At 42.1% G+C, this 72,089-nt stretch overlaps 1 long non-coding RNA gene across 1 annotated transcript; it reads right to left on the bottom strand.

Annotated features, from left to right (window-relative positions):
* Positions 1-30,754: 30,754 nt before the first annotated feature.
* On the bottom strand, positions 30,755-51,290 carry LOC117511621. Its single transcript, XR_004561002.1, has 3 exons — positions 51,213-51,290; positions 48,414-48,419; positions 30,755-30,767 (listed from the first exon to the last, which is right to left on the bottom strand). It is a non-coding gene; the product is annotated as an uncharacterized LOC117511621 (long non-coding RNA).
* Positions 51,291-72,089: the final 20,799 nt, after the last annotated feature.

Raw genomic sequence — 72,089 nt, 5'->3', positions numbered from 1 at the left:
AAAAACATACAAAAAACAAAACAGGGACAGGAGCCCCGCAATCCGATCCTGGATAAGCGAGTAAGTGTGGCACATGAGTGCTATAGTTGTTTGAAGAGTAGCCATTTAGTGTGATATAGTAACAACAATCTACCCTGCTGAAGAAAAATGGCACAGCATGACTCAGTTTCAATTCAATTTCAATTTATTTTCATTTATATAGCACCAAATCACAACAAAGTTGCCTCAAGGAGCTTCATTCACACAAGTAAGGTCTAACCTTAACAACCCCCAGAGCAAGCACACAGGCAACAGTGGAAAGGAAAAAACACCCTCTGATGATTTGAGGAAGAAACCTCAAGTAGACCAGACTTAAAGGGGTGACCCTCTGCTTGGGCCATGCTACTGACACAATTTACAAAACAATTCACAAAATGAAGATACAGCAAATGTTCCCAGTGCACAGGACAGGAGGGTTACAGAAACAGAGACCACACCCATCTCTGAATGGAACTGCACCTCAGACAGAGAGACAACACAATCAGGCATCAGAAACACAAGAAATACAGTATACGAGGTCTATTAGACAATAAACCGACCCTTTTATTTTTTTTTTAACTATATGGATTTGAATGACGTGAGATTCCACCAATCATGCTTGAACCCTCGTGCGCATGCGTGAGTTTTTTCACGCGTGTCGGTGACGTCATTTCCCTGTAGGCAGGCCTTGGTGAGATGTGGTCCCGCCCTCTCGGCTGAATTCCTTTGTTTCACACGCTGCTCCAGACGGCGCGCGTTGCTTTATCAAAATTTTTTCTGGATCTGTGAGGAATATCCGAGTGGATACTATTCGAGAAATTAAGCTGGTTTTCAGTGAAAAGTTTAACGGCTGATGAGAGATTATGGGGTGTTTCTGTTGGTGTAAGGACTTCCCACAGAGCGGGACATCCTGCAGCGCTTCCAGGCGCCGTCTTCGGCCTGTTTCAACCTGAAAACATCCTAATTTAAGGCTTAATTCACCCAGGACGTCGTGAGAGAACAGAGAAGATTCAGAAGAGGCCGGCATGAGGACTGTATGCGGACATTCCACTGTTTAAGGACATTTTTTAATGAAAGACGTGCGCGCAAATTCGCAGAGTCGTTTCTGTGACGACTCGGCGAATCTGTGTGCGCCGCGACAGGAAAAACACCTCCATGTTGAAAACCATTTGTAAAATTCAGGCAGCTTTTGATGGCTTTCAACAAGTGAGTAACTGAGAAATTGTTTAACAGCTTGGGCATGTTCCAACTTGCCCGTTAAGGTTTCCAACATGGAGGTGTTTTTCCTGTCGCGGTCCGGCCCGACATGCGACTCTGCCCGCACGTTCTTTCATTAAAAAATGTCCATTAACAATGGAATGTCCGAATAAACTCCTCATGCCGACTTCTTCTGAAAGTTCTCTGTTCTCTGACGACTTCCTGAAATGTGGAAGTTTTCAACTTGAAACGGCGAGACGTTGCCGCCTCGAAGCGCAGATCGCCGTCAGGCGCCGTGGGCCGTCCTTACGGCGACACTACCAGACCAACATCTCTCATCAGCCGTTAAAATTTTTACCGAAAACCAGCTGAATTTATCGAATGGTGTCCACTCAGTTGTGCCTTACAGTTTTGAAAAAATTTTGATCAAACAAAGCAGCAGTCTCTGAGCCATTCCTAAACAATGAAAAAAACAACGAGAGGGTTGGCGACTCCTCACTCAAAGACTGCCCACAGGCGAATGACGTATCCGACAGGCGTGAAAAAACTCTTGCATGCCCACGAGGGTTCAAGCATGTCTGATGTAATCACACGTGATTCAAATCCATATGATTTTTGAAAAAAATAATAAGGTTGGATACTTTTCCAATAGACCTCGTAATTTGTCAGCATTAAGCAACAAGAAAAACAGAAGAAATACTAAGGTGATCGCTGGCTACTAGCCCTAAACGTCACTAAAAGAACCAGACTTTAGATAAAGTTGAGGCCGCGGCATGCTCCATTTCTTAATAAAATGAATTAAAAGAGTAAAAAGCATAGTAACATACTGTGCCAGTATGCTAGCCATACGAAAGGGAAAATAAAAGTCTTGACTTCAAAGTCTCGACAGAATCTGACAGGTGCATGATAAGAGAAAGCTCTATGATCCACAGACTTCTTATTGACCCTAGGGACACAAAGTAGTCCTGCACCTTGAGAACGCAGAGCCCAGGCCGGTACGTAGGGTTTAATTAAGTCAGCTTAGGTAAGGAGGTGCCAGTCCATGAACAATTTCATAGACGAGTAGCAGAACCTTAAAATCTGATCTCACAGGAACAACTTTCTGCTTTGTGTCAAAAGTCTGGCAGCAGCATTTTGAAGCAGTTGGAGACCATGTATTAGTGTAGTGTGGCTAAAGTGATTAACAGCCAAGGTGTGCATAATTATTATGCAGGTTAGTTACAGAAAATTGAACATTACAGTCATCCAAACGAGAAGAAACAAATGCATCAATCAGGGTCCTGTAACAGTAATAATAACTTTAAAACATATTTGCATGACAACATCAATTCTGCTTTATATTTATACCTGCTTTATACCAAAGCTGATGAGTAGAGTGGCCTTTAGCCCCGTTTACACATAGACGGTTTTGTTGGCGGGTAGTACGTAGACCGAAGTTCGTGGTAGTTCTGGCTGTTTTCGCGGTGGAAAGGGGCGGAGCATTTCGTCGGCGTTTTGACTGCCTTACTATCCGCGAATACGTGGATAAAACGCCGCTAAATCTGCCGAATAAAGCGGCGTTTTGACGCCGTAGCATCCGGCACACGTCAGGCAACGGGGGTTAATACCCAGTTCTATCCTTTACAATCGCAGGTTAAGATGCACGTGAGAATGGCGGTGTTCTGCTGCCGCCGATAATGCCCTGTGTACCGCTGGTTAATACCCAGGTTTTTATCCAGGCAAATCCTGCATTACTCCAGGATCTTTTGCATATAGGCACGGCCCCCAGAGTATATTAGGCTGAAGCAGCAGGAATACATTCCTCTGTCACTGCAGGTGGAGGGAGATCATCCTCAGCCTTTTCTTCTCCTTCCTTTCCCCCTCCTCAACGTGTTGCTCCGTCTCCACCACAGGCCTCCCCTCTGCTTCTGAACCAGACCTCTTGGTATCCTTCTTCTGGCCTAAGTCCTTGCTGCTGCCAAATTTCTTTTAGGAGGCATACTGGAGCTTCTCTGCAAAAATATCTGGAGCTGGCCGCGAGTGAGAGGCCTGCATGCAGCGTGCTAGCGTTTTTATACTGACCGCCGCCTATCGGCCGTTTGGAACGCTGTTTTAACCGGGAGGTGGCGTTTAGAACGGCGTACTGTCCGCTAGCGCCGCCGTTTTGTCTGCCTCTGTCGCCGGTTAAAACGCCGTTGAGTACGTCGATATGGGCTCTATCGTCGTTTTACACGCCGTTGGTTAGGGATACAACGCCGGCCGCCAATTACGGCGGTGTAAACTGCGGCACTACAGGAAGGGGCAGGATGAAACAGTGATTAAAAAGTATCAAACGCCATTGTTCACATTGTCTCCATCGTCACGCGAATTCTCCGGGAGCGCTTCCGGAATTATTCGACATGTTGAATAATTTTTTCGACGATTCCCGGTAAAGCCGGAACTAAGCCACGCCCCCTAGTGCCGGCTTAACAACGGCATTTGATCCTTAAGACGGCCAAAAACTCTTCCGGGACGCTTCCGGGAGCTCTTACCGTCTATGTGTAAACGGGGCTTTTTAATGGCTTTTATACATGCCTGACTATCCGAGTGAAAAAAGGTTAATGAGGTTAATCAGGAGCTCCACACACTGAATGACAGCCAACACCTCAGCCCGAAAGACAGTGGGCCGTCATGTTGTATTAACACTCTATCCTTGGCCTTCCTGCTAATCAGTGATCCATCTGTAAAACAAGTGATTGAAGGTGAGGTTGTGTTCAAACATAACACAGAAAAATGTAAGATCTACTGATATTCTTTCCCTGATGACTGGCGTCTGCTCATCTTCACCACATGCCCAACTGGTACAATCTTTCTGATGTAGAAACTGCCTCTGCAACAATGTAGAGGGCCAGAGGGGTTAAGTTCAGAAGTACTTCTAAAGCTGCTGTCGGTGTTGTCCTGAGGGCACCTGTGATGCAAAGGCGCCTAATTTAGCATGGGTCTTACCACTGAAGTGTAGCTCCATCTCATCACATTCGGACTAACGCCCAATCTTCGTCCGACAATACGACGACACTGTTGTAAACTGGGAATTGCCTTATGACATTTCTCAGTTATATGTTATCTAAATAGACACCAAGGAACTTAATCGACTTACATAGCGAGCTCGATACCACCCAATTTTGGTAAAGCTAGACCGAATTTGGTTCTCATTTGTGAAGCGGAACTTAACTGATTTTTGTGAATTCACAGACAAACTACTGGACACACACCACTTCTCTGTTATCCTGAGAGCATTCTGCATGAGTTCTGAAGCAGTCATCAAACAGAATCCCTCAATAACGATAGCTAAATCATCTGCATACCCTTGGGTATACAGTCTGAGATTATTGTACTCAGTAGGAAGGCTGTCCACAACAAGTAACCAGCAAAGAGGAGAGTTAACCTCTCCTTGAGGACACTTGTGCTTCACTGCCATCATCACTGTACTGTCACCAAGTGAAGTCACTGCCCTTCTACACTGAAGTATGGCAACAATCCATCTGGTGACTGTGCTGTTCACGTGTTTGGACTGCAGAGCTACTTTGATAGAATCAGCCAATACATTATCCATACTGTAGGGTTCTCTCAATTTTCATAATGAGATCAGGCAGGGCAGTCACTCTGGAGAGCCCTGCTTTAAGGGAGGTGATGGTCTTGTGGATAAGTGTTGGGCTTGAGACCAGAGGATCCTTGGTTCAAATCCCAGCCTGACAGGAAAATCACTTGCCCTTGGGAAAGGTCCTTAATCCCCTAGTTGCTCCTGGTGTGTAGTGTGCGCCTTGCATGGCAGCAGCCTGACATCTGGGAGAATGTAAGGCATTGATGTGTAAAGCGCTTTTAGTGTCTGATGCAGATGGAAAAGCATGATATAGTGTAAATGTAGTCTATTTACCATTTGCTTACATAAAGTGTTGGCCTTTTAAGGACATCCAAGCACTTCTGTAAAAGATTGCCCTAATCCAGGAACCCTGGAGTTTTAGTTATTGCATAAGAAGTCTGAGCTATCCAGGAGGTACTCTCCTGTATGATTCATGCAGTGAGAAGCCCAGATCAGCAATAGCACTTACTAAAGGAGTAAGATACACTGCACTGCCAGAACTGACATCTTTAGATGCCGTTGCAATTCAAGTAAATGTTAACTGGACAGCACAGTCTAACGTATTTTTTGTGCTGAAATGAGTCAAATTTTCGTGATGCGGTTTTTTGGAACTCACTATTACTAACCCCACTCTTACCCCCAACCCTAACCTTAACCATAACCTAACCCTGCTTCTTCCCCCAACCCTAACCATAACCATTCCTGAACCCCCTGCTTCACTTTTAATTTCGTGCAGCCATCACAGAATGTATTAGAATGAACTCAAGCTGCCATGACGAAAAGTAGGCGTTTTCGTGACAATATTATGAACCAATAGATTAATTTATATTTCGTGCTGCTGAATCACAACATTTGATCATTTTGAAATGGATGCCTGCAACATGTTTCAAAAAAGCTGGGAGGGTGGCATGTTTACCACTGTGTTACTTCTAACAACACTCAATAAGCATTTGGGAACTGAGGACACTAATTGTTGAAGCTTTGTAGGTGGAATTCTTTTCCATTCTTGCTTGATGTACGACTTCAGTTGTTCAATAGTCCAGGGTCTCCGTTGTCATATTTTGTGCTTCATAATGCGACACACATTTTCAGTGGGCGACAGCTCTGGACTGCAGGCAGGCCAGTCTAGTGCCCGCAGTCTTTTATTACGAAGCCACGCTGTTGTAACACATGCAGAATGTGGTTTGACATTGTCTTGCTGAAATAAGCAGGGACATCCCTGAAAAAGACGTTGCTTGGATGGCAGCATGTGTTGCTCTAAAACCTGGGTGTACCTTTCAGCATTGATGGTGCCATGACAGATGTGTAAGTTGCCCATGTCATGGGCACTAACACACCACCTTACCATCACAGATGCTGGCTTTTGAACTTTGCGCTGGTAACAATCTGCATGGTCTTTTCTTTTGTCCGGAGGACACGACGTCCATGATTTCCAAAAACAATTTGAAATGTGGACTCATCAGACCACAGTACACTCTACCACTTTGCGTCTGTCCATTTCAAATGAGCTTGGGCTCAGAGAAGGCGGCAGCGTTTCTGGATGTTGTTGATGTATGTCTTTCGCTTTGCATGATGGAGTTTTAATTTGTACTTGTAGATGTAGTGACAAACTGTGTTAACTGATAATGGTTTTCTGAAGCGTTCCTGAGCCCATGCAGTAAGGTCCTTTACACAATGATGTCGGTTTTTAATGCAGTGTCACCTGATTGATTGAAGGTCATGGGCATTCAATGTTGGTTTTCGGCCTTGCCACTTACGTGTAGAAAGTTTTCCACATTCTCTGAATTTTCTGATTATATTATGGACTGTAGATGATAGAATCCCTAAATTCCTTGCAATTGAACGTTGAGAAACATTGTTCTTAAAGTGTTGGAATATTTTTTCATGCAGTTGTTCATAAAGTGGTGATCCTCACCCATCTTTGCTTATGAACGGCTGAGATGTTTGGGGATGCTCCTTTTATACCCGATCAAGAGTGTCCTCAGTTCCCAAACACTTATTGAGTGTTGTTAGAAGGAAAGGTGATGTAACACAATGGTAAACTGTCCCAGCTTTTTTGAAACGTGTTGCAGGCATCCATTTCAAAATGAGCAAATATTTGCACAAAAACAATAAAGTTTATCAGTTTGAACATTAAATATCTTGTCTTTGTGGTGTATTCAATTGAATATAGGTTGAAGAGGATTTGTAAATCATTGTATTCTGTTTTTATTAACATTTTACACAACGTCCCAACTTCATTAGAATTGGCGTTGTAAAACACAATAGTTTTACATAACATTGACACCTAACATTTAAATTTTGTTTACATACATGCACAGTTTGTGAACCAGAAATGAAAAAAATCACAATACAACAATACAACAAACAAGCAATCGCAATATGAATGTGTGTGTTTGTGTGTTTGTGTACATCTACACAGGACACAAGTGACACGTCATCACACTGTGCTTTGTGCAAATTAATTTTGCACATTTTGCACAGGTCATGGTTGTCTTGACATCGTCAGATGGCCTGCAGACCTGGCACCTCTTCCTCTTCCTTTTTCCCTCAGCAGCAACCTAGAAACAAGTGGATTTTTGCAAATACGTGGTGTGTCCATAAAGTAATGGTCCTTTTTTATTTTTTTTTAAACTATATGGATTTCATTCATATGTTTTTACGTCAGACATGCTTGAACCCTCATGCGCATGAGTTTTTCCACGTCTGTCGGTGACATCATTCTCCTGTGAGCACGCCTTGTGGAAGGAGTGGTCCTGCCCCCTCGTCGGATTTCATTGTCTGGAAATGGCGGAATGAAAAGGACTTTTTTTCCATCAGAATTTTTTCAGAAGCTGTTAGAGACTGGCACCTGGAAACCATTCGAAAAATTTATCTGGCTTTTGGTGAAAATTTTACGGGCTTCACAGAGAATAAGGACTTTAACTACAGCTTTAAGGACCCCTTTAAGGACGGTCGGTGCGCCACGCTCCGAGCTGCGGCGTCGCAACACAAACCACTGGATCATTTCTAAGCTGATGGCTCTGTGGATACGAGACCATCGTGTGCTCTTTCTCTGGTTATCACAAGACCTGGACATCAGTCATTTTCCGGCAGATTTCACTTTTAACAAGAGATTTTGTCATGGAAAGCCGCACGGAGGCTTTGCGCGTCACGACCGATTCGCTGATGAAGCGAGACAAAGGAACACCTCCGTTTCGGAGTGTTAGAGGACAAGTTTGGACATGCCTATCTCGGCTTTCAGTGCTTACCAGTCGAGTGAGTATAAGAGAACTTGTGGAGAGCTGGCTGCATCCTGACGCGCAAATCCGTCCGCACGTCTTTCATTACAAAATCTCCTTTAACAGTGGAATGTGGCGATAAAGTGCTGATCCCGACCTAAACTGAAACTTCTCTGCTAGTCACATGACGTCCTGCATGAACAGAGCATTAAATTTGGAAGTGATCTGCTCGTTCCAGCCTGTCGATGGCCACTCGGGACGCGGTGCGCTCTCCGCCGCTGTGGGCCGTTTTTAATCCAGTTTTAATGGTCCTTAATCCATGTGATACCGATAGAATCTTCACCAAAAGCCATCTGAATCTTCCAATTGGTTTCCATCTGGCTGTCTGGCAGAGTTTCTGAAAAAAATTTCATGGAACAAAGCGGCAGTCGCTCCGCCATTCCTAAACAATAAAAATCCGACGAGGGGGGTGGACCAGTTCTCACTCAAAGCCTGCCCACAGGCGAATGACGCAACCGACAGGCGTGAAAAAACTCACGCATGCGCACGAAGGTTCAAGCTTGTCTGATGCAAGCGCACATGATTCAAATCCATATAGTTTTTGAAAAAAATAAAAAGGTTGGATAGTTTTCTAACAGACCTTGTATACATAAGTGTATTCACAGCCTTTGCCATGAAGCTCAAAATTGAGCTCAGGTGCTTCCTGTTTCCACTGATCATCCTTGAGATGTTTCTTCAGCTTAATTGGAGTCCACCTGGGGTAAATTCAGTTGATTGGACATGATTTTGAAAGGCACACACGTGTCTACATAATATTTATTCTAGTATATGAAACTAACCGTGTGTGTGTGTGCATGTGTGTTCACCATGCACAGCCACAGTAATCAAGCAATCCACACCAAATGTACTATGGTGACTGGGGGCACCAAGGGAGAGGTCACTGGGGCCTTAGGTTGAAAGTATACCTGCTGTGTGTGCCAGAGCATTGCAGTGATATGACATGCTATCAGCTTTTATCATCATTCACTTGAGTGTCATGTCACAAATTGCACTATGAACATTAATGATGACAACATACACACTATGCAATGCAACTTACTACACCTTAACTACAGAGACATGAGATATACACAACCCAGTCTCACATTTTTTCGTGCTCCCGTTACGAAATGATTCAAATTTTTGTGACAGTTTTTTTTAACTCACTATTACTAACCCTACTCCTTCCCCCAACCCTAACTATAACCACCCCGACCCCCCGCTTTACTTTTAATTTCATGCAGCCATCATGGAATGCATTAGAATGAATTTGTATTCCTGTTACAAAAATGTGGCGCTTTTCGTCACAATATCACGAACCAATAGATTAATGTATATTTTATGCTGCTGAATCACGACTTGCCGTGAGATATGGTAGGATATACAATGACACGGCTAAAATTCATCTCTATTACGCATGTGAAGAATGAGTAACTCAGCTAGTGTATAGATAGATAGATAAGTGAAGCTAAGGTAATGACCCTGGGAAAAAACATTGCCCGTTATATTGTATTACTTGTATTGTATTAATTGTCTTACTGCTATTGCAGCAAACAGGATAAAACACTTTGCATGCCAAACAGGTGAAAAAGAACAGAAGCAAATAGTCCTTCAATCTTGAGGTTACAAAATGGACGCTGGAGATTCAAGGCATGAAATGAACTTTTGTGCCCATCACTAAAATGTGGTACCCTCCGTGACAGAATCACAAACTAATAGAATAATTTACTTTTCATGAGGCCATCACGAAATGGTGTGAGATTGGGTTGGAGTACTGTAAGTGTGTTGGCGATGGTAAAATCGAGAGGGGATGGAGCGGGTGCCTGAGTGGGTGTGGATGTGTGTGAGGTTCAGACAGTATTTTTGGTTTTAGCAGTGGTTTATATGCTCCTCTCCAGGAGGTGAGCATGCATGTGTGTGTAACGCTATAATAAAGTTGTTTCTCTTTGTCAGCTCCTCAGAGGAAACACCACACATTAAGTCCACATTGACTGACCCATTCAGTACCAGCCTTTTTATATGTGGGCACACAGTGTGTGGTCAGACATGGGAAACAAGTACGATGAATAGCTGTACTTACAGTAATTGGGATACAAAAAAGTAATCCATTGTAATTGGAGACAAAAAAAGATAGTGTCACGCAATTGTATATATTTTTTTTGGTTTTGGCTGCTCCAGGTTGCTTGGGGTCCAGTCCAGATCAGCATTGGTATAAAGAATAAGTTTAGCTTGTTTTTAAATAAAACATTGGAGGGTTTGAGAGGTTGTGTGGTGAACTGGTATATTCCACCACAGTGTAATTTTGTTTTAACTGTGACCTTTGATGTACTTTAGTATGTCAAAGTACATCTTGGATTTCCATGACATATGTAATGACATTCTCTGACATCAGGTTTTATGGAAGTGCCACATTTGTAGCAAAGTTGTACTAAGAGTGTTGATGTTGTTTTTGTACACATCACATTGCACAAGCCTGGCTTACTACTTCATCACAAAACATGCCAGATGTACATGTTACAAATTGGGCGCTAGATCACACTCATTGGAAACTGTGATCTTTACACTCACAGTTTGTTCCGGGTATATACTGTTAACTTCTGGAAAACATTGTCTATGACAGTGAGAACAGTACATAAGGGTGGACTACCAGTGCTGATTTTTGAAACCTGATTATCTACAGTTTTGCCAAATCAGGACCTGTAGAACACTGTGAGCAATCAGAAATGGTTTAAAAATTTTTGTGACATTGGAATAACTCATGAACAAAAAGTAAATAATCAGATTTAATTTGGCACTGCAGTCTCGTTTGAGGACTGGGTAAAATATGACACAATTTTTCTACATCCAGGGACAGGCCTAGTCTGTCCCCAGCAGAAACATGGCAATTTCTCTGCGTTTTTGGGCAAATTACATACAAACAAAGTAAAAATGCAAAGAAAAAGTGATGATGCAGTGGAAAGTGGACATGTGTTGCAGTTTGTTTATGACCCGGAGCTCAGATATGTTGAGGCGGTTTTGCGTGTGAGAGACTGCTGCTACTCTGGCTACCTGTGCAGCTTAACACTTACTGACACAACCTCTCCCATTTGCTTCATCTGCCCTTCTCCACTGGGAAGATGGTAGAGACTAATCCCCGGATGGAGTGTGGGAGTGTCAGCACTAACCATTCAGAGGATGGGGGTTTCAGCGGAAACCATTTCAAACCGGCATGTCTTAAACCAGCACGTCTGTTAGGTGAAGGCAAGTACGCTTTTAAGTTTGCCAAACTGGGCCAAATGGTTTGTGCTAAAACTCCCACACTCCACCTGGGGATTAGTCTATGCTGTGTTCGTGCCAGCAACAGGTGGCACGAATTGCTCCCGGTGTGTAGTGAGCGACTTGTGTGGCAGCACCCTGACATCGGGGTGAATGTGAGGCATTATTATAAAGGGCTTTGAGCAGCTGTTGCAGATGGAAAAGCGCTATATAAATGTAGTCCATTTTACCATTTAGCTGTTCCCGGATGTTGTCAAATCTCGCAATATCACACAGGGGTGCAAACGAGACAGTGCTGCCATATTGGTGCAGAACTAGGGTAATTTTGAGTAAAAGGAGGTGAATGTGGACAACTGCGTACAACATGCAGTAATCTGGACTTACCATTCTATGAACAAATGCCTGGTTCTGGTCTTCCTTCATGATATCAAACCCATGAAATGCATGTTGTGCTCTCCAACAGAAGACAGTTCTAAAATATTAATAGAAATATTTGATCACATGTCCAAAAGCAATTGTTTTATGGGAATTGGTTGCACTCGTCTCGGACGCTCACTCGGGAGGAGCTCGGAGTCGAGCCGCTGCCCCTCCACACCGAAAGGAGCCAGCTGACGTGGCTTGGGCATCTTTTCCGGATGCCCCCTGGACGCCTTGCTGGAGAGGTGTCCCAGGGAAGACCCAGGACACGCTGGAGGGACTACGTCTCTCGGCTGGCTTGGGAACGGCTCGGGGTTCCCCCGGAGGAGCTGGGGAAGGTATGTGTGGATTGGGAGGTCCCTGTGACCCAACTCTGGATAAAGCGGAAGAAAATGGATGGATGGATGGATGGATGGATGGATGGATGGATGGATGGATGGATGGTTGCACTCAGTATGTAAGCTGATGTACAGTAGCAGGTAAAACATTTTGCCTTCTTTTTTTTTTTAATTAGGCCTGTTTTCCTCAATACTGAAATTTGGTCCAAAATTGGGATCAAAAATTGGCAATAGAAAACTATTCTAAATTGCACAAAATACTATTTTTTTTCTTTAGTCAGTGTAGCTTCTGACAGCCAGACAACAGATGTAGATCTCTTCTTTGTGAGGTGGACAGTGTGTCCATTCACTACAAATATGTTGACGTCACCTTGTTTCAGAAACATGAGCTGCTGTGCCAAAAATAGTCAACCCATGTAAAAGTAGGCAATCATTTATGACAGCTGAGTGAGTGGAAAGTAAGCTGGGGCCCTCTGTGACCTGGTGTACTCTGAAGCAGTGGGTAAAATGGTTGTAAATCAGCTTCACAGCCATCACGGATCTGTTCCTTTTCCCTTTTGCAGCTGGTGTGGATTTGCTTCTGCAAAAGCTTTAGGCCCATTAACTTTATGACACTCACAGTGTCACATCATGACATGAAATACATTTTGAATATGCTTCATGTCATATTTAAAAGCACAATTATTTCTGTTTTGCTAATGAGAACATCACAAAGACTTTTGAGTAGCTTTGAACCCATGACTTTGCTCTTAAGGTCAGTGAGGTGAGGCCATCACCAATGAAAGCTCACAGCATACAGTAGTGTTCAGAATAATATAACCCCTGGCAAAAATTATGGAATCACCGGCCTCAGAGGATGTTCATTCAGTTGTTTAATTTTGTAGAAAAAAAGCAGATCACAGACATGACACAAAACTAAAGTCATTTCAAATGGCAACTTTCTGGCTTTAAGAAACACTATAAGAAATCAGGAAAAAAAATTGTGGCAGTCAGTAACGGTTACTTTTAGACCAAGCAGAGAGAAAAAAATATGGAGTCACTCAATTCTGAGGAAAAAATTATGGAATCACCCTGTAAATTTTCATCCCCCAAATTAACACCTGCATGAAATCAGATCTGCTCATTGACATTGACCCTATGCCATGACATTGACCCTATGTGTCTTTTTGCAAGGAATGTTTTTGCAGTTTTTGCTCTATGGCAAGATGCATTATCATCTTGAAAAATGATTTCATCATCCCCAAACATCCTTTCAATTGTCCAAAATATCAACATAAACTTGTGCATTTATTGATGATGTAATGACAGCCATCTCCCGAGTGCCTTTACCTGACATGCAGCCCCATATCATCAATGACTGTGGAAATTTACAACCCCTGGCAATAATTATGGAATCACCGGCCTCGGAGGATGTTCATTCAGTTGTTTAATTTTGTATAAAAAAAAGCAGATCACAGACATGACACAAAACTAAAGTCATTTCAAATGGCAACTTTCTGGCTTTAGGAAACACTATAAGAAATCAAGAAAAATAATTGTGGCAGTCAGTAACGGTTACTTTTTAGACCAAGCAGAGGGAAAAAAAAATATGGAATCACTCAATTCTGAGGAATAAATTATGGAATCACCCTGTAAATTTTCATCCCCAAAACTAACACCTGCATCAAATCAGATCTGCTCATTAGTCTGCATCTAAAAAGGAGTGATCACACCTTGGAGAGCTGTTGCACCAAGTGGACTGACATGAATCATGGTTCCAACACGAGAGATGTCAATTGAAACAAAGGAGAGGATTATCAAACTCTTAAAAGAGGGTAAATCATCACGCAATGGCAAAAGATGTTGGTTGTTCACAGTCAGCTGTATCTAAACTCTGGACCAAATACAAACAGCATGGGAAGGTTGTTAAAGGCAAACATACTGGTAGACCAAGGAAGACATCAAAGCGTCAAGACAGAAAACTTAAAGCAATATGTCTCAAAAATCAAAAATGCACAACAAAACAAATGAGGAACGAATGGGAGGAAACTGGAGTCAACGTTTGTGACCGAACTGTAAGAAACCGCCTAAAGGAAATGGGATTTACATACAGAAAAGCAAAACGAAAGCCATCATTAACACCTAAACAGAAAAAAAACAAGGTTACAATGGGCTAAGGAAAAGCAATCGTGGACTGTGGATGACTGGATGAAAGTCATATTCAGTGATGAATCTCAAATCTGCATTGGGCAAAGTGATGATGCTGGAACTTTTGTTTGGTGCCATTCCAATGAGATTTATAAAGATGACTGCTTGAAGAGAACATGTAAATTTCCACAGTCATTGATGATATGGGGCTGCATGTCAGGTAAAGGCACTGGGGAGATGGCTGTCATTACATCATCAATGAATGCACAAGTCTACGTTGATATTTTGGACACTTTTCTTATCCCATCAATTGAAAGGATGTTTGGGGATGATGAAATCATTTTTCAAGATGATAATGCATCTTGCTATAGAGCAAAAACTGTGAAAACATTCCTTGCAAAAAGACACATAGGGTCAATGTCATGGCCTGCAAATAGTCCGGATCTTAATCCAATTGAAAATTTTTGGTGGAAGTTGAAGAAAATGGTCCATGACAAGGCTCCAACCTGCAAAGCTGATCTGGCAACAGCAATCAGAGAAAGTTGGAGCCAGATTGATGAAGAGTACTGTTTGTCACTCATTAAGTCCATGCCTCAGAGACTGCAGGCTGTTATAAAGCCAGAGGTGGTGCAACAAAATACTAGTGATGTGTTGGAGCATTCTTTTGTTTTTCATGATTCCATAATTTTTTCCTCAGAATTGAGTGATTCCATATTTTTTTCCCTCTGCTTGGTCTAAAAAAGTAACCGTTACTGACTGCCACAATTTTTTTTCCTGATTTCTTATAGTGTTTCTTAAAGCCAGAAAGTTGCCATTTGAAATAACTTTAGTTTTGTGTCATGTCTGTGATCTGCTTTTTTTCTACAAAATTAAACAACTGAATGAACATCCTCCGAGGCCGGTGATTCCATAATTTTTGCCAGGGGTTGTACATGTTCTCTTCAGGCAGTCATCTTTATAAATCTCATTGGAAAGGCACAAAAGTTCCAGCATCATCACCTTGCCCAATGCAGATTCGAGATTCATCACTGAATATGACTTTCATCCAGTCATCCACAGTCCACAATTGCTTTTCCTTAGCCCATTGTAACCTTGTTTTTTTCTGTTTAGGTGTTAATGATGCCTTTTGTTTAGCTTTTCTGTATGTAAATCCCATTTCCTTTAGGGGGTTTCTTACAGTTCGGTCACAGACGTTGACTCCAGTTTCCTCCCATTCGTTCCTCATTTGTTTTGTTGTACATTTTTTGATTTTTGAGACATATTGCTTTAAGTTTTCTGTCTTGACGCTTTGATGTCTTCCTTGGTCTACCAGTATGTTTGCCTTTAACAACCTTCCCATGTTGTTTGTATTTGGTCCAGAGTTTTAGACACAGCTGACTGTGAACAACCAACATCTTTTGCAACATTGCGTGATGATTTACTCTCTTTTAAGAGTTTGATAATCCTCCCCTTTGTTTCAATTGACATCTCTCGTGTTGGAGCCATGATTCATGTCAGTCCACTTGGTGCAAAAGCTCTCCAAGGTGTGTTCACTCCTTTTAGATGCAGACTAACGAGCAGATCTGATATGATGCAGGTGTTAGTTTTGGGGATGAAAATTTACAGGGTGATTCCATAAGTTTTTCCTCAGAATTGAGTGATTCCATATATTTTTCCTCTGCTTGGTCTAAAAAAGTAACCGTTACTGACTGCCACAATCTTTTTTTCTTGATTTCTTATAGTGTTTCTTAAAGCCAGAAAGTTGCCATTTTTTATACAAAATTAAACAACTGAATGAACATCCTCTGAGGCTGGTGATTCCATAATTTTTGCCAGGGGTTGTAGTAGTGCTATGTGACTAAAAAGATTAATCCAGGTTTTGAGTACATTTCTTACTGTTACATGGGAAACAAGGTACCGGTAGATTCAGTAGATTCTCACAAATCCAACAAGACCAAGCATTCATGATATGCACACTCTTAAGGCTATGAAATTGGGCTATTAGTAAAAAAAAAAAGTAGAAAAGGGGGTGTTCACAATAATAGTAGTGTGGCATTTAGTCAGTGAGTTCGTCAATTTTGTGGAACAAACAGGTGTGAATCAGGTGTCCCCTATTTAAGGATGAAGCCAGCACCTATTGAACATGCTTTTCTCTTTGTAAGCCTGAGGAAAATGGGATGTTCAAGACATTGTTCAGAAGAACAGCGTAGTTTGATTAAAAAGTTGATTGGAGAGGGGAAAACGTATACGCAGGTGCAAAAAATCATCTACAATGATCTCCAATGCTTTAAAAATGAACAAAAAAACGTTTCTCCTACTATGGTGTTGGGCCTATATATCGCATACCAGGTATCATGGATCAGTTTGGATATGTCAGAATACTTGAAGAGGTCATGTTGCCTTATGCTGTGCTGAAGAGGACATGCCCTTGAAATGGGTGTTTCAACAAGACAATGACCCCAAGCACACTAGTAAACCAGCAAAATCTTGGTTCCAAACCAACAAAATTAATGCCTCGCAGATGTGAAGAAATCATGAAAAACTGTGGTTATACAACTAAATACTAGTTTAGTGATTCACAGGATTGCTAAAAAAGCAGTTTGAACTTAATAGTTTTGAGTTTGTAGCGTCAACAGCAGATGCTACTATTATTGTGAACACCCCCTTTTCTACTTTTTTTACTAATAGCCCAATTTCATAGCCTTAAGAGTGTGCATATCATGAATGCTTGGTCTTGTTGGATTTGTGAGAATCTACTGAATCTACTGGTACCTTGTTTCCCATGTAACAATAAGAAATATACTCAAAACCTGGATTAATCTTTTTAGTCACATAGCACTACTATTATTCTGAACACTACTGTATGTCATGAGAAATCCCTTTTCATCCTCACTTCATGCACAGCTTTACAAATACATGTTTGGAGGAGAGTGAAATTGCACATAAACTTCAATTATGGTTGTGCGGTTGAACAAAGAGTGCTAAAATAATATTTTAAGAGGTAATAATTATAAGATTTTAACAAGGTTTTCCAAACATCTGAAAATATAGCTTGTATTTTAATAAAATATTCAGTCATCCATTTATTTTTTTTGTGGTTTATCCGGGTCCTAGCCGCAGTGGTAGCAGACCAAGGTATGGCTCAAAGTTGTTGTCGTGGACAGTCTCCTTCTGATGCAATGAACCATTTTGCACTTCCCTATCCTCAGCCAAGTCCTGTAACTCTTCCCGGGGGATCCTGACACGTTCCCAAGCCAGTTTGTTAACATAATCCCTCCAGCATGTCTTGGGTCTTCCCCAGGGCCTCCTTCCAGTTGAAAATATCTGGCAGACCTCTGTAGGGAGATGACCAAGGGTCATCCTCACCGGATGCCTGAACCACCTCAGCTGGCTCCTTTCAATGCAAAGAAGCAGTGACTCTACTTAGAGTCCTTCCTGGATAGTCGGGCTTCTCATCCTGTCCAGGATTGTAAGCCCAGATACTCAATGGATGAATCTCATTTCTGCATCTTGTATCCTTGATATTATTCTTTCAGTCATTACCCAAAGTTCATGAGGATAGGAGCTTAAATAGACTGGTAAATTAAGAGCCTCCCCTTTCTGTCTCAGCATCCATAAAACATCAAACGCTGCCCCAATCTGTCTATCAATCTCATGCTCCAACTTACCCCCATTTGTGAACAAGACCACAAGATACTTAAATTCCTACACTTTGGGCAATAACTCACCCCTGACCCAGAGGGGAAAATCTATCATTTTCTGACAGAGGACCATGATCTCAGATTTGGAGGTGCTGATTTTCATCCCATTCGCTTCATACTCAGCCTCAAACCTGCTCAATGTGCATCGGAGGTCACTCCCCGATGAACCCAACAGAACCACATCATCCACAAAAAGCAGAGATGCAACTCTAAGGTCACCAAACTGGACATCCTCTGGTCCCTGACTGTGCCTTGAAATCCTATCCATGAACATCAGAAACAGGACTGGTGACAAGGGTTAGCCCTGGCAGAGTCCAACACCCACCAGAAATAGGTCTGATGTAATGCAGAGAATGCGGGCACAGCTTCCACTTTGGTCATATAGAGACCGGATCGCATGTTGCAGCCAATCTGGTACCTCGTACTCCCACTGCACCCCAACAGGATACCTCAAGGGACCCAGTACAATACATTCTTCAAATTCAAATGTTAATTTACCTCTCTCTCTCTCTCTCTCTCTCTTCTCTCTCTCTCTCTCTTTCTCTCTCTCTCTCTCTCTTCGTAGGGTTGGTAAGGTTAGACCTTACCTATGTGAAGTGCCTTGAGGCAACTCTGTTGTGATTTGGTGCTATATAAAGGAAAATAAATTGAAACTGAAAAAATGTTAATGTCTACACACCACAATATAAATATTCAAATAAATATATGTATAGTATGCCCTTAATGGTGTTTTTTTAAATTATGACTTTATCCTATGACTTCTCTGTGATTTCATTATGAAGTCATTCATACCAAACAATTACAAATATTTTGCTGCTCAATATATGGTTTAGAATAGATCATGTACCTAGCCTTCATGGTTGTTGAGATATCTAAAACAAGCTGGGGGTTTTTTGCACCAATTTTTCCTTGACCTTGGCCTTTGGCAAAACTACCCCAAAATGTAGTCAACTTTAGATTGGTGTTCAAGTCATGTTCCCACCAGTTTGGAAGGAAAATCATCCACTGTGAAGAAGGTCATACTTTCAGTCATTAAGCCAGAGATTGAGTTTCATGGGAAATTTACAACACTGTGCTGGTCAACCAAGTGGATGTGAGGCCAGTGTACATGCTATGACTGAAATCTTCAATGAAAAGCCCACCTTTAACAGATAATGCCTTTAATTCGCTCAATTGGAAGGTCCTCTCCACAATATCAGATATGTACACCCACCGAAGGCTGGAACTGGAGAGGACTAAAGGATGAAACATGTAGCCTTTGCAGATGATCTGAGTGGTGCAGGTGAACAACTAGATGTTCAGATCCTGTCTGTGTCTGCACTTATCCTCTGCCACCCCTGGTGTTATTATTTGGTGTTCCCTGTTGGTTGCGATTTCTGTGTCTGTCTTTGTCCTTTGTGTCACTCTAGTGTCCATCCTGGTTTTGGTTTTACTATTTACTGCAGTTTTGTTCCCTCGTGTGTAATTTATAAATGATTTACCTGTGCCCACTCAACTACTTGCTTGCTTTGCCTTTATGTAATTAATTACTCCCAGTGTCTTTGGCCCACTTCCTGTATTACTTTGACACCCTTGTTTCAATTGTATGTTTGTGGATTTCTTCCTGTGGCTCTTCAACCAGCTGCATGTCATTCATCTAACTGCCCTCACCTGCCTCCTGTTTGCAATCTATTCCCAGTGTATTTAAACCCCTGTGTGTCTCTCAGGTGGTTGCTTGAATGTTTGTATTTTGTTTCTTTCTTCTTGCCAATACTTTTATTGTTTCCTAGTGATTGTCTTCTTGTTGCTGACCTTTGTTTGTCTCTTGCCAATCTTTGACCCTGCTTGCTCTTTAGACACTTTGCCTGTTGATTGCTACTCATATTTTTGGATCTTGTCTGCCCTTCTGACAACTCTCTTGCCTAACCCCTCACAGACACTGTCACCAGTTTCGACTGATAGCCCATGTACCGACCTTTGACCTCTGCTCTAGTGAGTCAATAAAGACTTTGTTTTTGCACCTTTCATGTGTGATCTCTGCAGTTTGGTCTGAACCAGTCTTCATTCGTTAAACTAGAGCATCGTGTAGTGTGACACAGGGAGCCATCCAAGCTGTCTACAGTAAGAATGGGTCTCTAACCTCAACTGAGGAGGGTTCCCTCTGTAGTAGAGGCAGAGCTGGAAGCTGATAGGGATCATCAGCAATTTCCCTGGTGGAAGTCACTCAGGTAGCCTATAACTCCACAATGGCAAAGCCCCAGGGGTTGATGAAATCTGTCCAGAAATGCTGAAGAGTCTAGATGTGGAGGAACTGTCATGGATGAGAAGACATTGTGTGGAGGTCTGGGACAGTGCCTAAGGAGTGGCAAACTGGGGTGGTGGTCCCCATATTTTAAAAAAAGAGGACCAGAGAGTGTGTGCCAATTACAGGGGCATCACACTACTCAGCCTCCCTGGTAAAGTCTACTCCAGGGTGCTGGAAAGGAGGGTTTGGCCGATCATCGAACTTCAGATTGAAGTGGAACAATGCGGATTCCATCCTGGCCATGGAACAACTGACTAGCTCTTCACTCTCACAAGTATGCCCATCCAGTCAACATGTGTTTTGTGGACTTGGAGAAGGTGTATGATTGGGTACCTTGGGAGATATTGTAGAAGGTGCTGTGGGAGTATGGAGTGAGGGGGTCCCTCCTCAGGGCTATCGAATTTCTATACTCACAAAGCGAGAGCTGTGTTGGGGTTCTCGGCAGCAAGTTGGATTTGTTTCCAGTGGAGGTTGGCCTCATCCAGGGCTGTGCCTTGTCACCAATCCTGTTTGTGATGTTCATGGACAGGATATTGAGGTGTAATCAGGGGAGGAGGGTTTTCAGTTTGGTGGGCTCAGCGTCTCATCACTGTTTTTTGCAGATGATGTGGTCCTGTTGGCTTCACCAGCCTGTGACCTCCAGCACTCAGTGGGTCAGTTCGCACTTCTAAATCTGAATCAGAATCAGCACCTCTAAGTCTGAGGCCATGGCTCTCAGCAGGAAACTGATGGATTGCCTACTCCGGGTAGTGAATGATGTCTTGCCCCAAGACATGAGTGATTGTACAATACAGCGTGAGATTGGCTGGAGAAATGGCGCAGCAGGATGGTGTTGCATTCGCTGTACCGTACTATTGTGACAAAAAGGGAAATGAGCCAAAAGACAAAGCTCTCTATCTACTGCTCAATCTTCCTTCCTACTCTCACGTATGGTCATGCCCAAAAGAACTAGATACTGGGTACAAGCAGCCAAAATGGGTTTCCACAGGAGAGTGGCTGGTGTTTCCCTTCGAGATAGGGTGAGAAGCTCCGTCATTCAGAAGGACCTCGGAGTACAGCCACTGCTGCTTCGCGTTGAAAGGAGCCAACTGAGGTTATATGGGCATCTGGTAAGGATGCCTATTGGGCGCCTCCCTAGGAGGTGTTACAGGCATGTCCAGCTGGTAGGAGACCCTGGGGAAGACCCAGGACTAGGTGAAGAGATTATGTCTCCACACTGTACTGGGAATGCCTTGGTATCCCCAATCAGAGGTGGTTAATGTGGCCCAGGAAAGGGACATTTGGGGGCTCTGCTGGAGCCATTGCCCCCACGACCCAATCCCGGATAAGCAATTAAAGATGTATGTATTTATGTACAAATTGTACAGATTTTGTCAGTTTAATAAGTTTATTGTGAAGTTCTTGACTGCAATCAAATAAAGTGTCACTTCTCTTAGGAAATCTGTCCAGCTCCAGCCATTTTTTGTTGCCTTGTAAGCACACACACACGCCAGTGAAAAATCTCTGGTTCACCAACATGTAAGGTGACAACCCTCCCAAATGCTTCGGCTGTGGAGTTCAGTGGCTTCAGTGTCTTTTTCAGTGAAGAAAGGTTTACTGAGCTTGTCTTTGTGAACGATGCTGTGATCTTTATAGAATCAGTGGATACACTGGTTACAGTACGCGAGAAGCTGAGTGAGGAATCAGAGTGTCTGCTTTCTGTTTGTGGGTAACTCAGATTCAGGTTTTCAGTCTTTTCCTGGACTCAGCCATAAGAAGTATATCTTTGTGGTGAAAGCGCCAAACTTGTAGAGAGATTCACTTATCTTAGCAGTAACATTTACATGTCTGGGTCCTTGGAAATAGAAAGATACCAGGGAAGAGCTTATGCAGTCAGCTCAGAGGTATTCAGAGACGCCAGTATCTTTACAGGAGAACCAAGGTCCAAGTCTTCAGGGTCAGTCTGCTTGCTTCCAGTCTTACTATATGCTTGTAATACTTGGACACTAACCAGAGATTTAAGGTGACAACTCATGACCACTGTCTTTTTTGGAGTATCCTTGGGTACCTTTGAAATAACTTTACATCAAACAAAGAGTTATGTAGTGAGACTAAGTTGATGTTTACCACATATACTGTGGGGAATTCTCAGTTATGACATTTTGGCTTCTCTGGACATAATCCGGAAGCAGGGTGGCTTATTGGTTAGCGCTGCTGTCTCACAGCAAGAAGGTCGTGGTTCTCAAGACCAGGCACCTAAGTGGCTCTACTCTACCCTTTTCTACTCTCCTATTTTATTCTTCCTTTTTAGATATTTAGATATACCTTTGTATACTGGCATAGTTCCACCTTAGAATTGGAATATAATATATAAGATATACCTTACTGAATTTTCATGGGATCACATCTCACCTGGGGCCTGTCTGTGTGGAGTTTGCATGTTCTCCCCATGTTTGCGTAGGTTCCCTCTGGTTGCACTGGTTTCCTCCCACATCCAAAGACATGCAGGTTAGGTGAATTGGACATGTTAAATTGACCGCAGGAGTGCATGCAGGTGTGAGTGTGTTTGTCTGTTTTATATGTGGCCCCGTGACAGACTGATGTCCTGTCCATGGTGTACCCCGCCTCATGCTCTTTGACTGCTAGAATAGACTCCAGCTCGCCACCTGTAATCCTTAATTTGAGTAAGCTGGTATAGAGGATGGTCAGACATGATCCATCACACAAATGTCTCAGTGTTAAAGTAGACCTGCATTGAATTAAATGCAGTCAGATCTTTGGACCAAAAAATGACTTATATTTACACATAGGATCCTTCTGAATGTAGTAAAGTAAATCTGCAAGCCCAGATCTGTCATTCAACGGAGAAATCTTCATTTAAAAATGAGAAATTTACAGCTAAAATTTAGCCCTCCGCAAAACTGTCATCACATCCGTGACGCTGCCGAGACATCAGGGAGAAGACCCTATCCCAGCATGCATTGCGCGTGCCAACTGGAATTTGTGAATTTACGTCAGTTTGCATCTAAACCTTTTTCTTGTCTTATACGGAAGGATCTACTTTTTTAAAAGTTCATATTGTCTTGCGGTACGCTTGGTGAGTACACATTTCTTTTATTTGTGCTTGAAAATTATTTTTGGGGACTTTTTCATGCGCCCGTTTGATTGTGTGGTGTCGCATTGAAAATCTACTGTCTTTCGCCTCCGGTGTTACCGTCGCTGGGTATGGAGGCGGGACCCACAAAGAATTCAAGTCCTTAAAAAGATAGAAACCTCTCTCAGCGGCCACGGAGCTCTGCGGCTCCGATTACCGAGACGTGCGGCGCTGCGGATTTTGCCGCAAGAAGTCTGTCCTTGCGAGCAACAGATGTCACCGGGCGCTCCGCATCAAAACAGCGAGCGTAGTCTCTGGACTTGTGCCAAGTTCGCTGCACCTCCATTCAGTAGACAGAGCTGTGTCTGCAGCTGCACAGCAGACACAGGGGTGTGAGTGGCCCGCGGCAGAATTTAACGAGCGCATGCAGTGAGAGAGAGGCGTAGGGAAGAATGGCGCCCGCTGTCGATGCCGCCGCTGATCTGAGCATGCAGAGCTGTATCTCGCATTCATTGCAGCTTACTTTTGGATGTTGAAACCAGGATGTGTATAACAATAACATTACTAACAGATAAAATCAATTTCAATGCGGGATCGGACTGAAGGCGCGAGCGCTCCGTCTTGTCCCCGACATCATGGAAATGATCCGGATGTACAAACTGTTTTCACGGAGGGCTAAATTTTAGCTGCAAATTTGTCATTTTTAAACGAAAATTTCTCTGCTGAAATACAAATTTGGGCTTACAGATTTACTTTACTGCATTCACAAGGGTCTTATAAATACATATCAGCTATTTCTTTCTGAAATCTGACCACATTTATTTCAATGCAGGTCTACTTTAAGGATGCAGGCAACTGGAGAGAAGGTCAAGGGGATGCTCACATACGTATTGCCTTGCTGAAAAAAGCAAATACACTGAACAAAAATATGAACACAACACTTTTGTTTTTGCTCCCATTTTTGATGACCTGAACTCGAGGATCTAAAGCATTTTCTATATACACAAAAGACCTATTTCGCTCAAATATTGTTCACAAATCTGTGTAAATCTGTGTTCGTGAGCACTTCTCCTTTGCCAAGATAATCCATCCCACCTTACAGGTGTAGCATATCAAGATGCTGATTAGACAGCATGATTATTGCATAGGTGTGCCTTAGGTTGGCCACAAGAAAAGGCCACTCTAAAATGTTAAAGTTTGTCACACAGCACAATGCCACAGATGTCACAAGTTTTGATGGAGTGTCCAATGGGATGGTGACTGCAGGAATGTCCACCAGAGCTGTTGCCCGTGAACTGAATGTTCATTTATCTATTATGAGCCATCTTCAAAGGTGTTTCAGAGACTTTGACAGTACATACAACTGGCCTCACAACCGCAGACCATGCATAACCACACCAGCCCAGGACCTCCACATCCAGCATGTTCACCTCCAGGATCGTCTGAGACCAGCCACCCGAACAGCTGCTGCAACAATCGGTTTGCAGAATCAAAGAATTTCTGCATAAACTGTGAGAAACCATCTCAGGGAAGCTCATCTGAATACTCGTCATCCTCATCGGGGTCTTGACCTGACTGCAGTTAATCATAATAACTGACTTGAGTGGGCAAATGCTCACATTCAATGGCGTCTGGCTGCTGATCAACCCTATGCAAAGGAGATGTGTTGCACTGCATGAGGCACATTGTGGTCACACCAGATACTGACTGGTTTTCTGACCCCTCCCCCAGACCCCCCAATAAAGCAAAACTGCACATTTCAGAGTGGCCTTTTATTGTAGCCAGCTTAAGGCACACCTGTGCAATAATCATGCTGTTTAATCAGCATCTTGATATGCCACACCGGTGAGGTGGGATGGGTTATCACGGAAAAAGGAGAAGTGCTCACAAACACAGATTTAGACAGATTTGTGAACAATATTTGAGAGAAATAGGTCTTTCTTACAAAAGTAAGTAAGTAAGTCCCTTCGGCTGCTCCCTTGTTTGCACTTGGGGTCGCCACAGCAAGTCCAAGGTGGATCTGCATGTTGAATTGGCACAGGTTTTACGCCGGATGCCCTTCCTGATGCAACTCCACATTACATGGAGAAATGTGGCAGGGGTGGGATTTGAACCCGGAATCTTCTGAACTGAAACCAAGCGCATTAACCACTTGGCCACCACCCCTGTTGCATTTATATTTTGTTCAGTGTAGATGACTACTTTCAGGGGGTGAGGATTTGCATTTATTTATTCATCTTTCATTCAACCACTTAAAATCAAGTGAGAACTACTTCTCATTTTCAATGATGACACGCCAAGAAGCATCAGCAAAAGCATAAAAAACACAATACCCATGAAATAATGCATCAACCCATGCTCTCTTACTGTATGACACACCAAAAGAGTATAAATGAATAGATCAAGATTTAAAACACATGGATAAATTTTATGTTGAATTCTTCCATGACCCAAGGCAGTTCCTTAGTGTGGTGAACATTGTGATGTGCAGCACCAGCACGTGCTCCCAGATCTGATCTGACCCTTCCAACCCTGCATGTGGAATCAGGGCTTGTATAACTGTCGTTTTTTATGTTGCGTGACTGTACTGTGATCCATTGAAATACACTGTCTTCTGTGTATAAAAATGACTCACGAGTCAGGCTGACTCGTGAGTCACACTGCCACCCTGTATTACACATTTAGTACTTCAAAAATTATTGATTTGGACTTTTACACACTCTAAGGATTGTGCTTTCTGTGTGATTTTGGCCTTGTGATATTTTATCATGGTGTTGTCAGTGTGGAGAAATTGTCAAGATAAAAATGAACCCGTGTGATCATCCATCACACAAGGTGACATACACGTTTCTGCTCAGTTTTCTGAAAACAGCCCATTTTTCATGATGGCACACTTCATTGCAGACACTCACAATGTTATTTTTCATCATTTTTCCTTTTTTTTTTTCTTTTTTTTTTTTTTTTGCAAAAGCAATGTTTCTAATGCATCAGAGAGGAGAAAAAGAAATTCTGTTTGGCTCATGTTTTGCTTATCATCCATATAAAAGTGACAGAACGCGTCAGCTGTACCCTGACCAACTCACATTGTTAATATGAAGATCGCTCATTTTAATAGTGCAACAAAAAAGACAATCTTCAGATGGTGTTTGTGGACCAGTCTGCTCCCAGCGTGAAGCCTACACTTTAACCTGATTGAATGAGTTTCTGAATAGACTGATGGTCACAAACCACACGGCCTTGTTTCAAGCAGTTTATGAGAGACATTCCAAGGACATTCTTGGTTTTTAAACATGAAAACCTTGCATTTTTGTACAATGTCACAGGGCACAGACTGTGTTTCATACGGACTGATCCTACAGTCCATTATCTACGAGGGCTTAATAAAAAGTAATGCCTCTGAGAAAATTACTTGTGACTGGATGGGAATATTTTAAGGAGCAAAACAAACTTTTTACGTACAATTTCCACTTTAATGACAGTGGGGTAACAAAGTATTTAGTCAGTCCCTGATTGTGCAAGTTCTTCTACTTAGAAAGATGAGAGAGGTCTGTAATTTTCAACATTGGTACACTTTAATTATGACAGACAAAATGAGAAAAAAAAATTCCAGGAAATCACATTGTAGGATTTTTAAAGAATTTATTTGTAAATTATGCTGAAAATAAGTATTTGGTCACCCACAAACAAGCACGATTTCTGGTTCTCACAGATCTGTAACTTCTTCTTTGAGAAGCTCTTCTGTCCTCCACCTGTTACCTGTATTAATGGCATCTGTTGGAACTCATTATCTGTATAAAAGACACCTATCCAAAGCCTCAAACAGTCAGACTCCAAACTCAACCATGGCCAAGACCAAAGAGCTGTCAAAAGACACCAGGAAGAAAATTGTAGATGTGCACCAGACTGGGAAGAGTGAATCTACAATAGTCAAGCAGGTTAGTGTGAATAAATCAACTGTGGAAGTAATTGTGAGAAAATGGAAGACATATAAGACCAATGATAATCTCCCTCGATCTGGAGCTCCACACAAGATGATTAAACACCTGATGGACAATGAAATCAGCTGCTGAGACACCTGATCATGAATGAAATCACCTGCTGAGGTGATTGGTTGAAAGGAAAACCTGCAGTGTCTCAGCCCTTCATGGCACATGATTGCTCACCTCTGCATTAAAATGAAGTCATATTAATGTTTTTGGTTTCATAACATTTGATTTGAAAAGTCAGAGCAATTAATAACAATAAACTTTCAAACAAATGTTGCAATGATGTTAATAGCGTCTTTGTCAAGACAAAGTAATTAAACAGAATGGTTGGCAATAATGTGTGTATGTGTGTGTGTGTGTGTGTGTGTGTGTGTGTGTGTGTGTGTGTGTGTGTGTATGTATGTATGTATGTATGTATGTGTGTGTGTAAAGCCGGGAAAACAATACACACAACTTCAAAGGCTCTGCTTCAAACTAAATTTGTCTGTTTTGATTCGAATGCATCAGAACAACCCTCTAGTTTTCATTCTTTGAGTTGATTTTCTTAACATTAGCCTTTTTACAACAGTAGAACAATGATGTCAAAATGGTGTTTTTTTACAGTGTCTCTCATAAAGCCATGCAAAGCCAGTATAAACGAATGGCAAACAAGCGATACACAATAATACAGCAGTGGCACCTCGAGAAGTTCGAGCAGGAGTTTCGGTAGTCTAAAAAGTTATTCCCCCACCAATCTCAGCTCACAAAAATGTATTTTCTTGTCACGTCTCTCTCAAATAAAGTGTTCTTCTTTGGTGCTTCTTTCCCAAGTAAAGGTAGGCTTCACTCACGCATGGGGATACAGCACCATAGTCTGACAGCAGCAATTCACCGATGGGCTGATGTAATATCAGTCCATCGGTGAAATTAAACAGTCATCGGTTTTAACAATGTACATTTTTTTACAGGTACCTGTTTTTGCACCTGGTTACATGTGATTGGCTTGGGAAAGTCTTGGCATTCCTTAGGATATTAGTGGACTTGGTCAGTGACAGGGAAGTGTGGGATGAGCTGCCTGGTTCACTGGTACCGTGACCCAGGACCAGGTAAGCTGCAGAAAATGAATGAAAGAACAGAATGGATTTAACATACAGGAAGCAACATGGTGGTCTACAATGAAGTGTTTCAGTATTGGACCGACCTAATCAAATGGCAGATCCACAAAGAACTATATATTATGATCTCACTGAATGAAATGTAATACATGTAATCATGATATAAACATAATATCTGAAGTGAATGTGAAGTGTAACAGCTTTTGTCCTTTTTAGTGTGTTTTCTGTGCGTGATCTGAGTACTTGTGCAAGAGAAGTCTCATTGCCAAGTCAGGCAGCGTGCACTCGTGCTGTGGGGAGCTGCATCCACCACACCAGTGATCTGCCTTGGGTCTTGGATGGTCAACGAAACAGGTCAAAAGCCAATCCATATATCTTCATCTCTGGAAAGTAACCATCCATCTGCTGCAGTCAGGTGAAACATGTGTACCCAGACAAACACAACACATGGCCACAATACTGTTGCTGATGTTCTCCATGATTAAGTCTCCCAAAGTAAGAGTTCTTTTTACATAAAGTCATTCCAGCAATACCCAAGGATGCTCTAAAGACACCTGGCATGAAAAACACCCGGTCATTGCCTTACGTGACTGGTGAAGGTCCAAGTCTCACTACCATACAGTAAGACAGGATGCACCAGGATGGTAAAGACTTGGACTTTTCTTCTGCAAAGATGTAAGGCTCTCCAAAACACATGAGTCTTTGTACAAGTCCAACACTTTTGCAGCATAGAGATGTGCTTCTGATGGACTCTTGGAAGCCACTGAAGTCTTGCATGGAGTGTCACTGCCATGGAGCCCTTGTTGTGTATTTGGATGGAGCATGGCAGCTGTATCTGGATGACAGCCAACCTCTTTGGATGAACATGACCATGAGCACCTGACTAACATTAAATTAATGTGACACCTGATCTCCACCATACCTCCTGTCACACTGATGGAGAGAAACACACAGCGACTGAAAGGAGGGGTCGCTCATGATGAAATATGAAGCTGTCTGACTGAGGCACAGCAATACCGAATCGCTCACTGTTCGTGTGTACGAGGTTTGTTAGAAAAGTATCCAACCTTATTTATTTTTTTCTTCAAAAACCATATGGATTTGAATCACGTGTGATTACATCAGACATGCTTGAACCCTCGTGGGCATGCAAGAGTTTTTTCACGCCTGTCGGTTACGTCATTCGCCTGTGGGCAGTCTTTGAGTGAGGAGTTGCCCACCCTCTCGTTGTTTTTTCATTGTTTAGGAATGGCTCAGAGACTGCTGCTTTGTTTGATAAAATTTTTTTCAAAAACTGTAAGGCACAACTGAGTGGACACCATTCGATAAATTCAGCTGGTTTTCGGTAAAAATTTTAACGGCTGATGAGAGATTTTGGTCTGGTAGTGTCGCCATAAGGACGGCGCCTGACGGCGATCTGCGCTTCGAGGCGGCAGCGTCTCGCCGTTTCAAGTTGAAAACTTCCACATTTCAGGCTCTGTTGACCCAGGAAGTCGTCAGAGAACAGAGAACTTTCAGAAGAAGTCGGCATGAGGAGTTTATTCTGACATTCCATTGTTAACGGACATTTTGTAATGAAAGAACGTGCGGGCAGAGTCGCATGTCAGGCCGGACCCGACCGCGGAGGGTCGCAACAGGAAAAACACCTCCATTGGAAACCTTAACGGGCAAGTTGGAACATGCCCAAGCTGTTAAACAATTTCTCAGTTACTCACTTGTTGAAAGCCATCAAAAGCCACCTGAATTTTACAAATGGTTTTCAACACGGAGGTGTTTTTCCCGCACACAGATTCGCCGAGTCGTCACGGAAACGACTCGGCGAATTTGCACGCACGTCTTTCATTAAAAAATGTCCTTAAACAGTGGAATGTCCGCATAAAGTCCTCATGCCGGCCTCTTCTGAATCTTCTCTGTTCTCTCACGACGTCTTGGGTGAATTAAGCCTTAAATTAGGATGTTTTCAGGTCGAAACAGGCCGACGACGGCACCTGGAAGCGCTGCACGACGTCCCGCTCCGTGGGAAGTCCTTACACCGACAGAAACACCCCATAATCTCTCATCAGCCATTAAACTTTTCACCAAAAACCAGCTAAATTTCTCGAATAGTGTCCACTCGGATATTCCTCACAGGTCCAGAAAAAATTTTGATAAAGCAACGCGCGCCGTCTAGAGCAGCGTGTGAAACAAAGGAATTCAGCCGAGAGGGCTGAACCACATCTCACTCAAGGCCTGCCCACAGGGAAATGATGTCACCGACATGCGTGAAAAAACTCACGCATGCGCAAGAGGGTTCAAGCATGATTGGTGTAATCGCACGTCATTCAAATCCATATTGTTAAAAAAAAAAATAAAAGTGTTGGTTTCTTATCTAATAGACCTCGTATGAGTGTATGAATATGCATATGTCTGTTCACATGCATGGCTCATCACTGAGCCGTGACTTGCCGCTCGCTCAGCGGTTTGCGCCCTGTATCCTCTCATCCTCATATGTAAACCCTCAGGCATGGCGACACGATAAATCACATGACCAACAGAGTGTATGTAAAGATGGCCTTTCATGAATATATATGGAAGGAGCATCTCTGCCAGCTCTCCTCTGCCTGATATGACTGAAGATGCAGTGATTATGTGACAGTAGAGCACTAGTAGTGGATATATATATATATATACACACACATAAATTGCAGTGCACACAAGGAGGATGGAGAGAGAAGAAGCTGCAGTTTGGACGTTCACACTCGTCTTGACACTATGGCTGGTGTCTTGCTGCTTTCATCCATCTTCATCCAGGCAGAATGACACAGTGCTCTCCAGTCTGCCGATCGATGCTGCCCTACCCACTTTGCCCATCACAACAGGAGACCAAAACGGTCGACTCCTCAGACCACAACACAGCTGTGTTCACTTCACTTGGCTTTTTTGTCGTTGTTTATGTTCTTTCCTCTTCCACTGCACCAGGAATTAATTTTCTCTGTGTCCCATCACCCAGTAAACAGCCCCACAGTATTGTTTTAAACATTGTATAATGAAAATCATCAGAGGGCTTATGCATGCCCTGCATGCCACAATATGCAATATACAGTGCATCCAGAAAGTATTCACAAGGCTTCACTTTGTCCAACATTTTATGTTATAGTCTTATTTCAAAATGGATGGAACTCTTTTTTTTCTCAAAAATCTACATACAATACCCCATAATGACAATGTGAAAAAGTGTTTTCTAAAACAAACAAACAAACAAAACTAAGACATCACATGTACGTAAGTATTCACAGCCTTTGCCATGATGCTCAAAATTGATCTCAGGTGCATCCTGTTTCCACTGATCATCCTTGAGCTGTTTCTACAGCTTAACTGAGGAGGTTAGGGGATGTAACAGTCCAGTGGTTAAGCACTGGGCTTGAGACCAGAGGATCCTCAGTTCAAATCCCAGCCTGACCGGAAAATCACTAAGGGCTCCTGGGTAAGGTCCTTAATTCCCTAGTTGCTCCTGGTGTGTAGTGAATATCTTGTATGGCAGCACCCTCACATTTGGGTGAATGTGAGGCATTAGTGTGTAAAGTGCTTGATGCAGATGGAAATGCACTATATAAATGCAGTCCATTTACCATTTAATTGGAGTCCCCCTGGGGTAAATTCAGTTGATTGGACATGATTTGGAAAGGCACACACCTGTCTACATATAAGGTCCCACAGTTGACAGTGCATGTCAGAGCACAAACCAAGCATGAAGACAAAGGAATTGTTTGTAGATCTCTGAAACACAAATCTTGGGAAGGGTAGAGAAACATTTCTCCTGCTTTGAAGGTCCCAATGAATCACAGTGGCCTCCATCATCTGTAAATGGAAGAAGATCAGATCCACCAGGACTCTTTGTAGAGTTGGCCATCTGTCTAAACTGAGTGATCAGTGGAGAAGGGACTTTGTCAGGGAGGTAACCAAGAACCGCTGTGAGCCGCTGTTATCATCAAAGTCTGGACTGGGAAAGCCTCACCCTAATCTCCCACCTGTGCTTGCTGAAATCCCTGTGCACCTGCTTCGTTTCCTCTGCGCGCCTCCTTGGAAAGGCACTTCAGAAGACACGGAAAACGGGGCAGTGTGATGGTGAAATTTAAGGCCTACCTGGCAGCCTTCATTGGAGGGTTTGATCCTCGCCTCCTCTAGGATGGACGCTATTTCCATGCGGTGAAGCACTTGTTGCCACACAAGGGGCTGTTGGATCTGTCCTGTCTTCTCTGGGCCACCACCTCCAATGATGGGATTGACTCCTCCGATCGCTGGCTTTCTGTCTTCGCTGAAGCTTCCTGCTGCTTCCTCTCACCTGGACATGGAGGTTCCACGCCGGTGCTGTCGGCTGTGGGCCCACAGATGTGGCGTTACACCTGAGCTCCTTCAACTGCTGAAACGCGCTGCATCACAAGCTACTGAGGAGCTCAGTCTCCGCATGGCTTTATTACATACTAGGTCACTAGTAAACAAAATGTTTTTACTGAATGATTTTTTCTCTTCACAGGATTTGGACTTTATGCTCCTGACAGAGACTTGGCTTCGGGATGGTGAGTGCACACCGTTCTCTGAACTTCTTCCTCCTGGCTGTTTGCCGGTGCTCCAGGGGGAGCTGAAGAACAGAGGAGGCGGTCTGGCCTCGTGTTCAAATCCAGCTTTCAGTGTCGTCTTATTCCATGTGTTACCTATTCCAGCTTTGAACTGCAAATGCTTGAGGTTCATTTGAACTCTTTTTTCATTTTGTTTGCGGTTGTTGATCATCCTCCAAAATTTAATAAGTACTTCTTTCGTGACCTTGCAGATTTTCTCTCAGATGCCACTGTGAAATATGACCATTTTCTAATGTCTGGAGATTTTAATATTCATGTCTTGTGTGAATCAAGACCATTGGTCACTGATTTTTAAAACTTATTGAATCTTTTAATCTTGTTCAGTGTGTCAAAGACTCGACACATGAGAAAGGGCACATTTTAGATGTGGTATTATATGACTTATCTGTGAGTGTAAATTAAATTTGTGAATCAGCATGTGTCTCTGACCACCTGCCTGTGCTCTTCACTGTTTCAGTCCCGTGTTTGAGGGCTAAAACCTGTGCTTCTACCTGCCGTTTACGCACAGTTAACCCTCAAACTGCAGCACAGTTTTCAGCCATGTATTCAACCTTATCATTTTTGCTGATACGAGGTCTATTAGAAAAGTATCCGACCTTATTTAAAAAAAAAAAACATATGGATTTGAATCACGTGTGCTTGCATGAGCCAACCTTGAACCTTTATGCGCATGCGTGATTTTTTTCACGCCTGTCAGTTGCGTCATTCGCCTGTGAGCAGGCTTTGAGTGAGGAGTGGTCCAGCCCTCTCGGCGGATTTTCATTGTCAGGGAAATGGCTGAGAGACTGCCGCTTTGCTTGATCAAATTTTTTTTAGAAACTGTGAGGCACATCCATGTGGACACCATTCGAGAAATTCAGGTGGTTTTTGGTGAAAATTTTATGGGCTTCAAAGACATTAAGGGATGTTACTGTCCCTTTAAGGACGGCCCACAGCAGCTGTGGGGCACGCCGCGCTCCAGCTGCCATCGACAGGCTGAGGGACCATTTCATTTCTAAACGGATCACTCTGTGGATCCATGACCATCATGTGCAATTTCTCTGGTTATCACAAGAGCTGGACATCAACTATTTTCCTGCAGATTTCACTTTTAACAAGAGATTTTGTCATGGAAAGCCGAGCGGACGCTTCGCGCGTCACGATGGATTTGCTGCTGGACCGACACAGAACCACCTCCGTTTTGGTCTCACAGGACGGCTTTGAGATGGCGTTCAGACAGCTGTCGGTGGTTTTTCAGTCGAGTGATTATCCAAGAAATTGTGGATGAGCCTGGACATGCCAAAACATGTTCTGTGACGCTTCATCACGGCGTTGCTTTGCGCGTCACGGGTGCTGCGACGCACGGAAAAAGTGCCGCGACTTTTGCCGAAAAAGTGCTGATATCCACGTCTTTTCACAATTCCTGTGCTAGTCCAGACGACGTCCCGGATAAAACACAACGTCCAGTTTGGAAATGAACGGCACATTCCACTTTTAACGAGGAGTTTTTGTCATGGAAAGGAGCGGACGCTTCACGCGTCACGACGGCAAGAGAGACAAAGAACACCTCCGTTTCGGAGTGCCAGAAGGACAAGCTGGGACATGTCCAGCTCTCCACAATTTCTCTGATACTCACTCGACTTGTAAGCACTGAAAGGCTTTTCTAATAGACCTCGTATACTAAGCATTTTGGATGATAATTACACTTTTCAAGTTGAAGAACTTCTAAGCAGTTTTGATTCCACATGTGTGGATATTGTTGATTCTGTTGCACCTTTTAGATCAAGGCGCTCAAAAGCACATTCAGAACTCTGGCTTAATGACTCCACACACGCTCTCAAGTGCACATGCTGGCGCACTGACAGAAAGTAAAAAAAGATAAGCTCCATGTCTCTAAAGAAGCTCTTGGTGAAAGTCTGTCTGTCCACCAGAGCGCTGTTAAGGCTGCTAAAATTGACTAATTTTCCAACCTTGTTTCTTGTAACATTCACAAACCTTAGGTTCTTTTTAACATTTTAACTCCGTTGTAAATCCCTGTGACAGCTCTCCAGCTGTACCCTCACAATCCCTCTGCTCTTAGGCCATCTGCCTGCTCTTCTGCAGGCTCAAGCCCTGATATCACAGCTCCATTTTTACATGCTGTTTTTGATTAGTTTGAGCCTGTATCCCTCCCCTCACTGGCCAATGTCGCTCAGCATTTGTGACCTACGAACTGTCCTTCAGACAGTATTCCTTCCTGTCTTTTTAAGAGGTATTTAGTACGGTGGGCTCTAATATTCTTTTATTTATTAATTCCTTACTTAGCACCGGATGTGTTCCAGCTGCTCTCAAACACGCCAGTGTGCAGCCTCTCATCAAAAAGACAATATGGATCCCTCTGTGCTGTTGAAAGGCCCACTGACACTTGCACGACTTTGATGCATGCACTTGCACACCCTGTGTCGTGCAAGAGAGTAAACTCATCTTTAACAGGTGGAGACTGAACGCAAGAGGGTTGTCGGTGTGTGCAATTGCGCAAAGAGAATTTTGAAATGTTCCAAAAAATCTTTCACGCATGAATGTCATGCAACATGGTACGATCTGCTCACCAACACTACGTGCAGCTCGTCAAGTTGAGTAAAGAAAAAGTGAACAGAGTGAGTGGTTGCATCAGCGCACTGCATCAGCGCACTGCATCAGAGCGCAGCTCGTCTGAACGATTATAACGAGATTTTAAATCTGTCACAAAGATACTTGTACAGCTGCACACAAGAAGGAAAGAACATGCAACTGTTTTACCAAGCCATGACAATGTAAGAACTCTGGCACTGTAATTACCTTTTAAGATGGCTCCAAATGCTTTCTCTGGCTCGTACAGTGCGCACACATGAACGGCTCCGGCTGGAACGCTCATCTGTGATTCAGGATGTGATTAGAGCCATTTTCAGCACGAACTTGCAGAGAAAATGATTAAACAAGATAATTATTTTATATACACAGCGTCCAGGGCTCAGCGTGTGACAGTCAGTGGAACAAAGCATGGCATCCAGCTGGGAACAGAGTGGGTGGGATCATCACCACGACGTGTGTGCAAGTGTGTGCATCAAAGTTGTGCAAATATCAGGGGGCTTTTACTTCAGGCCTATCTCTAAATGGCCATTTTTGTCCAAAATTTTAGAGAAAGTGGTTCTTATTCAGCTCCAATCATTTTTAGTCGACAACAATATCTATGATAACTTTCAGTCTGGTTTTAAACCATACCACAGCACTGCTGAGAGTTTTTAATGATCTAATGGTAACTATTGACTCAGGAAACCCTGCGTTGCTTGTGCTCCTTGATTTGACAGCTGCTTTTGACACTGTGGATCATGGGATCCTCCAAGCCCGACTGGAACAGTAGGTGGGCATTACAGGCTCTGATCGCTCATTGGTTCCAGTCATATTTGACTGACTGGAGTTTTTTTGCACAGCTAGGTGAATTTACTTCATCCACAGCCCCTCTTGTCACTGAGGACCCCCAAGGCTCCATCCTCAGACCAGTTCTGTTCCTGCTGTATATGTTGCTATCGGGGTAAACTTTTAGAAAATATAATCTTTCTTTTCATTGTTATGCTGATGATGTTCCGATTTATCTGCCTTTAACATCAAATTCCAATGACTCTATACAGTCATTGCTTGATTGTCTAAATGATGTTAAGTCCTGGTTGACTACAAATGTTTTAAATTTAAATGAAAACAAGACTGAAATGATAATGTTTGCAAGTGGTCCATCTGATTTTCCTGCTGGTTTCTGGGCCCTCTTACACCAAACATCTGGTCATCAGTGAGAAATCTTGGTGTAATATTTGATGACAGGCTGAAATTTGATTGCCAGGTTCGTTCATTTGTGAAAAACAGCTTTTTTCATTTAAGGATTTTATCAAAAGTAAAAGGGTACCTGTCACACAAAGATCTTGAGACTGTAATCCATGCTTTTATTAAAACAAGACTGGATTACTGTAACTCGCTGTATTTTGGCCTGGACTAGTCACTCCTACACCGCCTGCAGGTGGTACAAAATGGAGCTGCTTGTCTCCTAACTGGCAAATGCACGCGTGACCACATATCCCTTGTCTTAGTTTCACTGTACTGGCTCCCGGTTGCTTTTAGACTAGATTTTAAGATTTTATTATTTGTTTTTAAAGCTCTTAATGGCCTAGCCCCCCAATATTTGTCTGAGCTCCTTGCCAGAGCACTGACATCTGTGAATCAACGGCTACTGGTCACCCCAAAAAATGAGGCTAAAACTAAAGGTGACAGAGCCTTTGTGGCTGCGGCCCCTAGGCTCTGGAACAACCTGTTCTGGTACATCTGCTCTGCGGGATCGATCAAGGTTTTTTTTTTTTCTCTCTGGCTTTTAATCAAGTTTAAGTGGGCTTCTGGAGAAAATTATTCTAATTTTATTTCAATTTTAATTTTAATTAATTTATTCAATTCTATTTACACTGTGTTATGTATTTTAGTTCTGTTTATTGTAATACTGCATTTTGAGTATCCTGTTTTAATGTGTACAGCACTTTGGTCAACCTAGGTTGTTTTAAATATGCGCTATAAATTAAGTTTGAGTTGAGTTGAGTTGGATTTCTTTGGCTCTAAATTCTTGTAAAATAGATTTGGAGAGCTGAAATGTCAATATGTTGAAGTATAAATATGGAGGTTCCCAAAAACATTGAGCGTGCCAAGATCAGATGGTGATCATGTCATGGGTTACTCTGGGTATGATCAGCATGCAGAAGGCCAAGTAGTTTGGACAAGTTGATACCCATGTTTCATTTGAGTGCAGAAGATAAATGGTGGGGAGGGGCCAGTTATCTGCCTAGTTGGTTGCCCTCGAGGAGTCAAGGCAGGTCTGTAGTATGGCGAATGTTGCAAGGCGCTGCACCAGAGCATCTTCCCACACCTGACCTGACCTTCACGTGAGAGCTTACTTTTCTTGCGCATGTCACATAACCTGCATTTGTGCTGAAATGAGTCTGCAGAAAGCAATAAACATCTGATTAAATAAACAGAGAATTCAATTTTCCCCCCTCCTCCAGGCTGCATTATCTTTTATTCTCTGCACCCGTCTGACCACATTACGCTCTCTCTCCAAGTCTCAACTTCTGCCTCTTATTGAATTCTTCACTCACATTTCCTTCCTCGCCTTCCACGTATAGAGCTTGGATACAAATGTAGATCGGATCAAATGCTTGATCCAGAGTGAAATCATGAATTTACTTTCATTAATGCATTAGAGTCTGGTTTGAGTCTGATGCACAGCCTGAGTGCTCTACACACCACGCTATAAATGTACAAGTATGTGTGTATATATATATATGTATGTATGTAAGAGTGTGTGTCTGTAATGGTGTTTTTGACTGTGTATAACTGCATAATATCATCACCTTCCTAAAATAATGGCCTAAGTGACTTAGGCCATTATTTTAGGAAGGTGATGCTATGACTTCCTTGTAATTTCATTATTCCGTCAGTCACTCAAACCAATCTCGATCACAAATATTTTGCTGGTCAATATATGCTTGGATCATCCATTCTCTTCTTCCTCCCTCCTTATTTTTCCTGCTTCTGTGGCGTGTTGTCTGTGAGGCTGCCAGCTTTGCTCTTCTGGAAACAGCAAAAATGGATCTGTTAAAGTGGTCTCTGAATGCAATTGACACTATTTTTTCTACAAGACACTCGGGAGCGGAGGACCTGACCTGTCCTGCCGGGACACATCTGATGGGTTACGTGATGGACAGTTGAAGGAAATGGCAGGTCATGTGCCTTTACACGCTGTCTGTGGAAGACGCCGAAGATGTGTATATATTTGGCATGGTGGTGACTGGGTTCCTGCTGTGTGGAGCGGGCATAGCGCTGGTTTACCGGAAAATTAAGAAAGTGGAAGCAGCAATAATTGGCCCGTCCAGGCTGCCCCACATGATTGATTCGAATGGAAGGGCAGTGTCAGCTCAGTCGGCGGGTGTTACCCGCGAGTTGGATACCATCTCCGGAAGAATGGCTGCGCTGGAAAACCGCATTGATCGTCAGTAATGACCACATCTCCTCTCCTAATTCAGATGTATTGAAAGCCACTCTGTCTCAGACTGTGGAATCTTTCAGGCATCTGCTAATCTGGATTTTCATTCGGCTTCCCAAAACACAGCTGCACTTCAAGGCCGCTGTGATAAAAACCTCCTGGAGAAGAACAACGCTCATGCCTCACTCCCCTGGTCTCCCCCGCCCTCAGCTTCTCCAGCTCTGACGTTGACTGTGGACAGTGGACTGTTCAGGGCTGGGCCCCTCCTCCCTCCAGAATGGACAAACAAGGCCGTTGATGGCGCCTAAAGGCGGCCTCCGGGTGTTCTGTCTGATAACTGGACTCAGTCGTCTGATAACTGGACTCAGTCGTCGTCTCTCGTCCTGTTGTTGTGTGTGATCATTGTTCATTGTGCTGATGGGTTTTTTCCTGCATTGCTGCTGCATGATTCAATGCAGCAGCAAAGCAGTGGTGCTTTTCATGACAGTATTACTCCACAATGTGAGATTCTCTAGATATCTATCCAAGTAGTATTACCAAGTTTGAAAGAAATCTGTCCAACCCTTTTTCACACACACACACACACACACACACACACACACACACACACACACACACACACACACACACACACACACACACACACACACACACACACACACACACACACACACACACACACACACACACACACACACACACTCAATATGAATGAAAACAATACCACATAGGGTAAATAGATTAACAAGCCTGCAGCAGCAGCAAGAATAAAAGTCAAAAGCTGTGTCCAAAAACTGCATTTCCACATAAATTTGACTAAATTTGTTAAAATATTTTCCCTAGAATGATCTTATGAGGGTTGGCTGAAAAGTTCTGCCTCCTGTGCGAATATTTCAATAACAAAGAAGATACTCAAATGAACTGCACACCTGCTTAAAGCTTGGAACGTTCTCTCAGGCAGTGTCATTACTTTTACACGTAGTCACCTTCCCTGCCCACACACTTATGCCAATGCGCAACACATTTTTGCGTACCGTAAGTGAAGAAATCAGGTGTCTTCTTTTGGTGCCAGTGACACCCAGCTGCTCACACCACTCCATCATTAGTGTAATAGTGTCCCTTCAGGTGTTCTTTCAGTTTTGGTAAAAAGGAAAAGGTAGAAGGGTGTGAAATCCAGACTGTATGGCAGGTGTGGTAAGATTTGGTAAAATTTGAACCGCTGCAATGCATCATGCGTGTGGACGAACATTGTCATGGTGAAGAATTGGATCTCTTCTAGGATGGACTTGCTACAAATGTGCAGCTACCTTTTGCAAAGTGTCTACATATTGATTATTATCTTTTACTTATTGACTGTTTCACTTTGATATCTTGCTTACTGTTGAAATAATTAAGATGGAGGTCGAACCATTCAGTTAACTCTTGTGTAATACATGAGCATAACCACAAGTATTAGGACAAGTATAAGGATTTTTTAAAAAGTACTGTCAAGAATGTTAATGTAACAAATCCACAATAGTGAATGAAATATTACTCACTATGAAATTACAGTTCTATGGTAACCGAATTACAACTAGAACATTTTAATTGTAAAATAAAATACATCCAGATTTTACTGTCATTGTAATTCCGTTACCATCGAATTGCCCTACAGACTTCAGCCTTTCCATTCTTCAACTCTCCAGCTTTTCTTGGTCTCTTAAGAACTGATTTCATCCTTCTCCTCATCAGCAATTGTACCATCCCTCATGCACACTCAACTTTATCTTTCACGTCCCTCGTGTCCTCATCATCTCCATCCAGCTCCTTTTTCCTCACCCATGCAGTGTTATTGCCTCATTATTCTCCAATAAGGAGCACTTTCAACCATTTCATCACTTCTTCTCTCTCTTCATCATGTGCCATCATAATCATGAGCACCATGGCCCCTTGACCACATTTCCACCCTCCACAACCCGAATGGGAAGATGCTGCATTTTGGTCATCAAGACTCATGCATTGTTTCCATAGGAGCCCGATCAGCTAACTGAGACAATTACCATTTAGCAGCAGCTGTGATCTGGCCAGTCTCACTTTTTTTTTGTGCCCCTGTCACCAAACCACCCAATTTTCAAGACTTTTTTTTATTATTATTTTCAATTTATTTATTTAATTTCTATCACAATAAACCTGCCTCAAGGTGCTTCACACACGTATGGTCTAACCTTACCAACCCCTAGAGCAAGCACACAGGCGGCACTGGTAAGGAAAAACTCCCTCTGATGATTTGAGGAAGAAACCTTAAGCAGACCAGACTCAAAGGGGTGACCCTCTGCTTGGGCCATGCTACCAACACAATTAACAATACGAATATCCAGGAAATTTTGCGAGTCCATGCTGGTGCACAGCAAAGGTGTCAAATTCAGCTTCAGAAAGTAAAAGTCCAGCCACATATTAGTTCCATCTTCCCAATAAACCAGCTGACTGTAATTAGTTCAGCTCTTCAGGCAGGTGGATGAGCTAGTTATTGAGATCACCTGTTTTAGGTGCACAGGTAGAAGCAACACATGGGAGGGGTTTTACTTTCTGAAGCTGGATTTGACACCTCTGGTGCACAGGATGGGAGGCCTGCAGAAGAAAACACCCACTCCCATCTCTGAATGGAGCCACACCTCAAACAGACAGAGAAAGAGAGAGAGAAAAAACAGAATCAAGCAGCATCGCAACATACTATGCAGTATGCTAGCCATATGAAAGGGAAAATAAGTGCATCTTAAGTCTGGACTTGAAAGTCTCTACTGAATGTTACTGTTTTATTGATGCAGGGAGATCATTCCACAAAGTGGGTGCATGATAAGAGGAAGCTCTGTGGCCCGCAGACTTTTTATTCACCCTAGGGACACAAAGTAGTCCTGCACCCTGAGAATGCAGAGCCTTGGCCGGTATATAGGGTTTAATTAGGTCAGCTAAGTAGGCAGGTGCCAGCCAGTGAACAATTTTATAGGTTAGTAATAGAACCTTAAAGGGGAACAGAAATGCCCATGGATTATTTATAGCATGAATAAATGCAAAAAATGTGTTCTTTTGACAGTTCAAGAAACACTAATGACCATAAAACATCTACAGAAAACCTTGTATTAGTCGTGGTCTGAGAGGCTTTGACATCAACCGGCTGCCACCATTTATGCAGGTCAGGCGGGTGACGTCACTGAATGAGGGGAAGATCAGCCCCGTTCTGAGATTCCCTGCCAGAGGCACCAACAATGAGGTTATATATAACTACTGGAGTCCACACTCCCAATGCTGCCCACTAAACACCAACGTCCCTTCATGGACAGCGACATGACGCCTGCTAACCGGACAAAATATTGACAAACTTCCCGGATGTTAATGAATTTCAAAGGAGATTTGCGACTGAACACATTCAGAAAAACATTCACAAAATACATGTTAAAATGTCATTCTGACCTGGATATCGAGCCAGTAAAATTAATTAACATTAAATCATGTCAGGAAAGTAACTTACTCTGACACCCACACATCGCCAAATATTAGTGTTGAAAGTTACATGGATCTGCGCTACTGGGTTGAACCGAGCTGCTGCTGCTGTTTTCAGCATAGTGCAGCTCCTAAAACCATTATGAAACATTTATATATATCAATCAATCAATCAATTTTTTTATATAGCGCCAAATCACAACAAACAGTTGCCCCAAGGCGCTTTATATTGTAAGGCAAGGCCATACAATAATTATGTAAAACCCCAACGGTCAAAACGACCCCCTGTGAGCAAGCACTTGGCTACAGTGGGAAGGTATATATACGAGGTCTGTTAGAAAAGTATCCGACCTTATTATTTTTTTAAAAAACCATATGGATTTGAATCACGTGTGATTGCGTCAGACAAGCTTGAACCCTCGTGCGCATGCGTGAGTTTTTTCATGTCTGTCTGTTGCGTCATTTGCCTTTGAGCAGGCTTTGAGTGAGGTGTGGTCCACCCCTCTCGTCTATTTTTTTATTGCGAATAAATGTCTGAACGATTTGGAGCTTTGCTGCATCAATTTTTTTCCAGAAACTGTGAGAGACCTCCAGGTGGACATCGTTCGAAAAATTAATATGGCTTTCAGGGACGATTTTATGGGGATTAAACAGATTACGGGGTGTTACTGCCGCTTTAAGGACGGCCCACAACTGCTGAGAGCGCGGCACGCTCCCAGCCCCCATCGACAGGCTGACACCCCGCTGGAACAACCAGATCATTTCCAACGTGAAAGCTTTGTTGATCCGGGACCTCATCTGACTTTCACAAAAAGGCAGAATATGTGGACATCAGCACTTTTTCCGGCACATTCCACCGTTACAGGAGTTTTTTTCATGGAAAGAAAAGCGGAGGGATGCGCCACGGCTCCGTTCATTACACGGGACAAAACCACCTTGGCGTTGGTCTCTCAGGACAGCTTTCAGGTGGATTTCAGATGGATTCCGGTTGCTTTCCAGTCGTGTGAATATCCGATTGTGATTGTGCATGAGCTGGACATGCCAGAACATGTCCCGTGAGGCTTCATCAAGGCGTTGCTTTGCGCCGAGCGGTTGAACCACGACGCACGGTGGAGCAGCTTCTCTTTCCATGACAAAAACTCCTGTAACAGTGAATTGTGCCGTTCATTTTTAAACTGGACGCTGTCTTGATCCGGTATGTCATCTGACTAGCACAGGAATTGTGAAAAGACGTGGACATCAGCACTTTTCCGGCACATTAAGACAGACGTGCGGAGGAGTTCCGCGCAAAGAAACGCTGTGATGAAGCCTCACGGGACATGTTCTGGCATGTCCAGGAACATCCACAATTTCTCGGATAATCACTTGATGGAAAAACCACCGACAGCTGTCTGAACGCCATCTCAAAGCCGTCCAGTGAGACCAAAACGGAGGTGGTTTTGTCTCGTTCCAGTAGCGAATCCATCGTGACGCGCGAAGCCTCCGCTCGGCTTTCCATGACAAAATCTCTTGTTAAAAGAGAAATCTGCCGGAAAATGGTTGATGTCCAGCTCTTGTGATAACCAGAGAAATGGCACACGATGGTCACGGATCCAGACAGCCATCCGTTTACTCGTAGAAATGAAATGGTCGTTCAGCCTGTCGATGGCGGCTTCAGAGCATGGCGCACCACCAGTCGCTGGGGGCCGTCCTTAAAGCGACAGTAACACTCCTTATTCTCTGTGAAGCCCGTAACATTTTCACCGAAAGCCAGATAAATTTTTCTAATGGTTTCCAGCTGCCAGTCTCTAACAGTTTCTGAAAAAATTCTGAAAAAAGCCCAAATCATTCCGCCATTTCCTGACAATGAAACAACGACAAGGGGGCTGGACCACTCCTCACTCAAAGCCTGCTCACAGGCGAATGACGCAACCGACAGGCGTGGAAAAACTCACGCATGCGCACGAGGGTTCAAGCTTGTCTGACGCAGTCACACGTGATTCAAATCCATATGGTTTTTCAAAAAAATAATAAGGTCGGATACTTTTCTAATAGACCTCGTATATATATATATATACTCAACAAAAATATAAACGCAACACTTTTAGTTTTGCTCCCATTTTGTATGAGATGAACTCAAAGATCTAAAACTTTTTCCACATACATAATATCACCATTTCCCTCAAATATTGTTCACAAACCAGTCTAAATCTGTGATAGTGAGCACTTCTCCTTTGCTGAGATAATCCATCCCACCTCACAGGTGTGCCATATCAAGATGCTCATTAGACACCATGATTAGTGCACAGGTGTGCCTTAGACTGCCCACAATAAAAGGCCACTCTGAAAGGTGCAGTTTTGTTTTATTTGGGGGGGGGGATACCAGTCAGTATCTGGTGTGACCACCATTTGCCTCATGCAGTGCAACACATCTCCTTCGCATAGAGTTGATCAGGTTGCCAATTGTGGCCTGTGGAATGTTGGTCCACTCCTCTTCAATGGCTGTGCGAAGTTGCTGGATATTGGCAGGAACTGGTACACGCTGTTGTATACGCCGGTCCAGAACATCCCAAACATGCTCAATGGGTGACATGTCCGGTGAGTATGCCAGCCATGCAAGAACTGGGACATTTTCAGCTTCCAAGAATTGTGTACAGATCCTTGCAACATGGGGCCGTGCATTATCCTGCTGCAACACAAGGTGATGTTCTTGGATGTATGGCACAACAATGGGCCTCAGGATCTCGTCACGGTATCTCTGTGCATTCAAAATGCCATCAATAAAATGCACCTGTGTTCTTCGTCCATAACAGACGCCTGCCCACACCATAACCCCACCACCACCATGGGCCACTCGATCCACAACATTGACATCAGAAAACTGCTCACCCACACGATGCCACACACGCTGTCTGCCATCTGCCCTGGACAGTGTGAACCGGGATTCATCCGTGAAGAGAACACCTCTCCAACGTGCCAAACGCCAGCGAATGTGAGCATTTGCCCACTCAAGTTGGTTATGACGACGAGTCAGGTCGAGACCCCGATGAGGACGACGAGCATGCAGATGAGCTTCCCTGAGACGGTTTCTGACAGTTTGTGCAGAAATTCTTTGGTTATGCAAACCGATTGTTTCAGCAGCTGTCCGAGTGGCTGGTCTCAGACGATCTTGGAGGTGAACATGCTGGATGTGGAGGTCCTGGGCTGGTGTGGTTACATGTGGTCTGCGGTTGTGAGGCTAGTTGGATGTACTGCCAAATTCTCTGAAACGCCTTTGGAGACGGCTTATGGTAGAGAAATGAACATTCAATACACGAGCAACAGCTCTGGTTGACATTCCTGCTGTCAGCATGCCAATTGCACGCTCCCTCAAATCTTGCAACATCTGTGGCATTGTGCTGTGTGATAAAACTGCACCTTTCAGAGTGACCTTTTATTGTGGGCAGTCTAAGGCACACCTGTGCACTAATCATGGTGTCTAATCAGCATCTTGATATGGCACAACTGTGAGGTGGGATGGATTATCTCAGCAAAGGAGAAGTGCTCACTATCACAGATTTAGACTGGTTTGTGAACAATATTTGAGGGAAATGGTGATATTGTGTATGTGGAAAACGTTTTAGATCTTTGAGTTCATCTCATACAAAATGGGAGCAAAACCAAAAGTGTTGCGTTTATATTTTTGTTGATTGTGTATATATATATATATATATACATATATATATATGAAATATTTTTACAATTATCCCTTATTTACCAAGTCATGAAGTCAGTGGTGTGTGTGCACATCTCTTTGTGTGAGTGGTGTGTGTAAGTGTCATCTGTGTCCTCAGACGGCACAGGCACAGCAGGAAACATACACCTGTTTATCATCCAAATATCATGGACAAAGTGACAAGAATAACCAAAACCACTTACTTATGGAAGGAAATATTGTCTCTCACAGTGGACATGCACCAAAGATAAAAATTTCAGACCCCTCCATGATTTCTAAGTGGGAGAACTTACAAAATCGCAGGGTATCTCACTGTATATCTAATGTGGAAGTCAAAGAACAACGTAGGATCAAAAATTATCCCAAGATTCCTCACTTTGTCAGTGTGATGTATGACATACAAGCTCTAGGCTAAAAGCTGGTCAAATTGATGCTGATGTCTCAGTGGACCAAGAACCATCATTTCAGTCTTGTAAGAGTTTAAAAATAGGATATTGCTAGACATCCAGCTTTTCACTGATGCAAGGCTTTCATGGCTTTTATGTGGATGAGATAACCAGCAGTTATCGGCATGTATAACTGAATAGCCTCAATTTAGCAATGAAACGTAATCCCAAAATGCCGCAATATGTGCCCAAGGGGTGTTATATGAAAAGGAGAAAAGCAGGGGTCTAAGACAGACCCCTGTGGAACCCCAAATTTCATGTCACTATGGTTAGAGGTAGTGTTATTGTACAAAACACAGTGAGAACAACTGGTGAGGTATGGTGGTAACTATGCAAGGGCATTCCCAGTAATCCCACAATGTTTCACCATCTTATAGAGTAGAATACAGTGATCCACCATATCAAACGCAGCCCAAAGATCTAACAGCACCAGAACTGTAGTGGTGTCCGAATCCACTGCAAGCAGAAGATCATTCACCACTTTAGTGAAAGCTGTCTCTGTGGAATGATATTTTCTAAATGCAGACTGCAGTGGCTCAAGAAGATTATTCTTGGTAAGGTGGTCCACAAGCTGCTGTAATACCACTTACAAGCTGCTGTAATACCACTTTTTCCAGAATTTTAGAGCAAAATGATAGATTTGATAACAGCCTACAGATTCTCAATATACTAGGGTCAAGATTAGATTTTTTTAAAGTAATGGTTTAATCACTGCAGATTTGAAACATTTAGGAACAGATCCAGAGGTTAATGGCAGATTAATAATTTCCAGCACAGTCTAACCAAGAGTGGGCCACAGGTCCTGAAACAGTTTTGCTGGTATGGGATCAAATAAGCAGGTTGTGTTTAGTAGACGTTACAAGTTTTGTCAGCACACCTAGTGAGGTACTATCAAATTCTGTAAATCTAGGTAAGATTTCAGTGGTGGCACCCACCTCAATAGCAGGGTGTGGTGGCTGGGTTAAGGTATGCCGGGATATGTTTAACCTAATGTTGTCTATTTTCTTCTCAAAGTAATCTAAGAAATCTCATGCTGTAAAAGGAGAGCGAACTACAGATGGTTGTCCATGAATAAGTGTTGTCATCGTGTCGAACAAGAACTTTGAATTATGCTTGTTTTTGTTGGTCAAATTAGAGTAATAGGCCCACTTTGTAGCCAGTAGTGCGCCCTTATTGTACTTCTAATTTTTTAATATAGGTTTTAATATAGGTGGAGCAATCGTGTTGAGTGTAGATTTGTGCACTGAGTTTAAAACTGTCCACAAAACATTCTACTGATTGGGCATTTTCCAAACATGACACTAGGAAATCAGGCAGTCTGGCTCCGAGTTCAGTCATAGTTGAGGACTTGACGTGTCGCTGCAATGATAAATAAGGTTGCTGTTCCACTAAACATGGCAGAGAAACTGTAAACTTAATAAGTGAGTGATCAGAGACCACTGACACAAGAGGCATGATGTCAATATTTGTGACAGCAATGCCACGTGCGAGAACCAAATCCAGGGCATTTCCATTAATGTGTGATGAATCCTGAATGCATTGCTACAATCCTAATACAGCCATAGTTTCCATAAATGATTTGCAGAGGGGATCAGAAGGCTTATTTATATGAATGTTGATGTTACCAACAATCAAAAACTCATAAATTCATCTAAGAATTCAAAGTATGGGCCAGGGGGCCTATATACAGTCACCGAGTAATGCGTCTGATTTTTAATTCTTGTTACCTTGGCTATATGTAGCATCGTGGGCAGAGCAGAGAATCAGATGTTCAAACAAACTATATTTGTGACCCCAACAGCAAATAAACTAAACCTAGATTTATATATAAGAGCAACACCCCCACCTTGCTTTGCATCACAAGGTGCATGAATAAATGTGTCCACCGGTGGGCAACCCTTTTTTACGGGGAGGACAGAAGTTGGTTTAAGCCAGGTATCACATAACCCAATCATATCTAAGTGGTAATCCATAATTAGAGAATTAATCAACACTGATTTTGAGGACAGTGATCTTATGTTAATGAGACCCAGACTAAGGACATCAGTGGGGTTGACAATTGGACTGTTTGGATTTAGGGGTGGTTCCAGATTAGCATATATAAAATACAATGCCAAGAAGTAGGTTTAGCTTTGAGACATTCCACACGGGTTGAAGGTAAGAAACACAAATAATTGACATTGCTGGAACAGCCAGCCAGCCATCCTCAATTTCAACATCATCCAATGTAGTAATGAGTATTAAGTTTACACGGCAGGTTTCAAGTGTTGATATTCCCATTTCCCCTGTGTCTCTTGTGTTATTTCTTTCCATGTCTGTACATATGTGTTATGGGTGTGGCACTCCTACTTAACTCTCTTGCAACTCCAGGACTTGCCCACAATTTATCCATCTGCTCACCATCATAGCTCTCACTATTGTACTCACCATACCTGCCACTCATTCACTCTTCACCTTGCAGTATATTAAAGCCTGCTTCTCACTCACTCCTCACCAGTTCATTTTGTTCTGTTCTCCACTACACTGTTCTCCTTTTACCACACTGAATACCACCTCTCAGCTCCTCTGTGTTCCTGGTCTCGTTCCCCACTCAGCTCTAGCCTGCTGTCCACTGAGTACATGTCAGGTGGAACGCTCCTCTGTCCCTGCTCCACTCAGCCTCACTGTCTGTTCTGTGGTCCTTAGCTGAAAACTTTCATCTCCTTGCACCAGCTGCATTTGCCATCTTACAATATGCCAGTTTGATAATCTTTCATTGGAATCTGCATTCTGCATTTAGGTTCACTTACCACAACAGTAATACTTTGAGATTGTTAGGATGATGCATCCATCCAATCCCTTGTAGTTTGAGAGTTGCCGCTCTTGTGGGTGTGGAAAAAACAGGAAGGGTACACCTGTGGAAACATAAACATCTAAGGTGTGTGGCTGTAAATTTGCAAAGGGACACTTCCTAGCCCCCAGACCACCACCACCACCAATCCACATAAGATAGTGCTTCTCAAATGCAAAAACACACTTTGAGATAATCACAAATTTTACTTATTTCTGTTAAACTTCTCTATTTCCAACATGCAGACTTAACCATTCTTTCCATGTGCTGATGCTGATGTCAAAGTGTTGCTGATTGCCATTATGAGGATGAAAAAAGCTGGAAAATCAGCAACAGACTTAAGTTGCTGAGAGTGATGGAGGTGGAAATGTCAGCGAGAATAGAATGTGTGTGAGTGTGTGAGTGTGTAAGGTGCAATTTCACGGTAAGTGTGTGGTTGAAAGCGTGAAGCGAGATGGACAGGAGGCGGTTGCACATTGTTTAGCAGTAGTCTTATCTGCCTTGCACAGATGTATTTCTCAACCACTTTGTGTGACTGTGTATGCGCCTGTGTCACCAAACAAACACACACACACGTGTATATGTGTGTCTTATCTCTTTGGCCACTCAGCTGGAAATCACACTATCACATGCACAAAACAGAAGAAACAACAGATTGGTTGCCAGATGTGTTTCTGAGATGATGTGAATTCTCCCACGTTCCGGTCAAAGAGACACACAGGAAATTATATCATGAGTTATTTCAAACATGAAACGTGCTTGAAAGGAGGTACTCATACGTTTGTTTTGTTGTAGGGAGTGCACACTGCTGCAGTGGTCTTGGGTCGTGGTTTTAGACCTGTCATGGCTGTTCAACTGTTTTATGCGGACAGTTTGTTTCCTCATGTCAGACTGGATTTCGTCAGATATTTTACAGACCTAGTGTGGCCGTAGAGTTGGTCAGGAGCTCTTTCATCCACCAAAAGGCATATGTAAGCCGATTACATCTATCTATCTTATATAAAAAAGTCAGTTCTACATATATGTGTGTATGTATGTGTTTTTTTTTCCCAGCACACTTAATCCATGACTGAACCACAAACTGACACAAATCAAAATGATTAAAGGCACTGATCAATATTTTTTCTACAATGATCAAAAATTGGAGACCGACATTATTAGTAGCAGGTCACTACGGTCACTCAGTCATTGCTTGTTTCTCCTCTTCTCTCTCTTTTTCCTAAACTGCCTGATGACTGTCATTTTCTTGTCTTTCTGTGTTTATTTGGCACTCGAAGATCAGTACCTGATCCATGTCTCAACGCAGACACCCAAGAGTCAATCACGTTGACGTGGCCATGACCCTTTCAAAGTTCTCCATCATGCTGGTGGGTATCCCAATGCAATACCATTTTATTATATGGCTGCAATGCTACACGCACTCTGATTGGCTGATTACCAGTTGGATTTTTTCCCATATCTAGACAATCAGTCCGAAACGTGAATTTTCTTTACAAACCAGAAGCTAAAAATACGATTAGAAAAAGCACGCTGGACATGAACATACTCCATAAATATCGAAACAGCATCTGAAAAAACACACAGATTGAAAGCTTTTTACCATCTAATGACTGGACCATACTACGAGGTGTCAGCAGCTTTCATATTTGGGGGATACTGTAACTTTGCATGTTTATATATATATAATAGCCATATAATAAACAAATTGGATATTTCCCCATATCCAGACCGGTTACCATGACAATTGGTCCGCAACGTGTATTTTCTTTAGTAACCAGTAAGCAAAAAACATGATTAGAAAATCCACACACTGCTCAGTGTGGCGCTCTCATTGGAGAGACATCTTTGCTATTTTGGCATTTTGGGATAGTTCGCCGGACTACTTTCACCTGACCCAGTGCTGAATTTGTCGACATGAGAAGATGCTGCTGGATGAGTGTGAGTATTGACTTATGATCATTTAGGTGTAAAAACACACAAGATATACAAGTTTTGTGCCAAATATACTTGGGCGATATGGTAAGTTTGCGTGTTTATATATTTAATAGCCATATAATAAATGAATTATTAACCTTGCTGCTCGGTCTGTACGGGGATATCGGACCTCTGTGTTTTTCGCACAAACCTCACTGATGGTCGGTCCATACCGACAACACGTCAGTCTGATATTTCCCCGTGTACCTCACAGTCGGTTAATAATCCTTTAATATTATTATAATATTCATTCCTATTCTCACCTATGGTCATGAGGGTTGGGTCATGACCAAAAGAACTAGATCACGGGTACAAGTGGCCAAAATGGGCTTCCTCAGGAGGGTGGCTGGTGTCTCCCTTAGAGACAGGGTGAGAAGTTCAGTCATCTGTGGGGAGCTCGGAGTAGAGTTGCTACTCCTTCGCATTGAAAGGAGCCGGCCGAGGTGGTTCGGGCATCTGATAAGGATGCCTCCTGGGCGCCTCCCTAGGGAGGTGTTCCAGGCATGCCCACCTGGGAGGAGATCCCAGGGAAGACCCAGGACTAGGTGGAGAGATTATATCTCCACACTGGCCTGGGAACGCCTCGGATTCCCCAGTCAGAGGTGGTCAATGTGGCACAGGAAAGGGAAGTCTGTGGTGTCCTGTTGGAGCGGTTGCCCCCGTGACCCGAACCTGGAAAAGCAGTTGAAGATGAGTGAGTGAGTGATTATTATATACCTGCCAATATATAATATAGGGAGGGACTTTCCTTCTGCCTGCACCCCTACTGCTGCTGGTCTTTTTTTTTCCTTTTGCTGTACCAATTTAGCCCTCATCAACCTCCAAACTAGTGTTACATTCAGATTCCCTCCATGAATTGCGGGTCATTTGATCGTCTTTGTATTTTTTGACGCCGTGTTGAAAAGTTGGTCATATTAGTTGGTTGGATTTCCTCTGCAAAAAACATTCCTCTGTTTGATTCATGACCAAAATCTAGTCGGCGTGCACACTGCAAAACCTTTAAAATATGACAAGAGAAGAAAGAGTCCGTTGTTTTGAAGTGTAGTTTCAATTTTTGGGAGGTGCATGTGAGGGTATGGAGAGGGGCTTGGAGATGGTACGCAGCCGCACAGAGGGCTCTATGTGGCTACAGAGCTGTGGAGATAGAGAAGCATAAATCAGGCTTAAATAATTCAACTTGGTGGTGTGCAGATTTCTTTGGTATCATTTTTAACAATTTCACACAACCAACAAAAATAACATGCATGTAAAACTATAGGTCTGTATTTGTCATATCATTGATGAAATGTCCTTTATTTTGAAGAAATTCAAGGTGTGATTCATTGACTTTACCCTACTAATCACAGAGTTTTACTCTGTTAGATGGATCCTGCCAACCACCAAGTAAATTTTATTTATATAGCACCTTTCAAAGTACAATTCACAAGGTGTTTCATATCAAACAGAATAAAAAAACAATATGAAAAGATGCAAAACATAATAGTAATAGTAATAGTAAACGTAATAGTTGATCTGGAATGATAAAATGTGATCCGAACACCACTTTAAAAAGATGAGTCTTCAGCTGCTTTTTGAACAAGTCCACTGAGTTTATAAAGTGGTCCAGAGGTGAACCCATCCCCTCTTCTCTCTTCTTTCCCAACCTTTGGCTCCCTCCACCTCCTCCTGTGGCCAGCTTCCCCAGCACGCTCCATCACAGGACCATGACAGATCATTCCAGTTTTCGGGTTTTTTTAATGCTTTCCACCATGATGCATATGCTGTTTCTGTGTATACACACACACGCAGACAAACACACTCAAAGTCCTGGTCAAGAAAATGTAATGAGGCTTGTGATAATGCGGAGGGAAGAGACCTTTGGAGCTCACATGTAAAGGCCAGGGTCAGGAAGACTGTCATTTGATATTCAGCCATGGCATTTTCTCCTCAATATGCACACACATAAACACAGACACACTGACCATCTTCTGAATGATTGATGTTGCACTCTCTTCCTTGAGTAGAATGTGTGTACCTGAAAATCTGGTGTGTATCTGGAACATCATACGAAACAGTTAGTTAGGAATTGTTTTTTCCAGATCCGGAATATCTCTAAACTTCAAAAAATGGTGTCTTTTGAAGAGTTAGAGATGATTGTACATGCTTTTATATCTTCGCGACTGGATTACTGTAACAGCCTGTTCACGTGTCTTAATAAGAAATAACTGGCTCGTTTGCAGGTTGTGCAAAACTCTGCTGCACGGCTTCTGACCTGCACCCACAGGAGAGCCCATATTAGCCCAATACTCAAGTCCCTGCATTGGCTCCCTGTCTTGTTTAGAACAAATTATAAAATCCTGGTGCTTACATTTAGAGCTCTGCATGGGCAGGCTCCGGAATACATCAAGGAACTGATCCAACCGTATGTGTCCACCAGGGGCCTGAGGTCCTCCAACCTGAACCTGCTGATGGTTCCCCGTACCTGTTTTAAAACTCAAGGGGACAGCACCAACACAACGACAGATGTAACATTAACGTGTTGGTTTACATAATGAATGACTGAACAAATCAGTGTTTAGCAGAGGCACTTTTACCCAGAATCCTTTGCGATCTGTCTGTGTTTGTTACAAAACCTCAGAATTAGTGCATTATTCAACATTAAAAGATATATGCTATATTTTAACTTGGTACAAATGACAGAATGACATTAATGGAGTTATTCTATCGGTATTAATGTTATTTATAAATAAAAACCATAAGTCAGCATGACTTTATTTTTCAAGACCTCCGCCTGACCGGAGTGTTATGAGTGATAGAGAGTTGGCTTTATGGCTGCTCTCAGAGTGCCTCTCTACTGGGAGCTCTGTAGTGAACAAGTGCTTCCAGCAGGGGCAGAATGTTCTCATTGTTTGGGTCTGTTGTTACTTTTAATATTACTAGAAGCTATTGTGGCATTAAAGCTTAAATTCGTTTTATTAGTAGTTGTAAATGTACCAGAGACAGTATTGGAATTTATTTGTTATCTGTAACTTCCGATACATTTTTGGGTGGTTTATTGTTTTATCTTTATCGAAGATAACTTTTCAGTTATCTGATTATCTGTTATCGAAGTTAATTTTTTGGTTATCTGTGCCCACCACTGTGAATAATTAAATAAAATAACTGGATTTACATGCAGATAGCTTAACAGCCAATGCTATTTTGAACCCAAGATAGCACCTCGAGTCACAATTACCTTTGTTTTTTGACTCGTCATGTCATTACTCACCTCAGTCACTTCTGTATCTGGCACCTTGGATTGCTACTTGATCTCTATGGTCTTTTTAAGGCAGGTGGGATTTAAGTAGTTCAGCTGTCTGGCATGACTCATATACACAGTTCATGTTTCACAGACATATAGTAGTGTTACAGGATACTACTGTACAGTAGACTTTCAGCTTTGTGTCAAGGCTAATGCAGCATCTGTTGCAAGCAATTATGTGTAGTCTGCTGAAAGAAATACTGGCCATGGTTATTCTGCAGTTCACTTCAGCATCTACTGTTGCGGACTGGGTGAGGGTGCTACCTAGGTATGTGAACTGAACTACAACCTGTAGTCTTTGACCATTCACTGTGGATCTGGGATCTCTGAATTGAGTGTATGGAGCTGGATGCTGCTTTGATCTTCTTGGTACTGATGAGTTTGTCCATTATGGATTACGTTTCAGGCTCAGATCTGCCATTTAGGGCACAATCATCAACAAAAGTGAAGTGATAATGGCCTGCAGTCTTCTCAAATTAAAGAGCTTTACATCTTTCCTGTATCTGTGGCTTACCCCTGTGGTGCTGTTCAGAAAAGCATTGGTGATCATGGCAGTGAGCAACATGCTGAATAACGTAGGAGCAAGTACACAGCCTTGCTTGATGCTATTGGTGACTGAGAAGGCCTCTAATATGTCACAGTCATCTGGGACACATGCCTTCATGGTACTTTCATGCCATCAGGATGGTTTTGTCTGGGCAGGCAAACTTGGACATAATTCTCCACAGGACTAACTGTGACAAAGGCATTTGTTAGGTCAACAAAGGTGGTGTCAAGTCCTTAATTCTGCTCCTGACACTTTTCCTGGAGTTAATATGTTGCCAAGATCATGTCTGCAGTCTTGCTGCTCTACTGTATGAAAGGCACATTGTGATTCTGGGAGCAAACCATGCTCCAGATGGTACGTCAGACAACTCAGAAGGATTCTTGAAATAGGCTGCAGTTGTCACATGCTTGTTTGTTACCCTTCCTCTTGTAGAGGTGGACAACTGTGGCATCCCTGAATTCTTGGGTAATGGTTCCCTGGATCCAAAAATATTGGAACAGTTTGGTGAGCTTCCCAAGGAATGCAACTGCCTTATAACCCTCTGGTGGGATGGCATAAAATCCTGGGAATTTGCCACTGGATAGTTGGCTGATGGCCTTTCTGACTTCTGCATCGGTGGGGAGTTCAGCCATGGCATGGTTGATGTCAGCCTGGGGCAACCTTGCTCTTGTTTCATCATTTATAGATGAGGACATACATAATCAAGTATGTGTGTATGCATCACCTGTTCACATGCACATCAAAGGTTAAGTAAGATGCTGGTGGCATAGGACATCCAAACTGTATCCCTACGACTTAACTCACTTACTTCTAGGTACTGTGGGTGGGTAATGCAGTAACAGTTGCGTAGTACTGTAAGTACCAACTGATGTTATTCTGTACTAAGTATTCAGATACAGGGTATGGCTCTCAGTGGGTGTGACATTTTCCAAATCAAAGCCAGTACACATTTACAGCTGGTTGGGCTGAGACAATACAGATTAAGGACCTTCTTTAAGATCCCAGATAATGAGTGCTATCTGGGATTGCGTGGACAATTGAAACTTTTGTGGATTTGGGTAAAGACAGTTTTACAGGTGATTTACCAAATTCACAATTGATACTGAGTGGTAATATGATATAAACAGCAGTATGTACATAAATGCGGATTTTGCACATTAATAGCCATAACAAGGAAATAAAATTAAATCAGCCATATAAGTAAAATTACTGGACACAGGTGCAAGGTGCCTTTTTATCCAGCTCTAATATACATGGAGGAGAGCTCAGAACTGGAATAGCAGTAAAATTTATTGATTTATGAAATCATGTCTACATTATGTTTAACAACATCCTTGTATAATGTATTTGTACAGCTGATTGTGTGCTGTAACAACATCCTCTGGCAGGCTATTCCATGTATCCACCACTCTACTAGTTAATAAGAATTTCCTTAATTCCAGACGTGACCTTCTTTGAAATAATTTCTTGCTGTGACTCCTTCTGTTGTTTTCTGAAAATGGGAGCTCAGGAATACATTCACTTGCTTCTCTAAAAATATTGGTCTTATCAATGTTCGGTTTTGGCACTGTTCACCCATGACCCAAAATACATAAACATACCAAACGGCAAATGTCAGCTGTCCCCAGTTTGTGTGTGATCAAATTTGCATACATCCATGCAGACCTTTTTGGTTTTTCTGCATTCTGCTGTAAGCAGGTGCTTTTAATTTGGCAAACAGAGACTGTGGCAGAAGAAAAGGTACTACACTTTTCACTTATGGTACCAGGAGCATGACATTTAAGCCATACATGGTAACAGAGTGATGCAATAAATCAATAACACTAACAAGAACCACAACAGCAATTTTTTAAAACCCCAAAACCCTGAACTCACATGGTGCATTGCAGCACAATGCCCATTGTTTTGTGGTTAACTAAAATTGCAGATTTCTCCAAAAATATTAGTTCTATCAACTTTCCATTTTCTCAGCATTCATCCTTGACCCAAAATGCATAATTTCCCAACAGCAAATGTCAACTCTCCCTGGTTTCACCGTGAACCAAGCCTTACATATGCATGCACACAGAGGCCACTTGACTCTCTCTCTCTCTCTCTCTCTCGTATATATATATATATATATATATATATATATATATATATATATATATATATACATACATACATCCTAGGTACAGTTGTTCAACAGCTCATGAAAGAAAAAAAAGACAGTAAGAAAAAAATAAACAATGGACACCTGGTGCCTAAAGGTGTAGGCAGAAGCAAAGCAAAAATCAGAATAACTGCAGCTCATAATTACAATTAAAAGAAAACAAATATTTCCTAACAGCTCCAAATACAAGCTGGTTACCATCTACATATTCCAGTAGAAAAGGTTCAAGTATAATACCATCATACAACATAACTCAACCACTTTCCTCTAATACATATTTGGAGAATACCATTTCTTTGTATAAATATTTGAACCGGTTGATATCTGGACATCGCTTGAGTTTCCCAGGTAGATTATTACATTTTTTAGGACCACAAATGGAGACAGACAAGCATTTCCTGGTTGTCCTAGCGCCAGCAATTTTAAAATGATACAGACCCCTTAAATTATACATTCCTTCTCCATCCATCCATCCATTTTCTTCCGCTTTATCCGGAGTCGGGTCGCGGGGGCAGCAGCTCAAGCAAAGCCGCCCAGACCTCCTGATCCACACACACCTCCCCCAGCTCCTCCGGGGGAACCCCAAGGCATTCCCAAACCAGCCGAGACTGGCTTGGGAACGCGACACAACCAGCTGTAAATGTGTACTGGCTTTGATTTGGAAAATGTCACACCCACTGAGAGCCATACCCTGTATCTGAATATTTAGTACAGAATAAGATCACATAGGCAGAATAAGTGCTGCCAATGCTGCCACCATTCCAATGCCAAGATATAATATGGGCTTTGTATCGACCCTTCCTACTCTCTATATAAAACCTGAGTTGGATGTCACACAGGGATTGTCATATATATATATATATATATATATATATATATATATATATATATATATATGTGGAGGAGCAGCGGCTCGACTCCGAGCTCCTCCCGAGTGACCAAGCTCCTCACCCTATCTCTAAGGGAGCGCCCAGCCACCCTGCAGAGGAAACTCATCTCGGCCGCTTGTACTCGCGATCTCGTTCTTTCGGTCATGAGCCAAATCTCATGACCATAGGTGAGGATCGGAACGTAGATCGATCAGTAAATTGAGAGCTTTGCCCCCCTACTCAGCTCTCTCTTCACCACGACGGTGCAGCATCTGCAGCGACCGCATCACTGCAGATGCTGCACCGATCCGTTTATCGATCTCACGCTCCATCCATCCCTCACTCGTGAACAAGACCCCGAGATACTTAAACTCCTCCACTTAAGGCAAGGACACTCCACCGACCTGAAGAGCGCAAAGCACCTTTTTCCACATTCCTTCTCTTTGCGTAAAATATTCTTGAATTCTAACTGGTAATTGCTAATTTTTCACATTATACATCAATTGAACAGTCTTGAATGAAATCATATCATAAAGTTTAAATATCTTTGATTCAATGAACAATGGATTGGTATGGTCCCGATATCCTGCATTGTCAATTATTCTTAATGCTCTTTTTTGAAGGATAAATAATGGTTGCACTGTAGTTTTATAGTTATTTCCCCAGACTTCAGCACAGTACGCCAAGTAGGGTGTAATCAATGCACAATACAGAGTGTGTAGTGATTTGCCATCAAGAATATGCTTTGCCTTATTTAATACTGCAATACTTTTGGATGTTTTCTTTTGAATATGTTGAATATGAGCTTTCCAGTTAATTCTATCATCAATAATCACATCTAACAACTTATTTTCTTTGACACATGCTATGTTTACCTCAAGTAAATTTAATTGTATATGTGCATCCTTTTTGTAATTTCCAAATAACATGATTTTAGTTTTAGACCCATTTAGTGACAATTTGTTAATATCAAACCAACTCTTTAACTTTATCATTTCAGTTCTTAAATAATAATTGTTGCAAATTCTCTCTTAAAAAAAAAAAAAAAGTTTGTGTCACCAGCAAAGAGAACTGCTTTTAACACATCCGAAACTTTACATAAATGATTGATATATAAAATAAATAATTTTGGTCCCAACACAGAGCCCTGGGGAACCCCGCAAACGATGTCCAGATACGTAGAACAGCAGTCCCTAAATTCAACAAACTGCTTCCTGTTTTGTAAATAGCTTTTAATCCAATTTTTTTTAAATCAGTATCTGTCAGATTGTTGACCTCTTAAAAAACCCTCAAAACAACAACAAACTAAATAAATAAATGAATAAATATAAACAATCTTAGTTGGGAAAAAAATTCTAAATGGCAATCCTCCACATTCCAGTGTACTGGATTCTACCAGCCTCTTAAAGAGTGTGATAGATGACAGTCTGTTTTTTTTTTTTTTTTTTTTTTTATGTGCAAAACACACTTGTGATAAATTAAGCAACTAATTATAACCAGTTTTCATCAATGTGCTATACGCCTTAGACCATGCACTACAAATCTCCAAGATAGGGTATAACATTTTGAGGTAAATAATCACTCAAAATTAAACAATTCAAGAACAATTTTACCACAGAATTTTACAGAAACACATCTGGTATTTTGCAATATCTTATACACAGGCGACAGACTGGGAGGTGACACAAACTCCACAGTGTCCTCTGGAGGTTTGAGGAGATCACACCTCCACCCTCCTTCCTTATTATGCAGCTGGTAATAAGTCATGCAGTGTGGCTGAAGCACAACAGCTACACACAATGATTTCACCCTTTGTTCATGCATCACTACCCAATTATTGTGTTAAACTGAATCAGTGTCAAATAGAAAAAATGTGATTCTCCTGGACATTGATTTCAAGGGAGCAAGAAAGGTGAGTGTCAACAACAATGACAAATTAAAGCTCTCTTGATGGATTTTATTGTTTTGTCTTTGAATCTCTCTCTCCGTGTGTGTGTGTGTGTGTGTGTGTGCGTGTGTGTGTGTGTGTGTGTGTGTGTGTGTGTGTGTCCAAAACACATTTTCCAGCTGAGCTAATGCAGTACAAGCTTTGATGTGCACAGACAAGTCTTCCGCTTGATGTAGTCACAGTTAGTCTGTAAAAACACCTGGAATAACAAATGGGCACAACACCAGCTGCCCTGTGACTAATCACTGTGTTGTGTTTATGTGCACACAGATACACACATGCACACCTGCGCATCTAGTGATGGTGTCGCTGGTATAAAACTAGCAACAGACCTCAGAAATATTCATTTGTTTTGCACACGAGAGACATATTCTCACTTTAGGAAATGTCACATATACATACCAGCAGGGTTAGAATTACAGCAAAAGTGTCTGCTCACATTTGTTTAGCTACAAATGCCACAAATGGCAGTACCTGCAGTGAATGTGAAAGGAGTCAAATAGTTGTGACAGGATGGATGAATACATTGTTGTGGTTTTATCCTGATTATTTGGCTGTTGTTGTTGTTCGTATCATGTCTGTCTCCTGCAACTGTCACAAAGAAAAAGATTCATGAATAAGTCAACAGTTTAATAAATTGGTGTGACTAAATACTTGAATTCCTTTGTTTTCCTGTAAAGTAGGACACATTGATACCATTACGTTTGCCTGGATTTTGGTGATATGACCAGGTTATCCATGCATTTCTGAACCCACTTATTCCAGTTAAGGCCAGACTTTTTTATTTTATGGTTTATGGACCCACCGACATGATTTTTGGCAGTTTAAAATATTATCAATTCCGATTTTATTTTATTTATTTATTTTTTTTCCGCTGACACTAAATGCTCCGTCGTGGCCAGTGATAAATGAAAAATAAATTCCGTTTGCCATTTCACACTTTAGGGTCTTTCACACTGGATGCAAAGCATTATTTTCAATGAGACGCGTTGCTTGTTAGAGGCATCAGAAGTGTCGCATCAAAAGCCGAGCTAAAGCGATGCTTCTAATGGGAGTGCGCATTGCTGCTTGTTGACAAGCTGACACGGTCAGAGTTCAACCAAATCCAACTTTCTACGCTCTGAGCTGTGACGTAGCTTCGCGCCGTCCAATAGGAACGACGCATCGGGCCAAAACATGGAAGACTAGTGGCAGAAACCACTGATCTGTACAAAACAGAAACATGTCATAGGACTGCTCATTTATAGAGCAGTTTTCTGAAGAAAAATCCTTGCATTTTCTTTTTTTTTTACCTCAGAATTTCTGATTGCTGTTAAAGAAAGTTTAGAACACTTAAAACAGCTAAATAAATAAATAAAATGTTCTTTAGAAACCTTTCTTCATCTGTAAATTAAAACCATGTGTAACCTTGGAGATTTATTTTTAGACAAATAAAATAACATGGAAATTTGTACATTTTTTTTTAAGTCTGGTAGATTATTCATATTCACTTCATTTCCTTCAACCAGAAAAACAGATGCTGTAAATAAATACAAATGTTTATTATAAATGCATCAGGAAATAATTTAACAGTGACTGCAGTGTGATTGTAAAGTAGGATTTCTGTGACATAAACCTCGTGATGATTTTTTTTTTTATTGAGTCATTTCAACTTGTAATTTCATCAAAATTTGTGATTGCCTTTAATGTTGTGATCAGGACAGAATAATTTCTAAAATATGAATTTGACTAATGATTGTGAATGTTTTAAAATTATGCACAATAAGGGGAGAACTTCTGCCTGTGCAAATGTCTTTTGACTTTGATTTCGTGGACATTTTTAATGATCCGTTCATTTATTGTTAAAATATAAAATAAAAAAGCTTTTAAAAAAAAAACAACAAAATAGTTGCTGTTGAAAGAGCCTTTTATTTAGAAGCAGGTCATGTTATGCTGGATTCTCTGGACCAGATGAAGGTCTCTTCTGCATCTTTGACCTCTGTTGTTGCTGACGCTTTTCTCCTATTTTGAGGAATTTTGAATTTGCGAAATACCTGTGTACAAACACAGGAGAAATTTAAATTTATTTTTATTTCAAATCCCGACACAAAATTTTGATTGGAAATGTCCATAAACCAAATAATAAAAAATGTCTAGTCTAAAGGGCCTTCCACATCAAGCGTGCAAATGTAGCGTGCATCACACTAAAACCATTTTTTCTTTCCCAGTGAGAAGCTTTGCACAAATGATGCATTGCAACTCGATGCGCAACAACCGGGCTTGCGTCACACTCAACTGCGAGTGCACACTGCCACTTGAGGTCAAACTCACCACGGTCATGTCATGATCCCTGTGTTTTTTTTATTTGGAGGTCCCTGTGAGTTTTCATGTCTGTGTCTGCCATTATCCTCTGCTTCTCTCTTGTGTCCATCCAGGGTTTGGTTTTATTATTTATTGCAGTTTTGTTCTCTTATGTATGTAATTTATGAATTATTTCCCATGTGCCCACTCAACTACTTGTTTGCTTTGCCTTTACGTAATTTATTACTCCTATTGTCTTTGGTGCATTTCCTGTCTTATTTTGGTGGTCACAGTTTCCTTGTGCATTTTGGTTAACTTCCTTTGTCCCTTCCCAAGATGTTTCCAATTAGTGGTTATCCTCACCTGTTTTCCATCAGTGTGATTACCTTCTGTGTGTATTTTTACCCCCATGTTCCTCTCGTGCTTCGCTTGAATGTTGTGTGCTTTTGCCTTCTTCTTGACCTGATATTTATAGTGGTTTTCTTGCTTTTGATTTCTTGTTGCAGAACCTGTTTTTTTTTTTTTTTTTTAGTGTATTTTTGAGACTGCCTGCTACTTATTGGACACCGTTGCTCATTACTGATTGCTTTCCTGTGTACAACCTCTGCTCTGACCCTAGCTCTGGCAAATAAAACTGTTTCTTGCACCAACCCATCTTTTCTCTGCGTTGGGGTCTCAACCTATTGTCTTCTTGTGACAGATCAAAAATCAGCCCAATCCAACTTTCATCGCTGTGCGCTGTGATGTAGCTTCATGCATCCAAGAGAAACAAGGCATCCAGACTAAACATGGATGACAACAGAGTGCAGAAATGTGTTAGAGGAATGTGAGAACTGCTAAGTTATACAGTAGTGTTCAGAATAATAGTAGTGCTATGTGACTAAAAAGATCAATCCAGGTTTTGAGTATATTTCTTATTGTTACATGGGAAACAAGGTACCAGTAGATTCAATAGATTCTCACAAATCCAACAAGACCAAGCATTCATGATTTGCACACTCTTAAGGCTATGAAATTGGGCTATTAGTAAAAAAAGTAGAAAAGGGGTGTTCACAATAATAGTAGTGTAGCATTCAGTCAGTGAGTTCATCAATTTTGTGGAACAAACAGGTGTGAATCAGGTGTCCCCTATTTAAGGATGAAGCCAGAACCTGTTGAACATGCTTTTCTCTTTGAAAGCCTGAGGAAAATAGAACGTTCAAGACATTGTTCAGAAGAATAGCGTAGTTTGATTAAAAAGTTGATTGGAGAGGGGAAAACGTATACGCAGGTGCAAAAAATTATAGGCTGTTCATCTACAATGATCTCCAATGCTTTAAAATGGACAAAAAAAAAAAAAAAAAACCAGAGACGTGTGGAAGAAAATGGAAAACAACCATCAAAATGGATAGAAGAATAAGCAGAATGGCAAAGGCTCACCCATTGATCAGCTCCAGGATGATCAAAGACAGTCTGGAGTTACCTGTAAGTGCTGTGACAGTTAGAAGACACCTGTGTGAAGCTAATTTATTTGCAAGAATCCCCCACAAAGTCCCTCTGTTAAATAAAAGACGTGCAGAAGAGGTTACAATTTGCCAAAGAACACATCAACTGGCCCAAAGAGAAATGGAGGAATATTTTGTGGACTGATGAGAGTAAAACTGTTCTTTTTGGGTCCAGGAGCCACAGACAGTTTGTGAGACGACCCCAAACTCTGAATTAAAGCCACAGTTCACAGTGAAGACAGTGAAGCATGGTGGTGCAAGCATCATGATATGGGCATGTTTCTCCTACTATGGTGTTGGGCCTATATATCGCATACCAGGTATCATGGATCAGTTTGGATATGTCAGAATACTTGAAGAGGTCATGTTGCCTTATGCTGAAGAGGACATGCCCTTGAAATGGGTGTTTCAACAAGACAATGACCCCAAGCACACTAGTAAACAAGCAAAATCTTGGTTCCAAACCAACACAATTAATGCCTCGCAGATGTGAATATATCATGAAAAACTGTGGTTATACAACTAAATACTAGTTTAGTGATTCACAGGATTGTTAAAAAAGCAGTTTGAACATAACAGTTTTGAGTTTGTAGCATCAACAGCAGATGCTACTATTATTGTGAACACCACCTTTTCTACTTTTTTTTTTTACTAATAGCCCAATTTCATAGCCTTAAGAGTGTGCATATCATGAATACTTGGTTTTGTTGGATTTGTGAGAATCTACTGAATCTACTGGTACCTTGATTCCCATGTAACAATAAGAAATGTACTCAAAACCTGGATTAATCTTTTTAGTCACATAGCACTACTATTATTCTGAACACTACTGTATATAGCAGTTTTCAAAAAAATAAATAAATTACAAATTAAAATGGAACCTTTTGAACTGGACGGTGGAATTGTTTGTAGCATGTCGCCTCAGTGAACCTCCCTCTATTGACTGTCATTACAGGGGTGCTGGAACCTATCCCAGCAGTCATAGAGCAAAATGCAGGGTACACCCTGGACAGGAGGCCAGCCTATCAAAGGGCCACATATAGACAAACTCATTCACACTCACACTTACTTAAAGTTTCCACTTCACCTAACCTGCATATGTTTGGATGTGGGAGGCTGCTGGAGCACCCAGAGGGAACCGAAGCAAACATGGGGAGTACATGCAATCTCCACACAGGTGGGAAATGATCCCAGGCCCCTCTTGCTGTGAGGCGACAGTGCTACCCACTAAACCACTGTTTTGCCTTGACAGAGCAATTGGGCAGTGCAGTGTCATTTGAGGGTGGGTGCTAAATGGGTAAAACTTGACACATATGAAGTGATTTCTCTACTTCCGGGAACAGAAACATGGCACTTTCTCTGAGAGTTTGGGCAAATTACATGCAAACAAAGTGAAAATACAAAGAAAACGTGATAATGTGGTGAAAAGTGGACATGTGTTGCAGTTTTATGACCCAGAGCTCAAACGTGTCATAGCGGTTGTGCAGGGGAGAGAACATAGCTACTCTGGTTACCCATTGAGGCTAACACTTCATGACACGACAGCTCCCATTTGCCTCGTCTTCTCTTCTCCACTGGGAAATGAAAAAACTGCATTTTCCGCAACTACTTTGGTGATTGTGGCCGAAAACAAAACAGTACATTTTCCCATGTGAAGTTATGCTGTGTATATTAATATGTGACCGATCCAGTATCGGGATTGGCTTCCGATGTATCGACGTAATTCAAGCATTGGAAAATACTGATACAACCGGCAATGCTTTCCGATACCAGAGAGGAGCTACTGTGAAACCTCTCACCTGCTGCTGCATGCTTTCTGCTTTATTTCTCACTAATTTAGAAGATCTTCACTTAGCCTGGAAAAAGAGTCTGTTGCTCTATAAAAAAAGCCCTCCGTAAAGCTAGGACATCTTTCTACTCATCACTAATTGAAGAAAATAAGAACAACCCCAGGTTTCTTTTCAGCACTGTAGCCAGGCTGACAAAGAGTCAGAGCTCTATTGAGCTGAGTATTCCATTAACTTTAACTAGTAATGACTTCATGACTTTCTTTGCTAACAAAATTTTAACTATTAGAGAAAAAATTACTCATAACCATCCCAAAGACGTATCGTTATCTTTGGCTGCTTTCAGTGATGCCGGTATTTGGTTAGCTAATTATAGGCCAATCTCCAACCTTCCTTTTCTCTCAAAAATTCTTGAAAGGGTAGTTGTAAAACAGCTAACTGATCATCTGCAGAGGAATGGTCTATTTGAAGAGTTTCAGTCAGGTTTTAGAATTCATCATAGTACAGAAACAGCATTAGTGAAGGTTACAAATGATCTTCTTATGGCCTCGGACAGTGGACTCATCTCTGTGCTTGTTCTGTTAGACCTCAGTGCTGCTTTTGATACTGTTGACCATAAAATTTTATTACAGAGATTAGAGCATGCCATAGGTATTAAAGGCACTGCGCTGCGGTGGTTTGAATCATATTTGTCTAATAGATTACAATTTGTTCATGTAAATGGGGAATCTTCTTCACAGACTAAAGTTAATTATGGAGTTCCACAAGGTTCTGTGCTAGGACCAATTTTATTCACTTTATACATGCTTCCCTTAGGCAGTATTATTAGACGGTATTGCTTAAATTTTCATTGTTACGCAGATGATACCTAGCTTTATCTATCCATGAAGCCAGAGGACACACACCAATTAGCTAAACTGCAGGATTGTCTTACAGACATAAAGACATGGATGACCTCTAATTTCCTGCTTTTAAACTCAGATAAAACTGAAGTTATTGTACTTGGCCCCACAAATCTTAGAAACATGGTGTCTAACCAGATCCTTACTCTGGATGGCATTACCCTGACCTCTAGTAATACTGTGAGAAATCTTGGAGTCATTTTTGATCAGGATATGTCATTCAAAGCGCATATTAAACAAATATGTAGGACTGCTTTTTTGCATTTACGCAATATCTCTAAAATCAGAAAGGTCTTGTCTCAGAGTGATGCTGAAAAACTAATTCATGCATTTATTTCCTCTAGGCTGGACTATTGTAATTCATTATTATCAGGTTGTCCTAAAAGTTCCCTAAAAAGCCTTCAGTTAATTCAAAATGCTGCAGCTAGAGTACTGACGGGGACTAGAAGGAGAGAGCATATCTCACCCATATTGGCCTCTCTTCATTGGCTTCCTGTTAATTCTAGAATAGAATTTAAAATTCTTCTTCTTACTTATAAGGTTTTGAATAATCAGGTCCCATCTTATCTTAGGGACCTCGTAGTACCATATCACCCCAATAGAGCGCTTCGCTCTCAGACTGCAGGCTTACTTGTAGTTCCTAGGGTTTGTAAGAGTAGAATGGGAGGCAGAGCCTTCAGCTTTCAGGTTCCTCTCCTGTGGAACCAGCTCCCAATTCAGATCAGGGAGACAGACACCCTCTCTACTTTTAAGATTAGGCTTAAAACTTTCCTTTTTGCTAAAGCTTATAGTTAGGGCTGGATCAGGTGACCCTGAACCATCCCTTAGTTATGCTGCTATAGACATAGACTGCTGGGGGGTTCCCATGATGCACTGTTTCTTTCTCTTTTTGCTCTGTATGCACCACTCTGCATTTAATCATTAGTGATCGATCTCTGCTCCCCTCCACAGCATGTCTTTTTCCTGGTTCTCTCCCTCAGCCCCAACCAGTCCCAGCAGAACACTGCCCCTCCCTGAGCCTGGTTCTGCTGGAGGTTTCTTCCTGTTAAAAGGGAGTTTTTCCTTCCCACTGTAGCCAAGTGCTTGCTCACAGGGGGTCGTTTGACCGTTGGGGTTTTACATAATTATTGTATGGCCTTGCCTTACAATATAAAGCGCCTTGGGGCAACTGTTTGTTGTGATTTGGCGCTATATAAAAAAATTGATTGATTGATTGATTATTTGCTGCCGAGCATGAGGAGGGTTGGAGGGAGGTTTCTGAAGCTGAGCTGTTTGAGAGAGCTCTTTTCTGCAGTGTTCTAAGCTACGGGTAGTGACACATTTCTGCCTGGCTCTCGGGTTCAAATTGTCTGTGCTACCGAGCACAGATTTTACAAAAAATGAACTGAATTCTTGCTGAAAATGTGTGCTGAAAACGAAACGTAGCTGCTTCAGCATCCCTAGGCTGTGAAACACTATGAAATGCCAGCTCAAAGCACAGGTGAGGGCAGTTGAACAGAGATTCTGTCCGCTGAAAGGGAAAAAAAATCTCTATCAAAATCCTTCAGTATTAATCAATGGTGATATATTTAGAAATGTATGGTTTATTTTACAGTTGAAAGGCTTTGTGTTTTCAAAAAGTTCCAAGTTTGCTCAGCAGGAAAACAGAGAGAGAGAGGACTTAATTTTTAATTAACACTCTTAACACTTGCTTTGACAATGTAAACATATGTCTCTCATGGCAATAAAGTTCCACTGACATTGAAAATTGAGAGAGAGACAGAGACAGACAGAGGGAGAGAGTGTTTGGAAAGTGTAGTGACATGGACCCACAACAGGGGGCGTAAATGAACGGACAATGGATAAGCTAAAATATAACAATTTAATGTTGCGAATTGTGCACAATGGAATACAGACAAATGCAGTTTGAGAATGACAGTCAATTATACGAAAAGTGACGTGTGGGCAGGCTCGAGGATAGAAGACGTCTGTCCAGAGAAGAGCCGGGTCCCCACACAACTTCCACCGCCAACGGATCTGAAGAACACCGGAGCCACCAAGTCCTGGGTCCCCAGGTGGCCACCGTCTCCAGCTGTCAGACCTGGTACTGCTGGCAGGAAGCAGAGACAGTTAATGGTGAGTGTGTGGATACACACCCAGTAAATCCTCAGACACTGATACAGTTCCTCCGGGAGAGAGCACCTCCACTTCCGAAGTAGGAACACACTAGCAGCTCCTGTTAACCACTTATCTGGATGGAGTGAGAGGCGAAGACGTCGCTTCTCTCACCGAACGCCAACCCAGCAGAGAGTGCACCACAGGAAAAACGGCTGCAAAACAGATCAGACGTAAGTCACAGTTTAGATACAGCAGAGAATATTACCTAAGCGGTAGATGATATTTCGGCAGCGAGGTGGAGTTGCTGCCCGGCTTTTATGGTGCTGTGGTGATGATGAGTGACAGCTGGTGCTCTTGATGAGTGACAGCTGTCATTCCCGGTTGCTCCAGCGCCCTCTCCTGCCTGAAGCCCGCACTTCAGGCAGGGTGCCCTCTGGTATTGGGCCAGCAGTACCTTCTCTTCAGCGGCCCACACAACAGAGAGGACTTAATTTTTAAATTTTACTCTTAACACTTGCTTTGACAATGTAAACATATGTCTCCCATGTCAGTAAAGCTCCACTGAAACTGAAAATTGAGAAGAGGAGACAGACAGACAGACAGAGTGCTGTCTTTTCTCTTTAAGTCTATAAAAACAAGGCTATAAAAGTCTATAACAAATAAAGGTACTTAATTCTTTCACCAAAACATCAAATCTAGGCTTTCATCTTAAATTCACCTTCTGGCAAATTGTAGCTGAAGTTCCAGTTCTTCTTTTTAATAAAATCCTCATAAAATCAACAATAATGATGATAATAATATTAAAGCAATCAGAGCTCTGGTATTGGAATGGTATCGGCAGAGATCCAAATTCAGGTATCAGGATGGGATCGGAAGTGAAAAAATGTAGATGGGTGTATCCCTAGTGTATATATTGCACAACATGGGCAGCTGTCCCGATAAGTGGTGAATGGCTGTGATATTACGCAGGGTTCAAAGGAGACTGTGCTGACCTATCACTCAAGACAGATCAACCAGTGCAGACCTGGGCTGACTAGCGTATAGTTCAATGACACACACATGGGCACTGGAGTACCTGGATCAATAAAATGTCAACAAGACAGTGATAGACTTCCTTGGGAACTAGGTGTGGCTGTGGACAACAGCAGTAAAGACAAACTCTAGGATCACTAGACAAGTGATAATCAGATGTGGATTATGCCTCTGTCGTGCACTGATACTCTTTAAATTCCTGAACCTGTGAGTTTTTAAAAAAAGAATACTGGCTTCTGATTAGTTGTTTTGCCTGAGTTCATATATATGTGTCTTAAATGGCAAAACACCGGATATGTGCTCCATTGTTGCTTTAGTTAAGATAAGCTAACATAAGCCTGTTGTGTGTTTTGATGTGTTGACTGAAGGTATTAAGCGTGATTTGCTGGTGACCGTCAGTTGTGTTTTATGTGTGTAGTTAGGGAGTATCATAGTTACAACTGGGAAGTGACAGCATCACATGTGGCCTTCTCGGCACATCCTCACTCATGCACAGTTACCCGAGCTGCCTCTGCCTCACTATATATAGAGCTGCTCTATCAGGCTGCCTGTTAAAAATAGCTTAGCTCCATGTGGATGTCACACAGACAGAAACATCGTTCACACTCCCAGCAGCCCACTGTAATGCCACATTTCTTGTATTGTACATATTAGCATCCCCTCAAGTCTCTTCACATTTCTTCCATCCCCATGTACTTGTATACTCAGCTAAAAACTTCAAGTGTGAGAGAGCAGGAAAGTGAGGTGGAGCAGAAGGAGTGGACATTTTGGATAAATGGTGAGGGATCCAAAGGACTCGATGGCTTTCACACAGCCTCACTAATCATATGACGACTTGTGCACATAGCTTGGCTTTAAGGTTTTCTTGAGGTAGAGTAAGTGAATCAGACATAGGCACTTTAAAAAAAGCAATTCTTTGTTGCTTTATTCAGTAAATACGTGGACTTAAAATGCCTTTTTGTTTATGTAGTATTATTACCAGACAACCAGTGAACTGCCAGTAAGTTTGATGTACTTTTTTTTCATCCCTCAGGAAAAAGTGTCCATTCATATCCTGTCAACATGTAGGGTTCAGCAGGATATAGGCTTTGCCACTGCATACTGATTACACATATAGAGCCAGTGACTTGGTGATTTAAAATTTTGCTTTTATTCGTAAAAATCATGAATATAAACTAGGGTTGCCAAGTGATTACAATATTTAATTGCAATGGTTTCATGTTGAGAAAGATCACTACAGATGCAATGTTTGTACTGAGAGTGATAATCGAGAAGTATAGAGAAGGCCACAAGGAGTTGCAGTGTGTGTTTTTGGACTGAGAGAAAGCTTGTTACAGCGTGCCAAGAGAAGAGTTGTGGTATTATATGATGAAGTCTGGAGTAGCAGAAAAGCATGTGAGGGTAGTGCAGGATATTATATACAAGGACATTGTTACAGTGGTGAGATTCACATTCGGAATGACAGATGCATCCAAGTTAGATGTGGGATTACATCAAACATCAGCTCTGAGCCCTTTCTTGTTCACAAAGGAGATGGATAGGTTGACTGACAAGATCAGACAGGAGTCTCCATGAACTATGAAGTTTGCAGATAACACTGATCTATAGTGACAGAAGAGAGCAGGTTGTGTCTAGCCTAGAGATGCTCTAGAAAAAAGGGGAATGAAATACAGTAGGAGCGTGTATGTGTGTGTAAATGAGAGGGAGCCTATTGGAATAGTTTAGCTACAAGGAGCAGATGACTATGGTAGATGAGTTTAAATACTTGGGATTAACTATCCAAAGTAATTGAGAGTGTGGTAGACAGGCAAAGAAGAGAGTGCAGAGTGATTTGTGACCAAAGGATATCAGCAAGAGTAAAGGGGAAAGTCTAGAAGGCAGTAGTGAGACCAGCTATGTTTTGTGGTTTAGAGATGGTGGGAATAATAAAAACACAAGTGGCAGAGCTGAAGATGCTTCATCCTTGTCACTCCCCCAAAAAAGTGAACAGGATTATAAATGAACGTATCAGAGGGACAACTCATGTAGGACAGTTTAGAGACAAAGCCAGAAAGGTGAGGCTGAGATGTTTTTGCAAAGGATGCATGCAAGGTATATAGGGAGAAGGATGCTGAGGATAGAGTCACCAGGCAGGAGAAGAGGGACGCCAAAGATGTGCTCAGGGAGGACATGCACGTGGTTGGCGTGACGGAGGAAGATTGAGAGGACATGGTGAGATGGAAACTGTTGATCTGCTGAAGAGATCCATAACAGGAGCAGCCAAAACAAGAAGATTAATCACCTGTTTTTCTGATTACCGTAATTTGCGGACTATAAGCCACAAATTTTTTCACA

The sequence above is a fragment of the Thalassophryne amazonica genome, chromosome 6 (assembly GCF_902500255.1).
Source record: "Thalassophryne amazonica chromosome 6, fThaAma1.1, whole genome shotgun sequence".
Taxonomy (NCBI): Eukaryota; Metazoa; Chordata; class Actinopteri; order Batrachoidiformes; family Batrachoididae; genus Thalassophryne; species Thalassophryne amazonica.
This window is presented reverse-complemented; position numbering and strand designations above follow the sequence as displayed.